Here is a 72,089-nt window from a genome sequence, read left to right as displayed (position 1 = left end):
GTGTGCCTCTATACGCTACATGTGTTGTTTATGGGAGAAAGACATTCTTTGTATTCTTATTTAGTACTGCTTGTTCATTTCAAGCACTGTGTTCAGATTGTTTGTTATCTTTATTGATATTTTGGAGCGAAGTGTGACCGACCGCTGTGATCGAGCGGTTCTAGGCGCTTCAGTCTGGAACCGCGCGACCGCTAAGGTCGCAGGTTCGAATCCTGCCTCGGGCATGGATGTGTGTGATGTCCTTATGTTAGTTAGGTGTCAGTAGTTCTAAGTTCTAGGGGGCTGATGACCTCAGATGTTAAGCCCCATAGCGCTCAGAACCATTTGAACCACTTAAACCATTTGGCTAAGTGTGTCGCCTTGGGAGGAACGGGCGATACCTAGGATAGGTCTGTCCCAGTAAGAATTTTACGGTGCTTAAATTATTTGAATATTATGTGCAGATCACATATTTGTCAGAGAACATTGTCTCCTCGATTGCTTGTTTATGAAGCATCGAGTGTTAAATGAGTTACTGATTTTTAATTCCATGAACATTTTTTTTCTTTGCTCAGTCCTGTTGCAAAACTTATATATAACTAACATCGCCTGTGGTCGAAATTCGACCATTGCTGGATTGTAACTACACATACTATTGGAATAATATTTGATTTCTCATTAATTGTTGGATCATTTGAAGTGAGTCCTTCATACAATGATTCGAAAAATTGTGTTAAAGACGACAAATTAATTTTTCCTTATAACCAGACGATATGAATGCCGTTGTTATCACATAAAGTAAGCTCAGATGCGAAATGGTTTGCATTATAAAATCTGCATTGTAAATTCAACGAACCGCAAGCTCTCAGAAATATCTGGAATTACGTTCTGTGCACATTTAATGTATTCTTCAGAACAATAATAGAATTGTCAGTGTCCACACTAGTCCTGTTATATTGTGTGCTTAAACTGTGTCTCTCTAGCTCTTTGTCTTTCAGTCCCCCCCCCCCCTTCCGTCACCATTAAGTGTTCCGCTTCGAGACATAGTCTAGAATAAATATAGTTTCCGTGTAATAAGGGAAATCGTAACTATTCAAAATGAAAACATTGAAAATTTGGAAGTTGTAAGCGAGAAAATGGCACCAGTAGGCAACCAATACGTTTACATCCGACACATCTTGCGAAAGACGAAAACCGAATCTCGGAAACCGTTTTTCGCTGTCGTGTTTACATGTTAAGGTTTTTGGGTGATTTGCTAGCCCAGTTAAATATGGCGCCTGGAAAACACCTGTTATACGTTATGATTTAGTCAGCACAATCACTATTTATCTTCAGTCAGACGAGATGTAATCAGTTTCAGTCTAATATTTCTACTTCCCCTTCACTTTACAAAAAGCTGCTCCGTCCCGATTAGCCGAAAACTTTTAAAAACGAGACGAAACGTGACAGCCCAAGTACGTTTTAAAACCGGTTGTGTTTACATGGGAGCGAAAATCGATTGCGGAACTGGGAACCGATAACCAGAAACACACTTCTAGAATCGGTTTTGATGTGTTTACATGACCATCCGGAAGAGGTACTGGGAAATCGGTTTACAAAATCCGGTTTTGGAAGCCCCATGTAATGGGGCTGAACGTTATGTGCTGTCTATGTTGTCCCGAAGGCTTCGTTACTGCGACGTTTTGTTTTACACTGCTGACAACTGCAAAAACTTAGCGATTGTGGCGTTGTAGTAGCCGAGCTTGCGCGTGTTGCTCCAAATGAAACATCGCCAACTTTTAAACATGAACGTCCCCAGAATGGTATTTCACGAAACGTTGTTATTTTCGTGTGACATTTCTACCACAGCACATTAGCGGTACGCGGGGTAGAAGCTCGTAGCGGTGCGGTAGTGAAATGAAATGAAATGATCGTACGGCATTGCTGGCCGGGAGGCCTCATCCGGGGAAGTTCGGCCGCCGAGTGAAAGTCCTCGAGTGGAGAAAATCTCCAACCCGGCCGGAATCGAACCCGGACCCGTTGCCTGGAAGGCAAGCACGTTACCAGCCGACTAAGCAGGCGGACGTGGCAGTGTGGGATACAGAGGAAACCTTTGCTCGTGCGCTTATGTCTGTTTCCTTTTACCTCTGTTAACAGCTACCTACACGTATGATTTTGTGTGTGTATGTGTGTGTGCACACATCTATGGCAAAGCACCTTCCGAGTTATATATGTTTCATTGGCCTCCTCGTACAATTAATTTTAAAAATCGGTACCTCAGTTTCGATGCTCACGTGTTAACATTATGATCTTTATACCCTAATGTTTAGTGTTTAATTTGGGTTTAAATGTGGGAACTTGTCAACAGGGAGGAGGAGCAGCTCAGAAGTGGAGAACAGTTTGAGGGATATTTTATTTTCATCCGGCAACGGCCTTGCCGCAGTGGATACAAAGGTTCCCGTGAGATCACCGAAGTTAAGCGCTGTCTGGCGTGGTCGGTACTTGGATGAGTGACCATCCAGGGCGCCGTGCACTGTTGTCATTTTTCGGGGCGCACTCAGCCTCGTGATGCCAACTGAGGAGCTACTCGACCGAGTAGTAGCGGCTCCTGTCAAAGAAAACCATCATAACGACCGGGTGAGCGGTGTGCTGACCCCACGCCCCTCCCATCCACATCCTCGTCTGAGGATGACGCGGCGGTCGGATGGTCCCGGTATGCCACTCGTGGCCTGAAGACAGAGTGCTTTATTTTCATCCAGGGAAATCCAGCAGTACGCTCTGCTTCCTTTTAATCTATCCTGCAATATCTGTTCCATTTCTGGCCGAAAGCGGTGACCACACACATTACTTTTGACAGATAATTCATCTAGGTGATGAGATGAAGTGCTTAATCGTTTTCTTAAAAATGATTGAATCCTTCACTTCTGTGTGGATTTTTCTCACGTTTTCTTTCCGTAAAAGTACATTATTGTAGTTTATGAATGTCCAGGCTTCATATTATGCGAAAGACGTTCTTCTCCGGCAGCTGGTGTTGTCACAGAAAGCTATCGATACTTTCATGCATTTCTGAAAAGAATTTTCCACTGGAGAAAGGGCAGTTTACTGCAGAACCTTCGTCGTAAACCGTGCTAAGAACAACAAATTTACAGTCGACATCATGAATACGCAGTAAATTTTAGACTTTGAGATGTGTACGAATTTCATCAAGACAGATGGTCTCCTCATGAGAAGCGAGACGGCAATCAGTCCTGCTGGCTACTCGGAATTCATTCACAGCTCAACGAATGCACGTGCTGTTATCACCTTTGGTTTCGCTGGTGGACTCGTATAGCACACTTGCGGCGTATGTTTGCGAATGGAATAACATGTGATGGTTCAAATGCCTCTGAGCACTATGGGACTTAACATCTGAGGTCATCAGTCCCCTAGAATTTAGCACTACTTAAACCTAACTAACCTAAGGACATCACACACAACCAAATAACATGTGATTCTTCCTCGGTATTTAGTGTATAACGTGAACGTTTCAAGCAAACTCAAGAAAAGGTAAGAGACGGTGAAGGCTACGGAATATATAACATACAGTGTTTGCAATACTATAAAGATACTAGCTACTAGCTGAGAACCCAGTTCTGTTAGTCCGTTTGCTTTCGCCTCTCTCTGTCCACCTGCTCCTCCATCTCCTCTTCATCTGCCCCTTCCACCTCTGTCCATCTTCTCTTCTTCCTCAGTCTCTCTGCCCATCCGTTTCTCCCCCCTCTGTCCTGCCCATCTGTTGTGCCCCGCTCTCTCCGTCCACCTGCTTCTCCCAGCTCCGTCCATCTGCTCCTTCGCTCTCTGTCCACCTCTTTCACTTTCTCCCTCCATTTCCTCCTCCTCTCTATCTGTGATCATGTCCTCCCCCATTCTGTCTCCACGTTATCACACCCACGCCACCAGCAGTAGGCTGGTGGTTCCTAACCCCACAGTAATACAGTGATGATTACGGTGCGTGCACCTAGGTTTCTACACCCCAATTGGTCGTGCAAGACGCTCCATCCCGAGAACAGTAAGAGTCTGAAGGTACGAGAGAACCGCCACACAGCGCTTACTTGACAGAAATCGGAAAATTATACTCTTCTTCACGTTAAACGTAAAAACTAATTTTGTTGCAATTTATATTCTGTGATTTTACCTACTGGTGAAAAAGGTTAGCTAATATGGCCACAAAAATCCGATTTTAAAACACTTCGTTAAGTTTTTCCTCAAACTAGCTTGTGTACACAAGGCACGGTAAGCCCCGCTGGCATGTCCTTTAAACGCCTGGACGACGGTCGTAGACCGCTCGCCATAAGTTCCTTCGTCAGTAACTTCTGACACTGCCTCTTCACAGGGGGAGGGGGGGGGGAGTGGCGGGAAGGGGGAGATAGTGTGTGGAACTGCCAAGAATTTAATGGAGGCCTAATTCAGTCCCAACTGTGGGAGGCAATCAACATCGTTCCTACTTGCAGGACACTGGACCAATCGTGCAACTATAACCAAAACAGATTGAAGTTTAAAAATGAGACATGTTCTCCTAGAATTTATAAACGTACACTCGAGAGAGGGCTTCCACTGGCTACTTGAAAACAGATACACAGAGACAGTAATCAATAGATGTAGGAATCGATATGCATAATCATATACTAACGCAAAATACTAACACGAATTCTTTACAGACGAATGCAAAAACTGGTGGAAGCCGACCTCGGGGAAGATCAGTTTGGATTCCGTAGAAATGGTGGAACACGCGAGGCAATACTGACCCTACGTCTTACCTTAGAAGGTTAAGGAAAGACAAACCTACGTTTCTGTCGTTTGTAGACTTCGAGAAAGCTTTTGACAATGGAATACTCTCAACTTCTGAAGGGGACAGGGGTAAAATACAGGGAGCGAAAGGCTATTTACAATTTGTACAGAAACCAGACGGCAGTTGCAATAGTCGAGGGACATGAAAGGGAAGCAGTGATTGAGAAGGGAACGAGACAGGGATGTAGCCTATCCACGATGTTATTCAATCTGTATATGGAGAAAGCAGTAAAGGAAACAAAAGAAAAATCTGGAAGAGGAATTAAAATCTATGGAGAAGAGGTCTGCCGATGGTTCGCCGATGACATTGTAATTCTGTCAGAGACAGCAAAGGACCTGGAAGAGCAGTTGAACGGAATGGATAGTGCTTTGAAAGGAGGATATAGGATGAACATCAACAAGAGCAAAACGAGGATAATGGAATGAATTAAATCGGGTGATGCTGAGGGAATTAGGTTAGGAAAGGAGTCACTTAAAGTAGTAGATGAGTTTTGCTGTTTGGGGAGCAAAATAACTGATGATGGTCGAAGTAGAGTGGATATAAAATGTAGACTGGCAATGGCAAGGAAAACATTTCTGAAGAAGAGAAATTTGTTAACATCGAGTATAGATTTAAGTGTCAGGAAGTCTTTTCGGAAAGTATTTGTATAGTGTGTTGTCATGTACGGAAGCGAGAAATGTGGTGCTACAGAAGAACGCTGAAGATAAGATGGATAGATTACGTAACTAACGAGGAGGTACTGAATAGAATTGGTGAGGAGAGGAATTTGTGGCGCAACTTGACTAGAAGAAGGGATCGGTTGGTAGCACACGTTCTGCGGCATCAAGGGATCTCCAATTTAGTGTTGGAGGGATGCGTGGAGGTTAAAAATTGTAGAGGGAGACCGAAAGATGAACACAGAAGCAGATTCAGAAGGATGCAGGTTGCAGTAGGTACTGGGAGATGAAGGAGCTTGCACAGGATAGAGTAGCGTGGAGAAGTGCATCAAACCAGTCTCTGGACTGAAGACCACAATAACAACAAAAGTACGAAAAAGCCTTAGGCGATCCCTGCATCTTAAAGTGCTGGACGGAGCTGATTTCATGTGAGGGATAATATTAAGATACTACTGTAGTGTGCTGAACCCACGAGGTGGCTGTTGTGACGACAACTTTCCGCATGGTGAAGAACATAGTGTCGGGTCAATAATGCAACTTAGTCGAGCGCGCCTGTTGGAAACGGTTGCAGCAGTATACGATCAACAACCCTACCTTCTGCTCAAGATAAATAGAAGGTAAACTTTCTTGTGGTCCGAAAGTACCGAGATTATGTCGTTTTGGCGAACTGGCTAGGGGTGACTGTGTTCGTAAGTCTTATGACCTTGTTGTAACCAACCTCCGGTGAGCTTCTGACCTCAAAAAATCACAGCTGGTACCAAATGCGGGGGGGGGGGGGGGGGGGGCACTGATGAATAACTTCCAGCTGGAAGTGACGAGTAGAAGTTTCCAGCAAAGGGATCGACTTTTGGAAACCAAATATACGATGATACATGTTAAGATCCCAGGTGCCACACCCTCCAGGCGTTCACCCTGGTGGGCCCTTGTTTGCGAGCAACTGACGAAAAAAATTTCGGAGTTTGGCGTGACGGTCAGTGGAGTTGAAAAAGGTCTGCTACACAGGCTGGTTGTGTGATGTAAGAGATAGGCTAAGGGCTTCACTGTGGAGGAGGCTGTGGGTTCGAATCTCATCAGATGCATTGAATATTTTTAGTTCTTTACTGAAATGACTTTGATCTTTATTCAATTAATTCGTGTAAATGTGTCTGTTTATTTCCATTTCTTTTGCTAAAATCATAGGAAGAAAATGTGAGCAAATGAACAACTTGGTATTACTATTAAAATAATGTGAAAAAGGATTGAAAATAAAAAATACATTTAAACCAGTTAATTCAATGAAAATGATGATGAAAGTCATTAAAAATTTTTTTTTAAAAAGTGTAGTACCGGACAAATTTCGATCGTACAACTCCATTTGAAGCCCGTAGCCTATCCGTTACACAACGCAACCAGTCTATGTAACGCGCCTTTTTAACGCTATTGAGCGCCGTACAAAATCCCGAAATTTTTTTTGTCAATTACTCGGAAATGAGCGCCCATCAGGGTGAATGGCTGCTGTGTGTTTTGTCTGGAATCTTAACCTACATAACCGCATAGTTGTTTCAAAAAGTCGACGCAACCACTGGAGACCTCTCCTTGTTAGAGAGCAGACAACTTCTTCTGTCCACGGGTCCTTACCCATCCTGCCTTGACTCCAAACTTCGTAACACAATCGTTTCGTAGCACTGCACCTCCCCTAGGAAAAAGAAGCAGAAGCCTTTGAACTTTTGTCTGAATTTAACGACTGCCATCATCTTATGCAAATAACCAAATCCTTTCAAAACGATTGCGTATGAATTTAGGCTCCAGCCCGCTGTTCCACAACATATTAGGAATCTATGTCTTACGGCCTCGTTTCTCTCTGAATTTTGGAAAAAAAATGGCTCTGGACACTATGAGACTTAACTTCTGAGGTCATCAGTCCCATAGAACTTAGCACTACTTAAACCTAACTAAGCTAAGGACATCACACACATCCATTCCCGAGGCAGGATTCGAACCTGTGACCGTACCGGACGCGCGGTTCCAGACTGTAGCGCCTAGAACCGCTCAGCCACCTCGGCCGGCTTCTAGCGATACATCAAGAACATCAACACATTTAATCACACTAGGTGAGCGTGGAAGTAGTTGCCAGGAAGTAACTGATGGAAAATAAAATTACTTTTAACAAATGTGAATTTTATTCCTAAAAGCTTTTTCAAAAACAGATGAAAAAGTGTAAGTAGAAAAGCACCCTCGAAATATGAAGTTACAATTTTATTTAGAGGCAGAAAGAACAATATTAACAGTAGGAGCCTTTGGGCTGAGAAGCTTGCCTGCTCCCTTTCAACACGGCCGTAGTCATGACCGCTCACAACAACCTCTGAAAGAGTACACTGGTGCAAATCTGCAACACACCAGATTACTTTAAACTAAAAAAATTTTAACAACTCACACAAACACGTAAACTATGCACCCCGTAAGAGGGATGGAAATGGTACAACACTCAAATTATTTGCCACCGAAAGTGCAATTTTTTTAAGGACTCTTATGGTGGAAGGGTGGCAACCTTATAACCTAAAATGACTATTTAAATAAAACCCATAAAATGCAGACTTACATAAAATGTACAACATTCTCTACATTACACATGTACCACCTCACAAGATGATAGGCAAGATAAAAACATATTTCAGGAATTCAGCCTTTACGCAATAAATTCGTTAACACCGCATCCGACAAACATGACAGAGGCAACTATTAACGTATGGCAGATTGAGAGGGGGGGGGGGCTACTAAACAACTCGAACCACAGATTTGTCTAAACCTCCCCAACTCCACAAGGGAAAAACGGACCACCCAATTCACAAATAACCACCTTCCCGCGGGTGGGCAAACGGAGGAGAATGGTGGGACGACCCCAAAACAAAGTGGCTGGTGACCTCACCAAGAAAACAAGTAGAATTTAACAAGTAAATAAAACAACATATCTCCATTTACTTAACTTCTAATAAACTGCCATTTCTGGCGAAGACCTGGCGCAGCACCCCGAACGCTCTCCCGAACCGTCCGCTGCCAGCCGCTTCAACGGACGCAGGAAGGCGCGCCGATCTCCCGTCGCACGGCGTCGCAGCTCGCTCCGGTCACCCCGATGTCGTGGTTTCGCTCCTGTTGCTCTCGTGTGAACCGCGAATCCACTCCCTCTTTCTATTCGGCGCCGCCCACTGGACTCACGTGGGGACCTCACATGCGCCGACGCTCAAGGCGGACAAGTCATCTCGTGTCTCAGTGCGCGACCAACCAACCGACCAATCCAACCGCCAATGACCTTTCCCCGAGCAACTCGAGCAGACTGGCGGCCTAACGCGCAGACTCGGATGCAGGAACTTAACCACCACCGGGCGGCCATTAGCGGAGTTCTGTTACTGGCGGAGTGGCAAGACTCTCATTTTCCGGCTTTAAACTTTGATCCAAACGACAGACTTACTAGCACTCCGACGACAGACAGACACTAACTGCCGCACAAACGCAAACGAAAGACAGACCAGCAACTGGTGACGCGAGACTGACCTAGCCTCACTCCGACTGACCCCCTGCCGAGTTTTTTCCTTTATTGAGTTTCGATTCCCCCTAAAGGGGGCGGGCTGGCAGCAGCTTATTACTCCGCTCTTCAGCCTACAGAATTTGTTTTAAAAAGATGAAGATAATAAAAAATAACAACAGTTGGCGATAAAATCGGTGACTTAAAGGTAAAAATGGCAGAAAATTCTGGAGCTTAAAACATAAAACACAGAGTTGATGATGCTAATAAAATAAACAGGGAGCAGAAAAATAATAGACAATTAAAAAACACGGCGACAGGCTGGGTTCTGTTCGCTAGAGATATAAAATGCACACCCAGTGACAGCATGATTTCTGTTCGCAACACTGTGGAAAGACGCACAACACTGAACACTCACTTAAACACTGCACTAAAAAGTTGGCACAAATATGACATACCACACCCGAGAGCAGGTGGGGGGAAACTGGTCAGATGACGGGAAAAAAGGGGGGGGGGGAAGGACAGGAAAAGTGAAGGGGGAGGGGGGAAAGGAGCCAATGGAAGATGAGGATCCATAAGAGGGGTGAGGGTGCTGAGCAGACGTGCCAGGGAGTGGGGAAGGCAGAGGAGGGGAGTACAAAAGGACTCGGGGGGGGGAGAGAAAGGAGATAGGGAGAGGGTAGGCGGGGAGAAAACACAAGATGGGAGGGGGGAGGAAGAGGGAGCCCAGGGAAAGGACGGAGGAAAGGAGGGGGGTGAGGATCAGAGTTGATAGGAGGGATAAATGGAGGGAGAGAGGGCACCATCCGGGAGTTGATGGAAGCCACCTTGGGAAAGGAGATGTAGGGTGTAGAGATAGAGGGTAGGGGGGATACAACAGTGAAGACATGGCAGGGGGCAGGGATGGGAGAGGAGAGGAGCAACCAGGGGGTGAGGGGGTTCAAGGCAGCAGGAGGTGTAGAGGATGCGGATATGTTCAAGGAAGAGGAGCAGATGGGGGAAAGGAATGAGATCATAGAGGATCCGCGTGGGGGACGGGGGAGCATACGGAAGGCGAGGCGGAATGCATGATGCTCAAGGATCTGGAGGGACTTATAGAATTTGGGGGGGGCAGATATCCAGGCAGGACTGACATAACAGAGGATGGGATGGATTAAGGATTTGTAGGTGTGGAGGATGGTAGAGGGGTGCAACCCCCATGTCCGGCCAGAGAGGAGTTTGAGGAGTCGGAGGCAGTTGTGGGCTTTGGATTGGATGGAGCGGAGATGAGGAATCCAGGTGAGGTGACGGTCAATGGTGAGGCCAAGGTAGGTGAGGGTGGGGGTGGGGCGGACAGGACGGGCACAGACAGTAAGGGAGAAATCCAGGAGCCGGAAGGAGCGAGTGGTACGACCTACGATGATTGCCTGGGTCTTGGAAGGATTGATTTTCAGGAGCCACTGGTTACACCATGCAGCAAAAAGGTCAAGGTGATTCTGGAGAAGGCGTTGGGACCGTTGGAGGCTAGGAACAAGGGCGAGGAATGCGGTGTCATCAGCATATTGCAAGAGGTGTACTGGAGGGGGGGGGGGGGGGTTGGGGCATATCTGCCATGTACAGGAGGTAGAGGAGAGGGGAGAGGACAGAGCCCTGGGGCACACCCGCAGAGGGGTAGAAAGTGTGGGAATTGGCATTATGGATGGTAAAATAGGAGGGGCGGTGGGAAAGGAAGGAGGCCATCACACAGATGTAGTTGATAGGAAGGGCGTAGGTTTGGAGTTTAAACAGGAGACCGGGATGCCAGACACGGTCATAGGCCTTTTGGAGGTCAAGGGAGACAAAAATGGCAGAGCGATGGGAGTTAAGCTGGAGGGAGAGGAGATGAGTGACGCGGAGGAGTTGGTCATCAGAGAAGGAAGGTCGAAGCCACATTGGGTGTTGGGGAGGAGGTGGTTTTGGTGGAGCTGGTGATGGATGCACGGGAAAGGATGGATTCCAAGAGCTTGCTGAGCACTGATGTGAGACAGATAGGACGATAGGAAGAGGCATTAGATGGAGGCTTGTTGGGTTTGGAGAACATCAGGATACGGGAGGTTTTCCACAGGTCGGGATAGAAGTCAGTGGCAAGGATGACATTGTAGAGGGTGACAAGGATTGAAAGGAAGGAAGGAGGGCAGTGTTTGAGGTGGCAGTAGGTAATGCAGTCATGGCTGGGAGCAGTGTTGCGTTTAGTGTGGAGTGTGAGGCTGATGTCCTGTGTAGTGATGGGAGTGTTAAGTTCAGATGGTGGTGTGTGGCCCAAGTACTGGAAGCTAGGAGCAAGGGGAGGAACGGAGGTATTCGTACAGTCCATGACGTCAGGGAAGAGGGAATAATCAAAGTGGGGATCATCTGGAATGGAAAAAACATCGGAGAGGTGAGAGTCAAAGTGGTTGGCCTTACTGAGGTTGTCAGGAAAGGGACGGTCATTAAGGAGGAGAGGGTACTGCAGGGTGGGCCGGTTCCCAGTAAAGCGGTGGAACGCAGACCAATACTTGGAAGAGTTTATGGGGAGCGTTTCTTCGCAGTAAGCAGGTTGCGGATGTGTCGTTGTAATTGCTGGTGGCGGGTAAGTGTATCCCGGTCACGAGTGCGGAGAAAAGAGCGGTAGAGGCGGCGGGACTCTCGAAGGAGAAGGATGGCCTGTGGAGGCAGGGTGGGGCAGTGAGGGTGGATAGCTTTGGTGGGGATATGGGTGGCGACGGCGTCAGACAAGGTATGGTGCAGGAAGGCAGCAGTGCGAGAGATGTCATCAGGAGATTGGAGGATAAGGTCGTGGCCGGCAACCTGGGTGTGAATGGAGTCCCGGTAGGCATCCCAGTTGGCATGGGAGTAATCGTGGACAAGTTTAGGAGGGACATCAGGGTGAGGAGCATTGCGGGGATGGCGACCATTAGAGATAGTGAGGAGAACAGGAGGAGGTTGGGAGAGGCAAGGACCACATCGGGAGTGGTGTTGAATTCGGGTCGGGTGTGCTGAGGCAGGGGAACCAGGTCTCCCTGGAGAGTGGTGAGAAACTGATGCCACTGCTGGAGGTCGGCAGGATCACGGCTGTGGATATTGAGGTCGGCGGCAATCACGTAGGTGGAGAAGGTGTGGTCAATGTGGGCCAGGAAATTGTATGGTATGGGGGTGCGAGGGCGGACATAAATGGTGGCACAGGTGATGGTAAGGGTGGGGAAGAAGAGGCTGAGGGTGAGATGCTCGGCAGGATTGTTAAGGAGAGGTTGGGGCCAGACAGGGAGGTGCTGGAGGTGACCTATAGCAACTCCGCCACGCGCCAGAGGGTACGGGTTATCGGTGCGGTGAGGGATTTAAGGAGCCGTGGAGATGGAGATACAGGGTTGATGGAAAGTTTCATTTAGGACGAAGGCATCCACGCAGTGCTGATGGAGGGTGTGGAGGAAGAGGAGTTTGTGGGTGGGCAGGGAGCGAATGTCCTGGTACAGGATACGGTAGGGTTGTTGTACCATGGGAGGGGAGAGTTAAACGAGCGTGGTGAGGGGGGTGAAGGTGAAGTGGGCCTGGTTGTGGGAGTATGTGGCATAGGTGGTAAGATGGAAGATTGAACGGGCAGCGAGGGCGATTTGGGAAAGGATGTGGGAGCGCTGGAAGGGGTGGATGTTTTGGAGTACAATGGTGATGAAACGGATAATGTCCTCTGCAGTAGGTGGAGGGCAGAGCGAGTTGTTGGGGTGGATGGGGTCATCAACAGGACGGACAGGGATGGTGAGCTCAGGGGTGACTGGAGGAGGTTTCACTTTACACTTCGAGGAGTAGGTAGTATGTGGTTCGTTGCAAGTGTTGCAGGAGGGGGGAGAGGTGAGGTTGGGGCAATTCTTGAGGAAGTGTGAAGCTTTGTAGTGGGGACAAGTAGGGGGGTTCTTGCAGGCAGAGGTAACGTGGTCGTTGTACATGAGACAGTGTTGGCAGTGGTAGGATTGGACTGGGGAACGGGAGGAGTCCACCTTATGACGGCGATTGTAGATGAGGGCTCCCTCGGTGAGGAGGCGGTCAATGGAGGAGGAGGATTCGGTGAATATCCGGACGAGAAAAGTCAGCCCGGCATCATTGAAGATGCGACGGGCCAAGCGGATTTCAATGTCGGGCCGGGAGTTGAGTTCTGCCAACACCTCAGCCTCCGTGATCATGGGGCTAAGCTTCGTGATCACTGCGGTGAAGGTTGGCGGATGTCGGGGAGGTCAAGGCTGACGGGGAGAAGACGGAGTGTGGTAGGGGGTGAGGGTTGCACGTCGGCCAAATTGGATATGGGGGATGCGGGAGAGGAGATCGGTGTGGAAGGAAGCATTGGGGGATTTAATGAGGACCGAGTCCTTGCGAGGAATCAGAAGGGAGATGGGGGCATTGAGATAGTATTTCCGGATGGCAAGGATGAGGGAGCGGGCATCAAGGAATTGAGGGTCAGGCGTGGACAGGGACAGGAGGAAGGACGGGAAGGGGGGTGGAGGATGAGCTCCATGTGATGGTGGTTGGAGCAGCGGAGGGAGAGGTGAAAATGATAGTGGTGGTGGGTTGGGACATGGTGGCGGCGGCACAGGCAGGCGGCGACCAGGCGGCGACGGCGGCGGCGAGGAGGACCAGACGGCGAGCAGTAGTGACGGCGAGCAGACGACACGGCAAGGAACTGGTGGGGCTCTTCTACGTCAAAGATACACCCTGGGAGTAGCCCAGGCAGTGAGAGTCTTCAATGAAGAAGTGAGGGAATCCAACCCTCGAATGGCCCTGCCGAACTGTTAGCGCCCCTTAAATGCACGTGAACAGGCAACCTTTCCCCTTTCCCACCAGAGGGAGACACCAAAGCTGCGACTGCCACAGCGGCGCCACCGCCAGAAACGGAGGGCGACTGCTTCACACAACGCGCTGCGGCCCGCTCTTGAAAAGAGCAATTTTTTTTACCACGGCTCGAACTGCAACATGTATAACAGTAGACGAAAACATTATTCGTTTTTTCCTACTTAGCAGATTTGCATATACTTTCCAACAATTGGTTCCTGTGCTCACTATGGGGTGTGACCACCTCTGGCAGCAGTACAGGGCTGACAACGACAGAATATGCTGTGAATGACGTCATCAGTGTCACTTTGAGGCAATAACGCCTTTTCTCCTGCGGAGCTGCTCACACGTCTTGGACAGCGGTTGGACGATGCTGGCGTGATCCAGCACATCTCCTTAGCGCATCACAGACATGCTCTATGGGAGAGCGAGCAGGCGTGCAGTATCTTCCGTTTCCAATAAGACTTCAACAGGCAGTGCTCCATGAGGTCGAGCATTATCGTCCAGCAGTACGACGTCTGGGCGACCAGCACCTCGCAACAACCGTACATGAGGTCCCAAGACCTCGTCGCGATACCTGGCAGCAGTTAAACCTTTCCGATCCACCCGTACAGTTTCATGAAGAGATGTTCGTGCAATCAACATAATCCCTGCCCACATCTTTAGCGATCCTACTCGATATCGGTCTCTTTCCACAATGTTCAGGTCTAGAAATCGTGTTCCACATTCTCTTCAGATGCGGATCCGTCGAAAACCACTCTCCAGACCAATTCGGGTGTCATCTGTGAAAAACAACATTGGCCCACTGTTCGACAGTCCATGTAGAATGTTGACGACTCCACTATAGACGTTCTCTTCTGTGAAGACGCGTCAGAGGTAGACATACAGCACGTCTCCCGCAATAAAGGCCGCTCTGTCCATGGCTTCACTAAGCTGTTTGCCTCATCTACATCTACATCTACATACATACTCCGCAATCCACCATACGGTGCGTGGCGGAGGGTATCTCGTACCACAACTAGCATCTTCTCTCCCTGTTCCACTCCTAAACAGAACGAGGGAAAAATGACTGCCTATATGCATCTGTACGAGCCCTAATCTATCTTATCTTATCTTTGTGGTCCTTCCGCGAAATATAAGTTAGCGGCAGTAAAATTGTACTGCAGTCAGCCTCAGATACTGGTTCTCTAAATTTCCTCAGTACCGATTCACGTAAACAACGCCTCCTTTCCTCCAGAGACTCCCACCCGAGTTCCTGAAGCACTTTCGTAACACTTGCGTGATGATCAAACCTACCAGTAACAAATCTAGCAGCCCGCCTCTGAATTGTTTCTATGTCCTCCCTCAATCCCACCTGATCCCAAACGCTCGAGCAGTACTCAAGAATAGGTCGTATTAGTGTTTTATAAGCGGTCTCCTTTACAGATGAACCACATCTTCCCAAAGTTCTACCAATGAACCGAAGGCGACTATCCGCCTTCCCCACAACCGCCATCAGATGCTTGTCCCACTTCATATCGCTCTGCAATATTACGCCCAAATATTTAATCGACGTGACTTTGTCAAGCGCTACACTACTAATGGAGTATTCAAACATTACGGGGTTCTTTTTCCTATTCATATGCATTAATTTACATTTGTCTACATTTAGAGTTAGCTGCCATTCTTTACACCAATCACAAATCCTGTCCAAGTCATCTTGTATCCTCCTACAGTCATTCAACGACGACACCTTCCCGTACACCACAGCATCATCAGCAAAGAGCCGCACATTGCTATCCATCCTATCCAAAAGATCATTTATGTACATATAAAACAACAGCGGACCTACCACACTTCCCTGGGGCACTCCAGATGATACCCTCACCTCCGATGAACACTCGCCATCGAGGACAACGTACTGGGTTCTATTACTTAAGAAGTACCTTAGTTAGGAGTCTGCAGTGGGGCACCGAGTCAAACGCTTTCCGGAAGTCAAGGTTCAAAATGGCTCTGAGCACTATGGGACTTAACAGCTATGGTCATCAGTCCCCTAGAACTTAGAACTACTTAAACCTAACTAACCGAAGGACAGCACACAACACCCAGTCATCACGAGGCAGAGAAAATCCCTGACCCCGCCGGGAATCGAACCCGGGAACCCGGGCGGAAGTCAAGGAATATGGCATCCGTCTGATACCCTTCATCCATGGTTCGCAAGATATTATGTGAAAAAAGGGCGAGTTGCGTTTCGCAGGAGCGATGCTTTGTAAAGCCGTGCTGATGCATGGACAGCAACTTCTCTGTCTCAAGGAAATTCATTATATTCGAACTGAGAATATGTTCGAGAATCCTGCAACAAACCGATGTTAACGATATTGGTCTGTAATTTTGAGGATCCGTCCTTCTACCCTTCTTATATACAGGCGTCACCTGCGCTTTTGTCCAGTCGCTCGGGACTTCGCTTTGGGCAAGAGATTCGCGATAAATGCAAGCTAAGTAAGGAGCCAATGCAATAGAGTACTCTCTGTAAAACCGAATTGGAATCCCATCAGGACCTGGCGATTTATTTATTTTCAACCCATTCAGCTGCTTCACAACCCCACGGACGCCTATCACTACGTCCTCCATACGGGAATCTGTACGAGACTCAAACGGCGGTATGTTTGTACGATCCTCCTGCGTGAAAGATTTCTCAAATGCTAAATTTAATATTTCAGCTTTCGTGTTGCTGTCTTCCGTTGCCAGGCCAGACTCATCAGTGAATGACTGGATGGAAGCCTTCGACCCGCTTACCGATTTTACGTACGACCGGAATTTCCTTGGGTTTTCAGCAAGATATTTTGCTAAGGTATGACGGTGGTAGTGGTTGTATGCTTCGCGCATCGCTCTTTTTACAGCAGCACGAATCTCTACTAACTTTAACCTGTCCTCGTTCTCCCGATCTTTCTTGTACCGCGAGTACAACTGAATTTGCTTCCTGAGCATTCTCCGAAATGCGCTGTTAAACCACGGTGGGTCTTTTCCGTCCGTAACCCACTTCTTCGGCGCATACTTCTCCAATGCGTGATTTACAATGTGTTTAAAATTTGCCCATAATTCTTCCATACAACACGATACAACACGTCCAGTGTACGCTACAAAGTCAGATGCCAGTTGCCGTGCAGTAGTCGTGCCCTTACAACCAAATAACAGTTTTCTCTTTCTGATGTCACACGTGGTTGGCCCTGTCCTGGTCTTCATGATACAGCTACGGCCCCTACAAACTGTAGCCACATCCGAGAAACTACAGAACGATTCACGTTAAGCCATGGGGCCCACATGAGTTTGCGACTGTCCTACTTCCATTCTTCCTATGGCCACTGTAGAGTCTGGCAGGCGTCTTCTCTGTGCCATACTGCACGACTGGCTGTGTACACAGCGACTGTGGATGTGGGACTACCCGGCAAACACCACTGCGTTTCATAGGTGCCCTGACGTCATCGTTGGTGTGGTTGTCCGTGCAGAAAGGGATCGTGCGGACATCCGATGACAGTTTGTATGATTACATCGTGAATTAGACACAGAACGGGGAAATAGCGGTTGTTGTCGTTGTGGTCTTCAGTCCTGAGACTGGTTTCATGCAGCTCTCCATGCTACTCTGTCCTGTGCAAGCTTCTTCATCTCCCAGTACCTATTTCAGCCTACATCCTTCTGAATCTGCTTAGTGTATTCATCTCTTGGTCTCCCCCTACGATTTTTATCTTCCACGCTGCCCTCCAATACTGAATTGGTGATCCCTTGATGCCTAGGAACATGTCCTACCAACCGATCCATCCTCTAGTCAAGTAGTGCCACAAACTCCTCTTCTCCCCAATTCTATTCAATACCGCCTCGTTAGTTATGTGATCTACCCATGTAATCTTCAGCATTCTTTTGTAGCACCACATTTTGAAAACTTCTATTCTCTTCCTGTCCAAACAATTTATCGTCCATGTTACACTTCCATACATGGCAACACTCCATACAAATACTTTCAGAAACGACTTCCTGACATTTAAATCTATACTCGATGTTAAAAAATTTTTCCTCTTCAGAAACGCTTTCCTTGCCATTGCCAGTCTACATTTTATATCCTCTCTACTTCGACCATCATCAGTTATTTTGCTCCCCAAATAGCAAAACTCCTTTACTACTTTAAGTGTCTCATTTCCTAATGTAATTCCCTCAGCATCACCCGACTTAATTCGACTACATTCCATGATTCTCGTTTTGCTTTTGTTGATGTACATCTTATACCCTACTTTCAAGACACTGTCCATTCCGTTCAGCTGCTCTTCCAAGTCCTTTGCTGTCTCTGACAGAATTACAATGTCATCGGCAAACCTCAAAGTTTTTTATTTCTTCTCCACGGATTTTAATACCTACTCGTAACTTTTCTTTTGTTTCCTTTATTGCTTGCTCAATAAACAGATTGAATAACATCGGGGATAGGCTACAGCCCTGTCTCACTCCCTTCCCAACCACTGCTTCCCTTTCATACCCCTCGACTCTTATAACTGCCATCTGCTTTCTGTACAAATTGTAAATAGCCTTTCGCTGCCTGTATTTTACCCCTGCCACCTTTAGAATTTGAAAGAGAGTATTCCAGTCAATATTGTCAAAAGCTTTGTCTGAGTCTACAAATGCTAGAAACGTAGGTTTGTCTTTCCTTAATCTTTCTTCTAAGGTAAGTCGTAGGGTCAGTATTGCCTCACGTGTTCCAACATTTCTACGGAATCCAAACTGGTCTTCCCCGAGGTCGGCTTCTATCAGTTTTTCCATTCGTCTGTAAAGAATTCGTATTAGTATTTTGCAGCCGTGACTTATTATTCGGTAATTTTCACATCTGTCAACACCTGCTTTCTTTGGAATTGGAATTATTGTATTCTTCTTGAAGTCTGAGGGTATTTCGCCTGTCTCATACATCTTGCTCACCAGATGGTAGAGTTCTGTCGGGACTGGCTCTCCCAAGGCCGTCAGTAGTTCTAATGGAATGTTGTCTACTCCCGGGGCCTTGTTTCGGCTCTGGTCTCTCAGCGCTTTGTCAAACTCTTCACGCAGTATCATATCTCCCATTTCATCTTCATCTACATCCGGAAACCAATTCGATACCCTTCTCTCTCTGTCTCTCTCTATCTCTCTCTCTTTTTTTTTTTTTTTTTTTTTTTATTTTTTTTTTTTTTTTTTATTTGAGTCGGCACTCTCCTTGCTGGTTTGTTGCTGCCCACAACGAAATCTTCTCCTGTGCCAACATCTCCATCTGATGGTAGCATCAGCAACCCATACGCTGACTCATTTTCTCGATATATTCCAGTCTCTGTCCTCCTCCACACATTTTATCCTCTACAGCTCCCTCTAGAACCTTGGAAGTTATTCTCTGATGTCTTAAGAGGTCTCGTGTCATGCTGTCCCTTCTCTTTGTCAGTGTTTTCCTCATGTTACTTTGCTCCCCGATTCTGCGCATGGTCTCGATTTCCTCATTCCTTACCTTATCAGTCCACCTAATTTCCAACATTCGTCTGTAGCATCACATCTCAAACGTTTCTATTCTCTTCTGTTCCGGTTTTCCCACAGTCCATATTTCATTGCCATACAATTCTGCGCTCCAACCGTACATTCTCAGAAATTTCTTCCTCAAATCAAGGCCTATGTTTGATACTAGTAGACTTCTCTTGTCCAGGAATGCCCCTTCTTGCCAGTTCTAGTTTGGTTTTTACATCCGCCTTCCTCCGCCTGTCATGGGTTATTTTGCTGTTTAGGTGGCAGAATTCCTTAACTTAATCTACTTCGTGATCACCAATCCTGATCTTAAGTTTCTCATTGTTCTCATTTCTGGTGCTTCTCATTACTTTCGTCTTTCTTCTGTTTAACCTCATTACATATTCTGTAATCATTATACTGTTCATTCTATTCAGCAGATTGTGTAATTCTTGTCCACCTTCACTGAGGATAGAAATGTCTTCAGCGAATCTTATCGCTGATATCCTTTCACCTAGAATTTCAATCCCACTCCTGAATGTTTCCTTTACCTCCATCACTTCTTCTTCGATGTATATGTCTTACACCCTTCTTAATCGGAGCACTTTGTTCTTGGTCTTATACTCCTGTTATTTCCTCTTGGCACTTGTATGTGTTGTATATTACCCGTGTCTCCCTTCAGCTTACCCCTATTTTGCTCCCAATGTCGAACAACATGCAGATTTTACTTAGACGAACGCTTCGTCCTGATCTACAAAACGTATGGACGTGTCTTGATGTTTCTTTAGTCTTTCATCCATTATCTACCGCAACGTCAGAATTGCCACTCTGGTGTCTTTACCTCTCCTAAGGCCAAACTGATCCTCATCTGACACATCCTCAGTTTTCTTTTCCATTCTTCTGTATATTATTCTTGTCAACAGCTTGGATGGACTAGCTGTTAAGCCTATTGTGCGACGATTCTTGCACTTGTCGGCTCTTGCAATCTTCGGAACTGTGTGGATGATATTTCTCCAAAAGTCAGATGGTATGTCGCCAAACTCATACATTCTACACACCAACGAGAATACTCTGTTTGTTGCCATATCTTCCAATTATTTTAGAAATTCAAATGGAATTTTGTTTATTCCTTCCGTCTTAAATGGTTCAAATGGCTCTGAGCAGTATGGGACTTAACTTCTGAGGTCATCAGTCCCCTAGAACTTAGAACTGCTTAAACCTAACTAACCTAAGGACATCACACATCCACGCCCGAGGCAGGATTCGAACCTGCGACCGTAGCGGTCGCGCAGTTCCAGACTGTAGCGCCTAGAACCGCTCGGTCACTCTGTTCGGCCCTTCCGTCTTATTCCATCTTTCAGTACTCCAAAGCTTTCTTAAGCTCTGATTCTTATACTGGATCCCCTATCTCTTCTAAATCTACTCGTGCCTCTTGTTCTATCACATCAGAAAAAATCTTCCCCCGCAGAGAGACTTTCAATGTACTCCTTCCAGCTACGTGCTCTCTCCTCTGCATTTAATTGTGGAGTTCCCTTTGCACTGTTAATGTTACCACCCTTGCTTTTAATTTCTTCGAAGGTGGTTTTGACTTTTCTATATCCTGAGTCAGTCCTTAGGACAGTTTTTTTTTTAATACATTGTGGGAGTGAACAGTGATCAATGTGTTACAAATATTTACTATCAAAAACAGTCTTGAACACAATTTATTTATTACCGTGACCGGTTTCGACCACTACTGTGGTCATCTTCAGACCAATGAGTAAGAACCTACTTCTGGTGGCAGTGATTTACCACCAGAAGGAGGTTCTTACTCATTGGTCTGAAGATGACCACAGTAGTGGTCGAAACCGGTCACCGTAATAAATAAATTGTGTTCAAGACTGTTTTTGATAGTAAAAAAAAAAAGCATTATTTCTTCGATTTCTTCATATTTATGTACAGGAGATTTTCTGCCTCCCTCTCTCGTGCTCGCGCGAACTCAATGTTGTCTTATTCGGAGAACAGAGGAGGAACAAAGGAAAGTTCCAGACTCCAGAGACCAGCGTAGTGCCGAGAGGCCTGTCAAAATTGCAGCACCGCCGGCGCGTTATCGATCTGACACTTTATGGAGAGCATCGCGGGGCGCAACCGATGGCGACGGGCTGCCATAGCCGGGATGCTGTTGCCATGGCAGCATCGATCGACTGTTACCAGAGGCCGCTGTGGAGGGGCGCCGCTGACCATTCGCGGCCGCCCATTTCGCGAGCGGAATAAAAGAGGTTATGCGATCGCTGGCTGAATGGCCGGGCGCTGAACTGGGGCGCGCTCTGCGCAACAGCGCGGGGACACGGGTCCAGGCCTGCCACGTCACGTCTGCCCACCAATGTTTTCGCCACTCCAACCATTTACGAATACGCCGTGTAGCGGCCAGAGTCTTCACAACCTGTTCATCGTCGCTGCCAACGTCTTACCCATACAAGAAGATGTGAGCAGGAGTGTTTTTGTTACTGTTTTATATGCGTCTACCAAGGAGAAGGACAGGTAATACCGAAAAGTGGATTCTGTCCGACAGGAGCTATTCCTGAGCTACACTGACTGGAACATGAACGAAAGTTGGTAGGAGTGTTTCTGCGTCTGAACGGTGATGTCTCGTCAAATTTCGCACCAGTCGCACAAGAGTGCTATAAACACACACTGTGACGGTCTTGAGAGTTAGGTACCTTTGAGATTTGACACGGTGAGTTGACGTTAGTCGAGAATGCCTATAAGGCGACAACGACGCCACTGTCAACACCCCAAAGACTTCGAATGAGGTCTTGCGACGGGGCTGCGAGAAGCTGGATATTCCTTCTGTACTGAACATGATTGCTGCCAACTGTGGTCACCAAAATGTACAGTCGCAAGAAGACCACCCGCTTGGTGCTATCGTCAGGAAACAACACCGTGCTCGGCATGTGGCTCCGGCGCATCATACTGCCTCTGCAGCAGTAACTTTTCTTACCAGTCAGCACCACAGTGGCACACAGGTAACTTTTACAAATCGGTTACTTCGAGGATAGCTTCGAGCAAGATACTGTCCCGTGCATTCCACTGATCCTAAACACCGCCAATTGTGACTTGAGTGACGTCACGCGAGGCATGTGTATAGTATCCGCAACAGCACTTTTTTATGGGGTGGGGCTGTTAGCCTCACGCCCGACCCCCGACTTGGAGGACCTGGATTTTTTTAGGGTTTACTCCCTGTGGTGTGCGTACTGTAAGACCTTCGGTACACACACCATCAGTTTATTCGACTTGTCGCTCTAACGAAGTAGGCAAGTGTCAGCAATATGCCTCGTGGTCTTATCGTGGCGTGTTTCTCTTCTGCCGTTAGGTCAGACGATAGAAATGCCACTTGCATGCTTAGAGTAGCAGATTGACGGTGACCAACTTTAAACAGAACTTGATTAATTTTCACACACATTTATTAAAATAATAACTATAAAAATTACTTAACTTGCTTCTGGATGCTATTTACAATTGACAATGTGAAGTTCCTTTGGTTTTGGTACGTTAATCTTATTCTCACATATCTCTGATACTTGACAAAAGTGTCTATACATTTATCTTCATGGCTATGTACAGGAATATGATAATCTTATTAGGCGCAGACTGAAACTTGACTATAGGCTGGTACAGACTAATGCAGACTGGCACAGACTGGTGCAAAAAAATGCAGACTGACTAATCGGAGGTCTGTACACTCGTTATATTACCTCGTGCGTTCAGGTATCACTGCGCGAGTGTGATCCGCGAGGAGAAAACATTCTACGTTAGCAGCAATCTCATTGGCTGCGTTACATATTAATACGCGGATCGGCGGAAGCAGAATTTGATCCGTCTCTAAGGCAGCGCCATCTCGTAGTGCGGAGACGGACGAGCGCTGCGCCTGCGCTGTTGTGCTTAGCGGGGCGCGCTCTAGTGGGAAACTTGTGTACACGCTGACTACGCGGAACTATGTACACAACATTCCCCTAGGAGGGTTGCCTTCCCTACGCCTATAGAGCCCCCCCCCCCCTGCCCTACGTTACGACCATATTAAGACCTATAGTAATATATGGATCAGAAGGCTCGGTACTGACGTTAAAAGAGGAGAACTGGTTACTGAGATGGGAAAGAAAGATACTGAGAAGGATTTTTGGAAAGGAAGATGGCTGGGCAGTAAGGACAAATGTAGAACCACAAACACTTCTTTGGACAGATGGATATTGTAGTTAAAATGAAGCAGGGAAGAATAAGATGGGCAAGACATGTACAGAGAATGCCAGAAACTCGGAGTGTCAAAGTTTAAATGGGAAAACCTGACAGGAGAAGGAGAAGAGGTAGACCCAGGAAAAGGTGGCTGAACGATATGGAAGGAGATCTAAAGGCGATGGGAATAAGAAAGTGAAGAAAGAAGGTGATGGACAGAGAAGAATGGAGACAGGTTATACAGGAGGCCAAGGTTCTTCAAGGACTGTAGAGCCATCCAAGAAGAAGAAGAAGAAGAAGAAATTGTGTCAAGCGAGAGTTCATTGAAGATCTGGTGTGTTACCTGATGAAAGTTGGAGCTGCCCTGGTGCCAATGATGGCAGTGTTTTGGTTAGTGGGGCGTTAAGTTGTAGCCCTTCGACCAACCTCTCTGCAGGCTAGACGCACTGGAGGTCCACGAGGAACCATAGTCTGCGGTTGGATTTCGTATGACTGCAGCAGTGCACTCACGGTTATCCCACGCACCCTAACTGCAAATTTGTACATCACTCTGGTTATTCGACCTGTTGTGCTGCCACTCATGAACAGGGGATGTTCTCCAACAGGATAACGCTCTCCCACATACCTTTATTGTAACACAAAGTAACAGAGTGTCGACGAATCGCCTAGGTCTGCACGATCACCAAATCTCTCTGTAATCGAACACATGTGGGACATTATCGGTTGACAACCCCAGCGTCATCCACAAGTAGCATGACCTGTCCCCGTGCTCACCGACCAAGTACAACAGTCATGAAACTCCAACCCCCAAACTGACATTCGGCACCTGTACAACGCAAAGCATGTACGTTTGCATGCTTTCAGTCGACACTCTGACGATTATACCAGTTATTAATGTAGCAGCATTTCACATTCGCAATGGCTTATCTCGCGCTTACACTAACCTGTCAGCCTGAAATGCTAATCATGTAAATGTACCCTACTGTCCATTAAAATTGCTACACCAAGAAGAAATGCAGATGATAAACGGGTATTCATTGCACAAATATATTATACTAGAACTGACATGTGATTACATGTTCCCGCAACTTGGGTGCATAGATCCTGAGAAATCAGTACCCACAACAACCACCTCTGGCCGTAATAACGGCCTTGATACGGCTGGGCATTGAGTCAAACAGACCTTGGATAGCGTGTACAGGTACAGCCTGCCCATGCAGCTTCGACACGATACCACAGTTCATCAACAGTGGTGACTGGCGTATTGTGACGAGCCAGTTGCTCGGCCACCATTGATCAGGCGTTTTCAATTGGCGAGAGATCTGGAGAATGTGCTGGCCAGGGCAGCAGTCGAACATTTTCTGTTCCCAGAAAGGCCCGTACAGGACCTGCAACATGAGGTCGTGCATTATCCTGCTGAAATGTAGGGTTTCGCAGGGATCCAATGTAGGATAGAGCCACGGGTCGTAACACTTCTGAAATGTAACGTCCACTGTTCGAAGTGCCGTCAATGCGAACAAGAGGCGACCGAGGCGTGTAACCAATGGCACCCCATACCATCACGCCGGGTGATACGTCAGTATCACGATGGCCGGCCGAAGTGGCCGTGCGGTTAAAGGCGCTGCAGTCTGAAACCGCAAGACCGCTACGGTCGCAGGTTCGAATCCTGCCTCGGGCATGGATGTTTGTGATGTCCTTAGGTTAGTTAGGTTTAACTAGTTCTAAGTTCTAGGGGACTAATGACCTCAGCAGTTGAGTCCCATAGTGCTCAGAGCCATTTGAACCATTTTTTTTAGTATCACGATGACGAATACACGCTTCCAATGTGCGTTCACCGCAATGTCGTCAAACACAGATGCGACTATCATGATACTGTACACAGAACCTGGATTCATCCGAAAAAATGACGTTTTGCCATTCGTGCACCCAGGTCCGTCGAGGAGTAGACCATCGCAGGCGCTCTTGTCTGTGATGCAGCGTCAAGGGTAACCGCAGCCATGGTCTCCGAGCTAATAGTCCATGCTGCTGCAAACGTCGTCGAACTGTTCGTGCAGATGATTGTTGTCTTGCAGACGTCCCCATCTGTTGACTAATGGACCAAGACGTGGCTGCACGATCCGTTACAGGCATGCGGATAAGATGCCTTTCATCTCGACTGCTAGTGATACGAGGCCGTTGGGATCCAGCACGGCGTTCCATATTACCCTCCTGAACCCACCGATTCCATATTCTGCTAACAGTCATTGGATCTCGACCAACGCGAGCAGCAATGTCGCGATACGATTAACCGCAATCTCGATAGGCTACAATCCGAGCTTTATCAAAGTCGGATACGTGATGGTACGCATTTCTCCTCCTTACACGAGGCATCACAACAACGTTTCACCATGCAGCGCCGGTCAACTGCTGTTTGTGTATGAGAAATCTGTTGGAAACTTTCCTCATGGGAGCACGTTGTAGGTGTCACCACCGGCGCCTACCTTGTGTGAATGCTCTGAAAAGCTAATCATTTGCATATCGCAGCATCTTCTTCCTGTCGGTTAAATTTCGCGTCTGATGTGTGTGTGTTTAAGTGTTCGTTCCTGTGTATGCGTTTTGTTTACGTCGGAGACATGGTTATGCTAAGACATTATGATTTCCTTGGCAGATATTAAATCCAGATCCAAATTTCAGCAACCTCCTCCCTGACCACTCACATTCACACGTGCCTTCAAAATGTCTGAACAGAAACATGAGAGAGAGAGAAAACAGAAACGAGCAATCGTTAGGTTAGGATAATTTACCACGTTAGGTCGGCAACACCGACCTAACAAATAAGAAAAGAGGCACCAACTGATCGAATAGTTTTGTCATAAGTCACTTGATATGTTTCCTGTCTCCTCCAACTAAGCATCGTGAACGCAGTTATGTGCAATCTCAGTTGCAGTCGCATCGTGAACCTCAGGAAATTAATAGTTTGTATTGTCTTTAAGATCTCGTCTTCCACGCATAATCGTCCTAGCTAGCCACACAAGCCGCTGCAGTACTTGGCCCGTGTGGAGACGCGCTACAACCTAGACTTAGCATTCTTTGAATAGCCAATCAAAAGATCAAAAGACGAGTGAGAGAGGGAGACAGAGACCGTGTGTGCGTGTGTGTGTGTGTGTGTGTGTCCGCAGAGGCGCTCGCGAACTTGTTCAAGCGACTCACACAAGGCGGATGGTCTTAAGGAGTGAGCGACGAGGTGACGGTCGAAAAACCTCTAAAAACTTTTTATTGCCGAATTCGCATGTATATACATTGAAGAATTATTCCCCAAAATGTTTTGCGCTAACTATAAAATGTGACATTCTGTGAGCGTCTGAAGCCAAGTTGCGCATAACACAAAACGCCATTTCCACGAGTCTTCACCCCTATTTATACCGATTTGAGAAAACCTGATTAGCTGGAGCACTGTTTGGGGCGGTTTCAGTCAAAATATGAACGAGAGTTTGAGTAATCTCATTTGGAGATGCGTTTCAAAAATAACATCCAGCTGAAGCGAAATTGTCAACACGGCTTCATATTTGCCCAGTAGGCCGTACTGCATTAATGCCTGTGGCAGATGCCCTTCGAATCTAAATCGGCGACGAAATACGACGACTCTATAAAGACAGGGACGCCAGGGGCGTTGTGCTCAGCGACGGCTTTCAAGACGAAAATGGGGGCTTATCAGGTCAAAGTAGCAGAAAGCGGCCACCCAACTAGCCGGGGCGACAGTTATTATGGAACAGGCATCGATGCTATCCCGTAAGTTTCAACCTTTGTCCCTTTCTTTATATGATAAATACTTTCCAAACTTTAACACATTGACTGCCACGTGAGTTAAATATAACTCACTGGAAGTGTTCTCTTCGGGCCACGTATAGTAAATACAACTCACAGACATTTTTCCGTTTAAAGCTCCGTGGTGCAGTTGTAACTCACAGGAGCTTGCTGTGACTCTGTGTTATAGTAGGTTATGGCTCCAGTAACGAATCACGTACGCGACCTACGGTTGTCAAGAGCTCAAGAGTAGTTATTGACATTTGAATTCGTGAGTTATATATAACTCTCATGGCTCAGTCGTATTGGACTTTTCTTCTTTTTGCGATTTATTTATTATTTAGTTTGACATATTACTTACACAGTAGATTGCAAATCACATACAGTTTTATTTACATTCTTCAACTCTAATTGCAACAACAATGAAACTGAAAACTTTGATGTCATTCCACTTTGTTTCTCTAACACCTGTATGCACTGTGCTTTATGAAAAAACACTCTACGCGAAAATATGAGTCACAGGTCTTACATTTCGATGCAGTTTGTTTGCATTTCTTGACAGCTTGGTCTCGTCCAAATTCATTCATTTTTTCGTAGCACACTGTACACATACGTCTGGCTGTGCTCCCATGTACAAATTAGTTTGTTGAGTCAGATATTCTAAAATTTCGTCAGTTACAAAATATTTGAAGAAATCGTATGGTCTCTTGCCTTTGAGAGTTAGTGCAACAGAAGCATTTACACCAGAACTGGAATGAATAAATGTAAAGTTTTTCATATTTTTATACGTAACTGGCGCCCAGACAATCTCATTAGAATTTGATCTAAGCGTGTCATCTTCATCCTCAGAACTTTCTGATATTACGCTTGCTTCAGTTGAACCTGAATCAACTGCAGTAGTTACGGCACTAACACGGTTAGAGGTGCATTGTTGCCTGGTTTTTTTACAGCTGTGAAGTCTGGTTCTTTGACTGAATGTGGACATGAACCTCTTCTTCCTACCTTCACTGATGTGATTTTATCATCAGAACTTCCGGTTTCGCTTCTGGTCTCCTCTGGTAAAAATTCGCCTGAGCTATCACCAAATAAAGACACAGAATATCCATCACTTATGTCCATAACTTCATCTAAAAGCTGCTGTACATGCCTTTGTTCATCTTCATAACTTCTTCCTGACATTTTCTTCTGCCTCAATATCACTTTGTTACGGAGCAAAGAACACTGAATACAGACTGTACCAACAATGCAGGAAAGCAATAATGGAACTGTACACAAATAATGCTGTGGAATGAAAAACTGACAGGAGTACAAACCTAAAATTATTAGTGACATAGCAAATGACACACCTGGTACCTTTACTGGAAGCAGGTTTGGATGGGGTTGGGATTGTTTGGGGAAGGAGACCAGACAGCGAGGTCATCGGTCTCAACGGATTAGGGAAGGATGGGGAAGGAAGTCGGCCGTGCCCTTTCAAAGGAACCATCCCAACATTTGCCTGGAGTGATTCAGGGAAATCACGGAACCGTCTTCCTCCCGAATGGGTACCTTTACTCTGCGGCCGTGTGAATCACATGTAATTCACCCAAAATAATTTCAATAAAGGTACTGAAATGCCATATTTTCACTTTATTTGCACTTAACAAGTTTACTTGGAGCAAACTAAAGCAGGACTATACCATGGCAGTCAATGTGTTAAACTCGTTTGTCTCAAACCCTCTTTTTCGGCATGGCTGCCGTTGCCCACGCTACAATTTTCATCTGATTTTAATGATTTCTGGTCTCCCTTAAAGCAAACAGAATTCTCTTCAGTTCATCCTAGCCGATTTTTTTAATGTTGATATTTAGTATTTTTTCGGCCAAAAAAGAGGGTTACAAAAAATGGCAATTTTTTGACATATTTATAAATTAGGAAATGAGACACTTAAAGTAGTAAAGGAGTTTTGCTATTTGGGGAGCAAAATAACTGATGATGGTCGAAGTAGAGAGGATATAAAATGTAGGCTGGCAATGGCAAGGAAAGCGTTTCTGGAGAAGAGAAATTTGTTAACATCGAGTATAGATTTAAATGTCAGGAAGTCGTTTCTGAAAGTATTTGTATGGAGTGTAGCCATGTATGGAAGTGAAACATGGACGATAAACAGTTTGGACAAGAAGAGGATAGAAGCTTTCGAAATGTGGTGCTACAGAAGATTGCTGAAGATTAAATGGGTAGATCACATAAGTAATGAGGAAGTATTGAATAGGATTGGGGAGAAGAGAAGTTTGTGGCACAACTTGACAAGAAGGAGGGACCGGTTGGTAGGACATGTTCTGAGGCATCAAGGGATCACCAGTTTAGTATTGGAGGCCAGCGTGGAGGGTAAAAATCGTAGAGGGAGACCAAGAGATGAATTCACTAAGCAGATTCAGAAGGATGTAGGTTGCAGTAAGTACTGGGAGACGAAGAAGCTTGCATAGGATAGAGTAGCATGGAGAGGTGCATCAAACCCGTCTCAGGACTGAAGACAACAACAACAACAATAGTTTCACTTTTTTTTCTTTTGCAAATCCCTACGATGAGTTAAAATTACATCTGTAAGGACCAGAGTGATGTGTTAATTTCATGTTCCAAATAAACACAACCGGAGTTACGGCGACAACCGTCGATCTACCTCCTTTCAGAGCTGCCTCGGGAAAATCCCTATTACACAGTGAAAATATTAATATTTTTCAATAAAAAAATACCAATTAAAACTTCAATGTATGCTTTTATCATTGCAGCGAACCTCATTTGTCTGTTGCAGTCCGGTAAGGAGGGTAAAAACCCTGAATGTGAGCAGTAATTTCGTCCGTCACCTTGTCGTTCCCCCTCAACGCCCGTCTCTCTCTCTCTCTCTCCCTTGTCGATCGTTCCAGCTCCAGGGAGACGGCTCTGTGCCGCCTGTCTCTGACTGCCCCGTGTCTGAGCTCCACTCCAGGGCGGAGGGCTTAAGTCATCCGCTGCTCCTGTCCCCTCCAGCTGCGCCCCGCCACGGACAGTCTTAAGCCGTCCGCACACATACGTTGCTTTCGAACGTCAACGTTGAGCGTCGAATGTGGTGCTGGCCGCTGAGGAACCATGCGACTTCGACATGGTGGCGCAGCTAAAAATAGCGCGCCTCCCTTCCGAATGCGAATGCAATATTCCGACTTCTGAGTGAATGGACTACAACAATAGACAGTTTTACGCAGTAATCGATTGTTAGCATTCATCTGTCGGCATTTCAGTTTATTTCATCAGTGAAGTTAGACGTTCCTCTTGCTCGCCTACAAAATGACTTTCTCGACAGAAGAAACAACGGAAACTGTGGATACATATGTGAAAACAGGTTCGATTAAGGAAACTCGCAAAATTTTCGGGCCCAAGTATTCGGACAGAGAACTACCAACAAAGAGGGCAATACGGAGTATGTATCAAATTTGGTGCACCTAAGAATCAGTGCAAAATGTAAAACGGCAAAGAATTCCTTCAGTTGGCACACCAGAAGTTATTGTAGACATTCCCCGAAGAAGTAATCAAAGCTCAGAGAAGTCTACTCGTAAATTGGCCCAACAGGCGCATGTGAGCAGGAGGAGTTGCTAGCAGAAATAGGGAGTCTTAATTTGAAGTCATATCGAGTGACGATTGTGCAGCACTTACAGGAGGTGGCAGTCAGAAACGTGTAGATTACGGTACCTGTCTTTTGAATAACACCAACGATGGTTTTTTACACCCTTTCGACTACGTCATGAGTAATGAAGCATGGTTTCATCTTTCCGACCATATGAATTCACAGAATACGAGGTACCGGGCGACGGAGAACCCAAACATTGTGTGTCAGCAACTACTCCATGATGAAAAAATCGGCGTTTGGCACCTAAGTTACCACTGGAACGAGTACACGATGTCTTCGCTGAGGAACGAACTGTCAGCAAGCATTTATGGCCACCAAGTTCGCCGGACCTAACAACATGAGATTTTTTCCTGTGCGGACACTTGAAGAGCAAGCTGTATGAAACAAATCCACACACAGTACAGAAGCTGAAAGACAACATCAGCCCTCAAGTTGCCGCCGTCTATATCAGAACTTTACGCCGGGTGTATGTGAATAATATGCCTAGACGCGCACAGCTGTGTATCGATGTTGCAGCGGGTCACTTTCAGAATCATGTATAAATGTATTTTTTGCTGTATCTTTCACTGTAAATAAATGGTAAGGTCATTTCAGCTATTCATTTCTGTAATTTCACTGCATTGCTGTTGTACTTACATGGACTTCTCTTATCTGCACCCATAGTATTACAACATTAATGTAATTTACTAACCCTTGTTACAAAATGTAGACACAGAATTTGAAACTGACTACCCCTGTAATCTGCATTTGTGAAGCTATGTTAATTCTGTGTCAAAGTTCATATAGTAGGTGATCCATTATGTGTGTGGATACGTGTGTGTGTGTTTGTGTGTGTGTGTGTGTGTGTGTGTGTGTGTGTGTGTGTGTGTTCTACATCTCCTGTTAACCCCTAGATCAATTTCAGCCCAACTTGGTACACATAACACTTATTGCCTGGAAAGAAGTATTGGGGGGGGGGCGGTGGGGAGGGAGGTTATAAGTACCACATATCTCCAATTGGATTGCAGGTGACATATAAGGTGGAGACAGAGATTAGAGGAAGAAGGACTCAGACAAGACAGATTCACAGAGAAAGGTAGGAGAAGGAGATGAACAGACAGAGGAGGACGACATGGAGAGAGAGGTGCGGGAGGATCAGATGGATGTAGAGAGATGTGACGAGGAGATGAACAGAGAAAGGTGGGGGAGGAGAGGGACAAAGTGAGGATGGAGTAGGAAGTAGAGGGGGAAGGGCAGATGGACAGAGAGATAGGGCGAGAAGGAGCTGCAGAAAGTGAGGGCGGAAGAGGACAGACAGAGAGAGGGGCAGAGGAGATAGGCAGATACAGGACAAACAGAGAGATGGGAGAAGAAGATGGAGAGAGAGGGGAGGAGGAAATAGAGAGAGAGGGAAGGAAGAGATGGACGGAGGCGCGTGGGGGGAGCGGCGGAAGATGAACAGAGCGGCGATGGAGGGGGGAAGAGGGGATGTAGCAGGTGGAGACGTAGAAGGCAGGTGGAAGCTGAAGAAGGCTAGTTGGCAGGTGGAAAAGGATGTCAGGGTGTAGAGGGAGAGGTGTGCAAGATGAAAGAGAGAGGATGTGAGGAAGCGGGGATGAGAGAAGAGAGGCATGCGGAAGAAGGACAGAGTGTGATGAAGCAAATGGAGGAGGAGAGAGAAGCAGAAGAGGAAACCAGGATATCATCATCATCATCATCATCATTTAAGATTGATTATGCCTTTCAGCGTTCAGTCTGGAGCATAGTCCCCCTTATAAAATTCCTCCATGATCCCCTGTTCAGAGCTAACATTGGTGCCTCTTCTGATGTTAAGCCCATTACTTCAAAATCATTCTTAACCGAATCCAGGTACCTTCTCCTTGGTCTACCCCGACTCCTACCCTCTACTGCTGAACCCATGAGTCTCTTGGGTAACCTTGCTTCTCCCATGCGTGTAACATGACCCCACCATCTAAGCCTGTTCGCCCTGACTGCTACATCTATAGAGTTCATTCCCAGTTTCTCTTTGATTTCCTCATTGTGCACACCCTCCTGCCATTGTTCCCATCTAGCTACTTTCACATCCGTAACCTCAACCTTATTGATAAGGTATCCTGGATCCACCCAGCTTTCGCTCCCATACAACAAAGTTGGTCGAAAGATTGAACGGTGCACAGATAACTTAGTCTTGGTACTGACTTCCTTCTTGCAGAAGAGAGTAGATCGTAGCTGAGCGCTCACTGCATTAGCTTTGCCACACCTCGCTTCCAGTTCTTTCACTATGTTGCCATCCTGTGAGAATATGTATCCTAAGTACTTGAAACCGCCCACCTGTTCTAGCTTTGTTCCTGCTGTTTGGCACTCAATCCGTTTATATCTCTTTCCCACTGACATTACTTTCGTTTTGGAGATGCTAATCTTCGTACCATAGTCCTTACATTTCTGATCTAGCTCTGAAATATTACTTTGCAAACTTTCAATAGAATCTGCCATCACAACTAAGTCATCCGGATAGGGAAGACATTAATTTTTCTGCAGATTATTTTGATGAAACCATAGCCAACACGTACCATAATGGAGTTAGATGACACGGCACATTTTAAAAGAATGTGTTGTGTCTAAACAAGGCAGCCTAGACACAATGAGAGGAAGCCGAACGGCACGCGCTAAGCCAAAGCAGGGTGCGTGAGATCTGAAACAGGATACGTAATGAATGCTATAAAGAAAAGTACGTAGCTTCTGGAATACTTAACTTTAATCCATCCTTTTGGTACATCTGGAGATTGTGGCGATACAAGTGAGACTCTTTAGATACATGCAATGTTACTAATGGCGCCTTGCTAGGTCGTAGCCATTGACTTAGCTGAAGGCTATTCTAACTATTGGCTCGGCTAATGAGCAATGCTTCGTCCATGTAGTAGCTAGCAAAGTCGTCCGTACAACTGGGGCGAGCCTAGTCCGTATCTCGAGACCTGCCGTGTGGTGGCGCTCGGTCTGCGATCACACAGTGGCGACACGCGGGTCCGACATGTACTAATGGACCGCGGCCGATTTAAAGCTACCACCTAGCAAGTGTGGTGTCTGGCGGTGACACCACAGAATGAAGTGCAGTTTACCTTTTACTTGCGTTGTTCAGTGTGTCAACCAGGTCGGGAGAATGTGCACTACAGCTAGCAAATATTTTTTGTCGGCGTTTTTCGGAAGCAAAAACCATGCTGCACGGCTGAATACCGTTGATAAATTCAGTAGACTCTCTGGAGTCGTCTGGTATAAAACGACAGAGACTCAGCCGTATACGCGTGTAATGTAAGTGGCCGACGTGCACGCATCCGAAGCGACGGGTAAAAAGCTAAAAATTCGACTGAAATCCGCGGCGCGCTTGATTCTGGAAGCACGCCGGCTTCGGGACGCAGATTGACGACCACTGCCCTTCGCAGTAACGTTTAACGCGACTGGGTTACGTGAAGTGGCCGCGCTGTGCGACTGGGTTCCTCGCAAATGCATCAAATGCTCTGTGCAATGCGAGACGTCTTGTGCCGTCTGTAGGGGCACTGCTCCCTAACACCGTGCCAGCTGCTCACGAGACTCAATGAGGTGTAGGTGTGCCCACCGAGCTCCGCCGCAGAGTTTCGTTGCCTTTCGAGACTTCTCTTGGGAACGGGTGGACGGGTCAAGTTAAAGTTTACGTCACATAATAACAGCTACGGTCCCTTGGCGGTATAATGGTTCAATGGTTCAAATGGCTCTGAGCACCTTGGGACTTAACATCTATGGTCATCAGTCCCCTAGAACTCAGAACTACTTAAACCTAACTAACCTAAGGACATCACACAACACCCAGTCATCACGAGGCAGAGAAAATCCCTGACCCCGCCGGGAATCGAACCCGGGAACCCGGGCGTGGGAAGCGAGAACGCTACCGCACGACCACGAGCTGCGGACACGGTATAATGAAAATTAGCTTCTCTAAGTCATTGGAATCAAAAGATACGGCCATTTATGTCAAAGATTTTGATACAAACTCACTCATCGAAATCTATAGGGTACTTCTCCTCGACGCATAATCAAGAAATTTGGCAATAAACAGCGTTTCGCAGTACAAGCAAAGGGGGAAAAAATGAGAAAATTGTTAATTATTAATTACATCACACGAGAAAATATTTTTTTGTGTTATTTCTTGTCCGACTTTACACTTGAAGACGGGCCACTGTGGCCGAGCGGTTCTAGGCGCTTCAGTCAGGAACCGCGCTGCTGCTAGGCCGCAGGTTCGAATCCTGCCTCGGGCGTGGGTGTGTGTGATGTCTTTAGGTTACTTAGGTTTAAGTACTTCTAAGTCTAGGGGACTGATGACCTCAGATGTTAAGTCCCATGGTGCTCAGAGCCATTTGAGGCTTTTTTAAATTTTTTTAAAACTTGAAATTAAATATTTTCGCAGGTCTTGGAATCCCTGAAAAGCGGCATTTGAAGCTGACTGTGGAACGAGTCTACTGCCGCCAACATACATTGCGCGGAAGGATCACGAAGATAAGATACCGGACAATAAGGCGCATACGGAGGCATATAGACTGTCGTTTTTCCCTCGGTCAATGTGCGAGTGGAACAGGAAAGGAAATATATGTGAAGACAGTAACTTGTTCTCGAAAGAACGGTTACTGTTGGTGACCGTGCAGCTTTTCCCTGGAATGAATGATGACTAACTAACAACCTCAGCTGCCAATAGGTGCTGTTGATATACCTCGATGTGAACAGCTGAAAATGTGAGCCCCGACCGGGACTCGAACCCGGGATATCCTGCTTACATGGCAGACGCTCTATCCATCTGAGCCACCGAGGACACAGATGAATAGCGCGACAATACATATGCAGAATTGTGGACGGTTGGGAATCTGAGTCTCACGGGAAGCGTGCAAGGGATAAGTCCCTGCAGTCGCGCTATTCATCTGTGCCCTCGGTGGCTCAGATAGATACAGCGTCTGCCATGTAAGCAGGAGATCCCGGGTTCGAGTCCCGGTCGGGGCACACATTTTCAGCTGTCCACATCGAGGTATATCAACAACACCTGTCGGCAGCTGCGGTTGTTAGTTAGTCATAATTTATTCCAGGAAAGGAAATGACTAGTATTGACACAAGGTACCCTCCGCCACGCGCCTTGCAATGGCTTGCGGAGTATCTATGTAGATGTAGATGTAGGTGTAGATCGACATATTGCCAGTATCATTGTCGATAGGAGGTTAAAAAGGGATCACTGTCTACACACCCAACTAAGTTTGTACCGAAACCTCAGTTTGCGAGTCTTACTCGGATCTGGATAATTTTTTACTTATATAAACACGTGTAATCTGTGATGTCGATAAGTAGACTACTAGCCATTAAAATTGCTACACCAAGAAGAAATGCAGATGATAAACGGGTATTCATTGGACAAATATGTTATACTAGAGCTGAAATGTGATTACATTTTCACGCAGTTTGGGTGCATAGATCCTGAGAAATCTGTACCCAGAACAACCACCCCTGGCCGTTATAACGGCCTTGATACGGCTGGGTATTCAGTCAAACAGAGGTTGGATGGCGTATACAGGTACAGCTGCCCATGCAGTTTCAACACGATACCACCACTGGCATATTGTGACGACCCAGTTGCTCGGTCACCATTGACCAGACGTTTTCAATTGGTGAGAGATCTGGAGAATGTGCTGGCCAGGGCAGCAGTCGAACATTTTCTGTATCCAGAAACGCCCGTACAGGACCTGCAACATGCAGTCGTGTATTATCCCGCTGAAATGTAGGGTTTCGCAGGGATCGAATGAAGGATAGAGCCACGGGTCGTAACACTTATGAAATGTAACGTCCACTGTTCAAAGTGCCGTCAATGCGAACAGGAGTTGACCGAGACGTGTAACCAATGGCACCCCATACCATCACGCCGGGCCATACGCCAGTATGGCGGTGACGAATACATGTTTTCAATCTGCGTTCACCGCGATGCCGCCAAGCACGGATGCGACCATCATGACGCTGTAAACAGAACCTGGATTCATCCGGAAAAACGACGTTTTGCCATTCGTGCACCCAGGTTCGTCGTCGAGTACACCATCGCAGCTGCTCCTGTCTGTGATGCAGGTCAAGGGTAACCACAGCTATGGTGGAGGAGGAGGAGGAGGAGGAGGAGGAGATTAGTGTTTAACGTCCCGTCGACAACGAGGTCATTAGAGACGGACCGAGCGTAAGCTCGGGTGAGGGAAGGATGGGGAATGAAATCGGCCGTGCCCTTTCAAAGGAACCATCCCGGCATTTGCCTGAAGCGATTTAGGGAAATCACGGAAAACCTAAATCAGGATGGCCGGAGACGGGATTGAACCGTCGTCCTCCCGAATGCGAGTCCAGTGTGCTAACCACTGCGCCACCTCGCTCGGTTTACAGCTATGGTCTCCGAGCTGATAGTCCGTGCTGCTGCAAACGTCGTCGAACAGTTCGTGCAGATGGTTGTCGTCTTGCAGACGTCCCCATCTGTTGACTCAGGGATCGAGAAGTGGCTGCACGATCCGCTACAGCCATGCGTATAACATGCCCGTCATCTCGACTGCTAGTGATACGAGGCCGTTGGGATCCAGCACGGCATTCCGTATTACCCTCCTGAACCCACCGATTCCATATTCTGCTAACAGTCATTGGATCTCGACCAACGCGAGCAGCAATGTCGCGATACGATAAACCGCAATCGCGATAGGCTATAATCCGACCTTTATCAAAGTCGGAAACGTGATGGTACGCATTTCTTCTCGTTACACGAAGCATCACAACAACGTTTCACCAGGTAACATCGGTCAACTGCTGTTTGTGTGTGAGAAATCGGTTGGAAACTTTCCTCATGTCAGCACGTTGTAGGTGTCGCCACCGGCGCCAACGTTGTGTGAAAGCTCGGAAAAGCTTATCATTTGCATATCATAGCATCTTCTTCCTGTCGGTTAAATTTCTAGTCTGTACCACGTCATCTTCGTGGTGTAGCAATTTTAATGGCCATTAACGTATAACGTAAATGGTAGATATATTTTCATTTTCAACACAGTACCGAAAGGGAATTACATGCGATAAAAATAATAAGAAATTAGCACTTGAGAAATGAGTCATCAGACACGCATACCACAACAGGCAAAAAAATAACGAGAAAATTGGCAAAAAAATTAAACCAACATTGACGGAAATTAAAATTGAATTTGCCAAAGAATAACACCTTAATTCGCCAAAAATAACACCGAAACTGACCATAAAATAAAAAGATTTTTCGTGTCACCTTGACAATAACGCATGAATATCGCTTGGCCAATGGCGACGTCACATTATGCTAGGAGTCAACATTTCATTGGTAGTGTAGTAGCAGAGTCCTGTCAGCAAAATTTTGATTCTTGTACGAAATGGTTCAAATGGCTCTGAGCACTATGGGACCTAACTTCTAAGGTCATCATTCCCCTAGAACGTAGAACTACTTAAACCTTACTAACCTAAAGGCAGGATTCGAACCTGCGACTGTAGCGGTGGGGCGGTTCCGGACTGTAGCGCCTAGAACCGCTCGGCCAGATTCTTGTACGTTTCTAGGCAACCGACACGTAAGCAGTAGTTGGAATCTACTTTTAATGGTTAGGCAGGGGAAACCGGTATAGCCAATAAACAGTTTTGTGACCACTGACGGAAACTTCGTAGTGACCAAGGTCTGGCGCTCCGATTCTGCACGGGCACAGTTCCTGCTGGACTACCTGCGGTCTCGTCTCGAGTGGAGTTCGCCGGGCCGCTTCGAGAGCCGCCCATTAGCGCCCCCGAAAAGATAATTGCCCCAGATGGAGAGGGCCCACCGCAATTGGGCAACGCGGTGGCGGCCCCTTCCTGGACTGACGTAACGCGCGCTGGAGGAAAGCTAACGAGCGTGGTTCCGGTGCGCTCGGCCGTGCCATCCGCGCCGTGGACTCTCCAGACAGAGGCTCCAGTGTGTGGGAGGGAGAGAGCTGCGGGCGGCCGCCGGGTGCTTGGCACCAGCCGGGCTATAAAGGGGCTCTCCAGCGCTGGAGGAACACACTCCAGCACGGGCCACACTCCGCACGCTCCGCAGACCAGCTCGGCCGCTCGACCAACCCAACACCCAACTATGAACGGTCTCTTCGCACTGGTGAGTACTTGCGTATTGCGTCCTCCTGTAGTTCGAAGCACCAAATCATCTGTTGGTTGCGAGGCGGGCAGACACCAATACACCCCTCCGTGGGTCTTCTCTGGTGACGATATTATCCAGCAATACTGGCCCGTGTTTTGATCAGAACCGAAGTGGAATCTTCCTGTACGTCCGTCAGGGACCTGAAGATGACGTAGTAAATCGCCGAAACTGGTAGTTTGGAAACTAGACGGCTGAAAGGTGTTTTAATTTGACGTCCTGTATCGAACGGCCGAGTCCCGCAACCATCTCTGAAGAGACGGACATACAGGGTCTCATACATTGGGTTCTACAAGGTGGTTCAGCCGCCCTCGTATCTGGGTGTTATGCAACCTGCAACGCCTTCAAACAATATGCGCAAGATTTTCATATTCCCTTGCTCGCAACGCCCAAACTATTTTACTCCCACAGAATAAAATGAACAGGACCTTTTTTTGTAGCGAATTTTGTACTGGGAAACGTTTTCACTGGAAGCCACGGTTTTCAAGGCATTCGAGAAAAACGCTTTTGAAGGTCACTTTATACGATTTCCTTCAACAATTCGAAAACTGTGGCCTCTAATTAAAACGCATGCTGGTATAAAATTTAACTATATAAAATGTCCCACAAAAAGGACCCAGTTATTTTTTCTGTAGGAATTTGAAGATGTTACAGGGTGCATTAAAACCCAGTGGAGGAGGCAAGAGAATCATCCACTATAAGTCTGCATCTAAACCCATGCACCGTAAGTCACTGCGAAGTGCATGGCAGGGAGTACTTTTCATTGCACCGCATAACGCAATTTATCCTCATTCCATTCGCGTGCTGATCACAGGAAGTCCTGCGGGCGTCATTTCAGAAGTTCTGCACACTGTAAGATTGAAGAAAATAATTATTTTCAGAATACCTGTACAGGCATTAAATGTAATCTCCATTGTTGCTTATGACAGCTTCCCAAAGTTATGACAACTTCCGTATTTCCGAATAGGGCAGCGTTATTGTTGAACTGTCTGATTACTCGCGTCACCTCACTAGAAAAAAAAATGGCTCAAATGGCTCTGAGCACTATGGGACTTAACATCTACGGTCATCAGTCCCCTAGAACTTAGAACTACTTAAACCTAACTAACCTAAAGACATCACACAACACCCAGTCTCACGAGGCAGAGAAAATCCCTGACCCCGCCGGGTATCGAACCCGGGAACGCGGGCGCGGGAAGCGAGAACGCTACCGCACACCTCACTAGAAGTTTCATCAATTGTGTCAAAACGTTTTCCACTTAGTTGTTCTTTCAATTCCGGAAACAAATCATAGTGGACTTATATCAAGAATGTATGGTGAGTGGGGAAGTATTTGCTATCCATATTTGTCGAGCGTATCTCTCACTGGTAGGGGAATAAGTGGTCTTGCATTAAGGTGCAAAATGAGGATATCAGGTGCAAGCATGTGAGGCCTTCTTTGGCGAATTTTCGGGCTCAAAACATTTTGGAGAAAAAGCTTGTAGCACGCACTTGCTAAAGACGTCCCCTAGGGCACTGTATCAGCTAATCGCGTTCTCGCTTCCCGAGCACGGGGTCTCGGTTTCGATTCCCGGCGGAGTCAGCGATTTTCACCTGCCTCGAGATGATTGGGTGTTTGCGTTGTCCTCATCATTTCATCATCATTCCTGATAGTGGCGAGTTTGGACTGAGCAAAGGTTGGGAGTTTGTACGGGCGCTGATAACTGCGCAGTTGAGCCCCCCACAAACCAAACATCATCATCATCATTATCATCATCTACATCTACATCTACATCCACACTCCGCAAGCCACCTGACGGTGTGTGGCGGAGGGTACCCTGAGTACCTCTATCGGTTGTCCCTTCTATTCCAGTCTCGTGTTGTTTGTGGAAAGAAAGATTGTCGGTATGCTTCTGTGTGGGCTCTAATCTCTCTGATTTTGTCCTCATGGTCTCTTCGCGAGATATACGTAGGAGGGAGCAATATACTGCTTGACTCTTCGGTGAAGGTATGTTCTCGAAACTTCAACAAAAGCCCGTACCGAGCTACTGAGCATCTCTCCTGCAGAGTCTCCCACTGGAGTTTATCTATCATCTCCGTAACGCTTTCGCGATTACTAAATGATCCTGTAACGAAGCGCGTTGCTCTCCGTTGGATCTTCTCTATCTCTTCTATCAACCCTATCTGGTACGGATCCCACACTGCTGAGCAGTATTCAAGCAGCGGGCGAACAAGCGTACTGTAACCTACTTCCTTTGTTTTCGTGTTGCATTTCCTTAGGATTCTTCCAATGAATCTCAGTGTGGCATCTGCTTTACCGACGATCAACTTTATATGATCATTCCATTTTAAATCACTCCTAATGCGTACTCCCAGATAATTTATGGAATGAACTGCTTCCAGTTCCTGACCTGCTATATTGTAGCTAAATGATAAGGGATCTTTCTTTCTTCGTATTCGCAGCACATTACACTTGTCTACATTGAGATTCACTTGCCATTCCCCGCACCACGCGTCAATTCCCTGCAGATTCTCCTGCATTTCAGTATAATTTTCCATTGTTACAACCTCTCGATACACCATAGCATCATCTGCAAAAAGCCTCAGTGAACTTCCGATGTCATCCACAAGGTCATTTATGTATATTGTGAATAGCAACGGTCCTACGACACTCCCCTGCGGCACACCCGAAATCACTCTTACTTTGGAAGACTTCTCTCCGTTGAGAATGACATGCTGCGTTCTCTTATCTAGGAACTCTTCAATCCAATTGGACTGTTAGTCCATATGCTCTTAGTTTATTCATTAAACGACTGTGGGCAACTGTATCGAACGCCTTGCGGATGTCAAGAAACACGGCATCTACCTGTGAACCCGTGTCAATGGCCCTCTGAGTGTCGTGGACGAATAGCGCGAGCTGGGTTTCACACGATCGCCTTTTTCGAAACCCATGCTCATTCCTACAGAGTAGATTTCTAGTCTCCAGAAAAGTCTATCAGCTAAGACTCCACTCATACACACATAAAGGTCATCATCACTTTCACCTTCGATTGTTCGCATGGAGAGTTGATACTTTTTCATTGTGCTGACCGAGTCTTCAGTTCTGGCCCAAAAAGTTAGTACCCAGGTTCCAAGCGCAGCAAACCTTTCCAGAAACTGTCCTCCTTCTGTTCGATAACGTTGAAGTAGTTCTTGTGCGATTCTCCTGCGACCTGCTTCCTGCTCTTCACTGGGACTGTGTGGAACCCATTTGGCAGCAATTTTTCTCATTTTTAACGTTTCAGTTATGATTCTCTAACCTGAAGTGACACGCATCCTGCCCTTTTATGGAATTTCGTTACGCGTGTTTCGTCGATCCTGTTCCGAACTGTCATTAACAATAACCTGAGAGGCGTAGTCTGTTGCAGTTGATGGCCTTCCAGTTCTTGGGTCGACCTCAGTGCTTACCCGACCTTCACGGATACAAGCAGACCAGCGTGATACTGTGCTACGATCCGCTACACTGTTCGCACGCAACTCTCTCTAAGCATTCTAAATTCCCCTTGGGTTCTTTCGACGCAGCGATTCGATTTTGATGTAGGAAGTCTGGTCAGTACGTGGAATACGGTTTCAGCTTTATGCTGGTTGATTTACTTGCCGCTTCCTCTGGGTTTTAATGCATCCTGAAACACCTTCAAAAACCACACGAAAAATTTTCACATTTTCTCGCTCTCTACGTGCTACGTATTAGCCGTACAGAAAAAAATAAATGGGACCATTTTGTAAGAAATTTTATGCAGTTAAATTTTATACCGGGATGCGTTTTGATTAGAGGCCGTAGTTGTGAAATTGAGCCGGCCGGGGTGGCTGAGCGGTTCTGGGCGCTACAGTCTGGAACCGCGCGACCGCTACGTTCGCAGGTTCGAATCCTACCTCGGGCATGGATGTGTGTGCTGTCCTTATGTTAGTTAGGTTTAAGTAGTTCTAAGTTCTAGAGGACTGACGACCTTAGAAGTTAAGTCCCATAGTGCTCAGAGCCATTTGATTTTTGTGAAATTGAATTACTCACGACATAGTCAGGAGAACCAGCAAACACATGTACGACCATCACGCCTGAAGTCTCACTGACAATCAACACGAATTTCAACCTGACCAGGCCACCACAACGATCGTGCATGCACAGTATGCAGTACTTTTGAAATGGTCCTCGTGAAAATGCCTTTTCTCCCGCTGCAGTTAGTCTAATCTTGTTTCTGCAGACCCTGTTGAATACATTCGCCACTGAAAACATTAGTCACCCTCTTAAAATAAGGCTTTTTAGCGCTGTTAGCAAGTGGACCTGTGACTCCCCGTTGCTGAGGTAATACATCGCAGTGGAACGGTGTGTGTAAGTCCCGATCGGCTGTACGAAATGAATGCAGTAAGATTGGTTGATGAGGAGACGCGACACAGTGTTTAAGGACGTCTCCATGATCACATCTTGATGGAAACAGCCTGATCTGTTGATGTGTCAACGTGGACCATCCAATGCGTATACAAGCAATTGTGGGCCACCACGCAATGTGTGTACAAGGTGTGTCTCCTAAGAGCCGCCAGGCGCATTTTCCCTGCTGTTTCGCCGGCTTTTTTTTTTTAACTGTGTGTCCCTGGAGTCAGCCGAAACAACGTATCCCATGCGACGCCTGCAGAAAGGTTAGGTTTTACTGATCGGCGACTCCATGGAGTGTTCTGTGCACCACGACCAAATATTGGATAAAATTGGAAGGAGAATCAGCATTGGTCGTATTTTTTTTTTTTTTTTTTTTTTTTTTTGTTTTATCCTCCGCAAAATCGATTTTCGGTCACTTAGTGACCATCCTCAGTGCTAGAAGTTAAAAATTTCACATAACGATCAGAGAGTATAAAACAGAAAATCACAACTACACCTGTGTATGAACATAACAGTTGGTAGGAACATACCTGTAACATGCAATTAAAATTGGTAGGCACTGGTATCAACAAGCTTAGAGCGATCACATAAACTGAGGCCGCTGTTTACATGCACCTGTTCGAAATGGTTCAAATGGCTCTGAGCACTATGCGACTTAACTTCGAGGTCATCAGTCGCCTAGAACTTAGAACTAATTAAACCTAACTAACCTAAGGACATCACACACATCCATGCCCGAGGCAGGATTCGAACCTGGGACCGTAGCGGTCACGCGGTTCCAGACTGACGCGCCTAGAACCGCACGGCCACACAGGCCGGCCATGCACCTGTTCAGCAGACCTCGGTGTGACAGGGCTTGGAACGCCCTCTATGTGACATGTGTCACGTGAAGACTTAATATTACCGCTTTTGCGAGATATTAACACAAAATAACTCTTGTGCATTTGTGAATCATGAAGTAATTCAAATTTAAAATGTACGTAAAACACATAACAGACGAAGGGGGAAGGAAACATCTAAAATAGGCTGGCGTATTGTTTTTAAAAAACCAAATTACAAAACATAAAACAGATCGATAATAAGTTGTCAGAGTGCAGGACAAGTAAAAGAGAAAAAGAGAGGGAAAAAGAATAATATATGAATAATATGAAATGAGGTATAACACAGTTTTTTAAAAAGCATGATACCCACCATCTGGCATGGGAAGTTAGAAGTACAACGTACGTAATTTACGTAAAATTTTACGTCAAGACTAAGGAGTCGAATATATAAAAAAATAGTAATAGTACGAAAATGCCATTACGTAATAATTAAAATGCCGTGAAACACAGTATTCATTACAAAAAAGTCTGTAGGTGTGGATAAACACGTCTCGGTCACCTCTTGTTCACATTGACGGCACTTTGAACAGTCGACGTTACATTTCAGATGTGTTACGACCCGTGGCTCCACCTTTCATTCGATCCCTGCGAAACCCTACATTTCAGCAGGATAATGCACGACCTCATGCTGCAGGTCCTGTACGGGCCTTTCTGCATACAGAAAATGTTCGACCTGCTGCCCTGGCCAGCACATTCTCCAGACTTCTCACGAAATGAAAACGTCTGGTCAATGGTGGCCGAGCAACTGGCTCGTCACAATACGCCAGTCACTACTCTTGATGAACCGTGGTATTGTGTTGAAGCTGAATGGGCAGCTGTACCTGTGCACGCCATCCAAGCTCTGTTTGACTCAATGCCCATGCGTATCGAGGCCGTTATTACGGCCAGAGGTGCTTGTTCTGGGTACTGGTTTCTCAGGAACTATGCACCCAAATTGCGTGAAAATGTAAACTCATGTCAGTTCTAATATACTTGTCCAATGAATAGCCGTTTATCATCTGCGTTTCTTCTTGGTGTAGCAATTTCAATGGCCAGTAGTGTATTTGTGGATGTCATCGAACTGTGTTTCTGGGTAGTTACGTATCACTAGAAAGTTACTTCCGTCTTTACGTTTTGCACGCACGTGTACTTAAGGGTTCGCGGACATTGCGAGCGGACGTCGCCACTTTATGTTTCGCTGACCACGCCGGCAGAGCGGAAAACGAAAGCGGAACGGAGCGGTCGGCCGCAAGAGCGCCCCCCCCCCCCCCCTTGACACTGTCTCGCACACGCACGTCACACAAGCACGGCAGGGCACGCCACGGCTCGCGGCGGTAATTAAGTAGGCGCGACGTACCGGGCACCCGCCAACTGCCGCCCCGCCTCGCAGCAAAGCACGCGCTTCTGGAGAAAGCCGCCCAACAATGCCGCCGAATGTGCCAATTCCCTCCTCCCACACTTTCTCTGTGCGCGGCTTCCCAGGCCGTCTGACATTTGCCTGACAGCTTCCGCGCTCCGAGCACCTTCGCCACTCTTGGTCTAGTGCCGCACAAGGCAACCAGAGACAGGAAGCCTTAAAAAAACAATACCTCACCAGCTGGTATTTTTGTGTGCTCTTTCCAAGACGTCTGATCATGTAGGTCACGTTACTCTCTTAGAAAAACTAACATTTTATGGAACTGATACCTTTACGCACAGCGTGTCTGAACCATACTTAACAAAATGGTTCAAATGGCTCTGAGAACTATGGGATTTAACAGATGTGGTCATCAGTCACCTAGAACTTAGAACTACTTAAACCTAACTAACCTAAGGACATCACACACATCCATGCCCGAGGCAGGATTCGAACCTGCGACCGTAGCAGTCGCGCGGTTCCTAACTGAGCGCCTAGAACCGCTCGGCCACAGCGGTCGGCCATACTTAACAAACAGAACGCAAAAGGGTTGTGCTAAATAATTCAGACAGACAGTGTCAGTAAGGTAGAAAATTTTAGTGACAGAGGAGAATAAGGGAGTCCCACACGGTTTAGTTTTGGGGCCACACCTGTTTGCTATGATATGACTTCTCAGTTAACAGTTTGGATTCCTTAGAAATATTGGAACAAGTGAGGCAATACTGACCCTACGACTTATCTTAGAAGAGAGATTAAGAAAAGGCAAACGTACATTTATAGCATTTATAGACTTAGAGAAAGCTTTTGACAGTGTTGGCTGGAATACTCTCTTTCAAATTATGAAGGTGGCAGGGGCAAAATACAGGGAGCGAAAAGCTATTTACAATTTGTACAGAAACCAGATGGCAGTTATGAGTCGGGCGGCATGAAAGGGAAGCAGTGGTTGGGAAGGGAGTGAGACAGGGTTGTAGCCTCTCCCTGATGTTATTCAATCTGTATACTGAGCAAGCAGTAAAGGAAACAAAAGAAAAATTTGGTGTAGCTATTAAAATCCATGGAGAAGAAATAAAAACTTTGAGGTTCGCCGATGACATTGTAATTCTGTCAGAGACAGCATAAGACTTAGAAGAGTAGTTGAATGGAATGGAGAGTGTATTGAAAGGATGATATAAGATGAACATCAATAAAAGCAAAACGAGGATAATGGAATGTAGTCGAAATAAGTTGGGTGATGCTGAGGGAATTAGATTAGGAAATTAGACACATAAAGTAGTAAATGAGTTTTGCTATTTGGGGAGCAAAATAATTGATGATGGTCGAAGTAGAGAGGATACAAAATGTAGACTGGCAATGGCAAGGAAAGCGTTTCTGAAGAAGAGTAATTTGTTAACATCGAGCATAGATTTAAGTGTCAGGAGGTCGTTTCTGAAAGTATTTGTGTGGAGTGTAGCCATGTATGGAAGTGAAACATGGACGATAAATAGTTTGGACAAGAAGAGAATAGAAGCTTTCGAAATGTGATGCTACAGAAGAATGCTGAAGATTAGATGGTAGATCACATAACTAAGAAGGAGGTATTGAATAGGATTGTGGAGAAGAGGAGTTTGTGGCACAACTTGACAAGAAGAAGCGATCGGTTGGTAGGACATGTACTGAGGCATCAAGGTATCACCAATTTAGTATTGGAGGGCAGCGTGGAGGGTAAAAATCGTAGAGGGAGACCAAGAGATGAATACACTAAGCAGATTCAGAAGGATGTAGGTTGCAGTAGGTACTGGGAGATGAAGAAGCTTGCACAGGATAGAGTAGCATGGAGAGCTGCACCAAACCAGTATCGGGACTGAAGACCAAAAGAACAACAACTGTTAACATTCAACAAGCAAAATTCGAACTTTTTACAAACGATAATAGTGTTACAATAAACCCCATTGAAGAGAAACTAACACAACAATTAGTAAGGGGTTTCAATTTTTTTTGTAAAGTATTATTAAGTTCAGTACCACGAAAAACTAGTCAAAAGTTGCAAATTTTACTGTTTTTATTCACTCGATTACTAGTTTCGGCCAGATATCTTCATGCGCCGTAATGGTTCGTTGCACGTTTTTGACATGGTTTTCACATCTTCGGAAACGCCATTTTTGACTATGCTACGGTGATCTGAAAATGTATATCGACCCGAAACTAGTCATCGAATGAAAAAAAGAGTAAAATTTGCAACTTAGGACTGGTTTTTGGTTGTGCTGATTATCAGAAGTTGCTGACTCACAGCTACCCCAGTTGTTCTCTGAAAACGGATTCTCTCAACAATTGATGTAGCACATGGGCAGGAGCTAATACGTAAGGTAGAATGCTCCAAAATTTTTGGGTGAACATATTGATGAAAGTTTGAACTGGAAAAAGCGTATTACTGAGCTTCAAAAACAATTAAATTCAGATGCTTTTCCTTTTCGTATAATTGCGAATCTTGGAAACAAATGTATCAACTGCCTGACATATTTTACATATTTCCACTCAATAATGTCTTATGGAATAATTTTCTGGGGTAAATCACCACTTAGAAAGAAAGTACTGATTGCACAAATACGAGCAGTAAGAATAATATTGGTGTTTACATACAGACATCATGGATCTACCTGTTAAAGGAGTTAGGCATTTTAACTATGCTTTCACGATACATATATTCGCTTGTGAAATTCCTCATAAGTAATCCACCACTATTTGAGAAGAACAGTGATGTCAATGCCTACAACACTAAAGGGACAAATTACCTTTATTACCACTTGTTAAACATTCTGTAGAATGTCTGATAGGTAGCGAAGAAAGTATTATATCTAATTTAAAGTCAGTTCTCCAGGAAAACTCCTACTATTCCTCTGGCATATTTCTGCTTAAACACTGGTATGTGGTAAAAAAAGTAGAATTGCATGAGTATGACAAAAATAGTAATGTATTCATTAATGTCAACACTAATAATGTATGCATATCCTGTAAAATGCATTGTTTGAGATCATTTCGATAAAAAAAGGATCTTTCAAATGATAAATGGAACATGTGAGTAGCTAACTAACTAACATCTACACCTACTTCTACTGAATAGTAATGTAATTATTATTTATTAGATTCTCCATGTTCAGTTAACATTTATTCTGCAACTGTTGTTCAGTTAATGAAAACCCTTACCAGCTGCTTGATTAGAACTGTATGAAGTCCATACACAACTGGTTTCATTCTTTATATTCAGCCATTATCAAAATGTAAATACATCATATGATAAATACATAGATGTCTATAATAGGAGATGAGAGACAATGCTTATATGAGGGACATTCAATAAGTAAAGCAATACTTTTTTTCTAAAAGTATGTGGTTTTATTCAGGATTCTATTACACCACATTATTCCCCAGTCCTTCGCTACAAAACCCTACTTTTCAACATAATCTCCTTGCAATGCGACATCCTTACGCCACATTACTGGGAGGGTCTGTACGCCCCCATGGCACCACTCTAGTGGTCTACGCCGGAGCCAAAGTCTTGATGCATCAAATACCTGTCCATTATCCACATATTGGTTCTAATGGAGTGCATCCTTCATCAAACCAAACAGAAGGAAGTCGGAAGGTGCGAGATCTGTGCTTTAGGGTGAATAAGGAAGAATAGTCCAATGAAGTTTTGTGACACCCTTCTAGCTGTGAAAAACTGTGTGAGGCTTTGCCTCTAATGAGGGTGTCCACACGTTCCTACAGTGCGGGAGTCACAACTGTGTGCGGACGGTTGGCACGCCGGAGATCGGACAAGTTTGCGCCACCTTCTTGCGATAATGACAGGTTCCTCGCCTAATGACTCACTGTGCTTTTGTTCACTACCATATCTGCATACACATAGCGCAAGCGCCTTTGAGTGTCTGCAATGCTCTGGTTTCCCATCAAAATGAACTCAGTGACAGCTCTCTGGTTGAAATGCACCTTTGTTACGCCATTTTCAAGGGTACATATAGCACCACCAGTTACTGGAACTTCATGAAACTATATGGGCTGAAGCAGGAATATTCCAAGACGTCCCACAACAAATTCTGCAGCTTTCCAACTCAGATTGGCAAGGAAAAAAATTGTTGCATTGCTTATTGAATGCCCCTTGTACACTGGTGAACGCTTTTTCCACATCGACAAATCCTGTGATGGGTTCTTGATTTCTCCTAATTCTCCCTCCTATTATCAATGGCAACGTCTAACTGCCTATCCAATGCGTTTATGTTACTTCAGATGAAACTGATAGTTTGTGTTCAAGTGCTCGAATGTATGTGAATTCCTGAGGGACCAAACTGCTGAGGTCATAGGTCCCTAGAATTACACACTACTTAAAGTAACTTATGCTAAGAACAACACATACACCTATGCCAAAGGAAGGACTCTAACCTCCGGCGGAAGGGGCCGCGCAATCTGTGACATGAGGCCTCTAACCGCACGACCACTCCCACCCCAAAAACTGATAGTCATCCAACACATCCTCAGTTTTCTTTTCCATTGTTTTAGTTATTATTCTCGTCATGAACTTGTATGTGTGAGCCATTAAGCTGCGTTTGCAACAGTTCTCGCTCTTACCCTCCAATAATAATACACTCCTGGAAATTGAAATAAGAACACCGTGAAATCCTTGTCCCAGGAAGGTGAAACTTTATTGACACATTCCTGGGGTCAGATACATCACATGATCACACTGACAGAACCACAGGCACATAGACACAGGCAACAGAGCACGCACAATGTCGGCACTAGTACAGTGTATATCCACCTTTCGCAGCAATGCAGGCTGCTATTCTCCCATGGAGACGATCGTAGAGATGCTGGATGTAGTCCTGTGGAACGGCTTGCCATGCCATTTCCACCTGGCGCCTCAGTTGGACCAGCGTTCGTGCTGGACGTGCAGACCGCGTGAGACGACGCTTCATCCAGTCCCAAACATGCTCAATGGGGGACAGATCCGGAGATCTTGCTGGCCAGGGTAGTTGACTTACACCTTCTAGAGCACGTTGGGTGGCACGGGATACATGCGGACGTGCATTGTCCTGTTGGAACAGCAAGTTCCCTTGCCGGTCTAGGAATGGTAGAACGATGGGTTCGATGACGGTTTGGATGTACCGTGCACTATTCAGTGTCCCCTCGACGATCACCAGTGGTGTACGGCCAGTGTAGGAGATCGCTCCCCACACCATGATGCCGGGTGTTGGCCCTGTGTGCCTCGGTCGTATGCAGTCCTGATTGTGGCGCTCACCTGCACGGCGCCAAACACGCATACGACCATCATTGGCACCAAGGCAGAAGCGACTCTCATCGCTGAAGACGACACGTCTCCATTCGTCCCTCCATTCACGCCTGTCGCGACACCACTGGAGGCGGGCTGCACGATGTTGGGGCGTGAGCGGAAGACGGCCTAAGGGTGTGCGGGACCGTAGCCCAGCTTCATGGAGACGGTTGCGAATGGTCCTCGCCGATACCCCAGGAGCAACAGTGTCCCTAATTTGCTGGGAAGTGGCGGTGTGGTCCCCTACGGCACTGTGTAGGATCCTACGGTCTTGGCGTGCATCCGTGCGTCGCTGCGGTCCGGTCCCAGGTCGACGGGCACGTGCACCTTCCGCCGACCACTGGCGACAACATCGATGTACTGTGGAGACCTCACGCCCCACGTGTTGAGCAATTCGGCGGTACGTCCACCCGGCCTCCCGCATGTCCACTATACGCCCTCGCTCAAAGTCCGTCAACTGCACATACGGTTCATGTCCACGCTGTCGCGGCATGCTACCAGTGTTAAAGACTGCGATGGAGCTCCGTATGCCACGGCAAACTGGCTGACACTGACGGCGGCGGTGCACAAATGCTGCGCAGCTAGCGCCATTCGACTGCCAACACCGCGGTTCCTGGTGTGTCCGCTGTGCCGTGCGTGTGATCATTGCTTGTACAGCCCTCTCGCAGTGTCCGGAGCAAGTATGATGGGTCTGACACACCGGTGTCAATGTGTTCTTTTTTCCATTTCCAGGAGTGTAGATAATTGAAGATTTTCCAGACGGGCAGTAACGCTGACGGTGTTTTCGCTTTGTAGACCCTGGTCGCGACGCTGGTGGCGGCGTGCAGCGGCGGCCTGCTGAACCACGGCGGGCATTATGGCGGCGCCACGTCGTACCAGAACGTGCACATCGAGAGCCACGGCTCCGTGCCTGTGCCAGTGGCGTCTGGACACCACGGAGGTTTCGGCGGCGGACACGGCATCGCTCTCGCTGACGGAGGTAACCTCGACACGCAGCTGCCATCGAGAATTAATTATACTGCAGGGGATAGGCAATATAATGTGACCAGTGGTAGTAATGGGATGGTTGCTTGACGGTCTACAACGCAGGTAAGGCACCTGTTGCCCTGGACTGTGCGTGTTCAGTATGGACTAGGCACCAGTGCACGATCTTTACGAGTAGTGCACATTTCCAATTTGCGTTCAGAGGCCGAGGTCGAAGTGCAATGAAAGACTTAACAGAGTTCCAAAGAGGTCGGATTGTGGAGGTCCGATTAGCTGGAGCGCCAGTAAACAAGACAGCCAACTTACTGAATGCTTCGAGACCAACTGTTTCAACAGTCATGATAGCCTACACAAAATATGGGAAGACATCATTTTGTAAACGTCACAGTGGGCGCAAATCACAACTAAATGACAGAGATCGTCATATGCTGCAGAGCTCAATAACCATCTTATCGACACTGTCCGTCAAAAACTCCATACAGCGAATATTCGTGGACGAGCTGCTATACCAGAACCATTAGTGACGACAACCAACGCAAAGGCGCGAAAAAAATGGTGTCAGGAGCATAAATCCTGGAGGGCTGATCAGTGGAAGTACGTCATACGGTCCGACGAGTCAACGCTTTCGTTATTTCCAACAACGGGCCAGGTTTACGTCTGGAGGACGCCAAAACAGGCCTACAATCCAGATTGCTTGATTCCAGCTGTTAAGCATGGCCGGCCGGTGTGGCCGTGCGGTTAAAGGCGCTTCAGTCTGGAACCGCGTGACCACTACGGTCGCAGGTTCGAATCCTGCCTCGGGCGTGGTTGTGTGTGATGTCCTTAGGTTAGTTAGGTTTAATTAGTTCTAAGTTCTAGGGGACTGATGACCGCAGATGTTAAGTCCCATAGTGCTCAGAGCCATTTTGTTAAGCATGGAGGTGGAAATGTGACGGTGTGGGCAGCCATATCACGATATTCTGCTGGCCACATCGTTGCTCTCAAAGGCCGTGTTACAGCCGACGATTATGTGAACATTTTAGGTGATCAGGTGCACCCCATGATTCAAATGTTGTTCCCCAACAGCGATGCCATATTTCAGGACGATAATGCACCCATTCAAACAGCCAGGGCAGTACAATCGTGGTATGAGGAGCATACGACAGAATTGCGACTTCTTCCCCACGAAGCACAGTCCCCGGACTTGAGCATTATGGAACACTTGTTGGGCGGTATTGGAGGGCAGACTCCAGAGCAGATTTCCGCCTCCCTCGCCACTACAGGAGTTAGAAGAGGTTCTGTTCGAAGGGTGGCGTAACATTCCACTGGAAACTATAGAGTCATTATATGCCACTATTCCAAGAAAAATCGCAGCTGTATTACAGGCAAATAGGGGTCCAACTCCTTATTAATAAACCATTCCAAAGTGAATACACGTGTTCACATTATGTTGCCTATCCCTGTATGTGAATAACGGCTTTTGCAGTGAATGCTATTGGTGAGATCTTCTCGGTTTATGAGCCGAGTCGTGGTGTCGTGTTGTCAAAGCATTTCGACGAGTTTCCCACACTTCATCTTTAGGCGAAGTGTCAGGTACATGACCAGTTCGCTTCTTTTACACACAATGTTTAAAATCAAGAGTATACTTGTTTCAGCTAAACGTCGACGTGGCTACAGGCTGCTGGTGTATACAACAGCAGATGCGACTGTGCTATGCAGTATATGAACCAGACACAGCGATGAATCTCTCAGTGCTGTTTGGAACGTGGCTGGAGCTTTCGCCACATACAAATTATCAGGTCTACAATGGCAGAGAATGGCATCAACAAAGTATACATGTCTTTGAACAGATAAGGTCCTGAGCCAGGCCTTTGGGTTCTGGGAGTCAGTCATCAAACTATACTATATACTCCGTTTGAACAAGCCTCAGAAGGCCAAATTATACTGGTCAACCACCATGTCATCCTCAACCAAAGAGACGTCACTGTATGTGGATATGGAATGGCATGGAATGTGGTGAGCACACTGCTCTCCAGACTGTTGTCAGTTTTCGTGACCAGACCCACTACTTCTCAGTCTGGCAGCTCCTCAATTAGCCTCACAAGGGCTGAGTGCACCCCTCTTACCAACAGGCCTCGACAGACCCAGACGATTAGCCATACAAGTGCTAGCCAGGCGTGACAGTGCTGAACTTGAGTGATCTGATTGGAGCCAGTCTTACCACAGCATCGAGGCCATTGGCCTAGACCATTTAGACACTATGGAAATACATAATGATCTTGTCAACTGGGCAGCTGTTTCCAACTGACCTCCACATGGAATGTGGCTTTAGCAAAAATTGGTCAGGAACGCTCTGATGTGACAGTGGGGGAGGCAGTAGTTGGAATAGTCAGGCAGCATCAGGATTCTGTGTGAGGATCCCGCTCCTCCCCAGCCAGCCAAAGTGGCCGTGTGGTACTAGGCGCCGCAGTCTGGAAGCGGAGACCACTACAGTCACAGGTTCGAATCCTGCCTCAGGCATGGATGTGTGTGATGTCCTTAGGTTAGTTAGGTTTAACTATTTCTAGGGGACTAGTGGCCTCAGAAGTTGAGTCCCATAGTGCTCAGAGCCATTTGAACCAACCCACTCCACCCCACCAGGAGAACCCACACCCCACCCCCTACCCCTGTCACGATATCTCCTCCAGAGGTAGGCGATTGTCCTATCAATTTGGCATTCTACGTTCAAGCAGCTGTAAGGGAAGATAGAGAACATGAACCCAACACTTTGTCTGGTTTTATACATTCTACCTCCAGGACAGAAAAATGTCTAAGACTCCTCAAGAGTCTCTCGTCCAAGTGAAATACACTACCGTTCATGAAAATCCCAACACCAAGACAGATCATTAGAATGTTAGTATTCCACAGATTAGGACATGAAATTATGCTGATGACCATATTTACAGAATTGCACATGTGCTTTGACCATGAGAATTCACTATGGCGTGAAGCTGCAGTCGGAGCCTGTAGACGTCGTCGCATGAAATTAAACAGGGACTGGATATGCTGCCGGGGAAACACACTGCTTCCCAGTTCGTAGGCTCGTCCACAGGTCACTGACAGTGGTTGTAGGAGGACCAGGGTGAACAAGCTGCTGACTGAGCATACCCCAGACATTTTTGATGGCAGACATGTCAGACGAACGTGCAGCTCAGGGAAGCAGTGGTAAACGTTGACCTTCGAAGATGGCTTGTACACATGTCATTGTAGCCAGGCATTGTCCTGCTGAAATATGGCATGCAGAGGGACAGTGCATCAAGCTCTAAAACATCCCTGATGCACCAGTCGATGTCCAGATACGTAGGAGACGAGTTCACGTACTGTTGCCAATGGAACCACAAACCATCGCACTCGGTGTCTGTCAATTATGCCGCTCAGCAATTCAGTATGCCCGATCATGTTCGCCATGCTACCTTCACACAAGCACGCGACCATATCTGTAAGACAAACTGAAGCGAGTTTCGTCCGAAAACAGTACCTTTCGCTACTCAGCACGCCAGTGATTCTGTTCGCGTGCCTATTGCAGTCTGAGGCGCTGGTGGTTCTGGTCAGTGGAAGCCGACGCAATGCCATGCGTGCTGATGGTCCAGCCCGCAGCGGACAATGTTGAGCTCTCGACGCAGACATGTGCACACTCGTTGCAGTGCTGCATCATCGAGTCAACACTGATACTAAAATGTAGACTTTCACGGCCGGAAATGTCATGTCCATTACAATTATCCGGGCTGTTATGCCGTGGTGGGTTGGTAAATTCTTTGTCAAATCCCAACGTTTCGTCCCCGTCTACGGGAGACATCTTCAAGGGGGTCTGTAGCTCGATGCAAGGTCCAACACACCCACTGGCTGGCTACTGTAGCATGTCATGGTACGACAAACCCATTTCCCAGAGACCACTTGTTCTGCCCCATTGGAGCTCACTCGCAGGACGGTATTACACCCTTTGATGTCGACCAAGAAAACCGGACACTTCTCGCACGTTTCCACTCCGTTCGATGGCTCTCCACTGACCAAGCCTGGCGTAACACTGACATGTCCCGTCACACAAAAGAGGGCATTTCTGATCTACATGCACACCATCTCTCTGTGATCTTAACCAGCCTTTATGGGTGAAGTGGCCTACACGTCCTCCGATTTTGGAGTGATTCATACCATATCTTCTAGGTGCTCCAATTTTCCCAAACATTTGTAATGTAGCTATCCAAAATGTCCATTAGCTTAGTTTTATGTTGCAGCCACCAATAATAGCATTCACACATTTCGTTAAGCACACGACTCCATTCTTGTTTAAGTTCGGCGATTTCTGCTGTGTCACGGAAAAACCGCATAATTAGTAATGATTTGCTGTCCCTGAAAAAAGATACCTACATCTTCCCTGACTGGATCTTCACCTTGCGAATCAGTTATCAGTTATGACAATGGGCACATCTGCATTACACATTTCCTGTTTTACCAGTCGCTTGCACCAATCTGTCATTGCTGTCAGCTGTTGGTGAAGTCAGTATTTACTTAGCACAGATCAGCGCACTTTATGACCTGCCCAAAGGTCCCAGAAATGAGTTACTGCATAGCAGCAACTCCCTGCATGGTGAAGAGTATTTAAACCGACAAACTCTGGGAGGTTGTAGGGGACATAAAAACAAATATTTTTCCCTAATGTCATTTTTTTGTATGTGGAGTAGTTAAACCGGTAGAGGAAGATTTCTCTGGCTGCAAATTAACTAAACCAACAAACGCTTTTCATGGTGTGGGTTCCTGTAGTCATGTCCTAGTTCATGAACCACAGGCAACGTATGAGTGGCCAAGTAAGTGGTCCCGACAGTCGGGATACCAGTTACTCTGGAATAAAGCTGGGCATCTCTGACATATTCTGAGGCGTGGTCACCTTTGCGCTCATACGGCAAAGACTACCAAATCCACCGGTTAGTCCCTCAACCGTTAGGGGTAAAACCCAATGGGACTCGGGGCAAGTAAGGCTAGCAACCTGCTTCCCTGGTACTTTAAATATGATGCTGGCAACAATCAGAGCAAAATGCCTCGGACCTTTGGAGGTGACGGAGTCCCACCTCTAACTGACAAACCAGGGACTCCTAAAATACGACTTGGCAAACAAATGGTAATGAGATGGGGAGCTATTAATATCAATGGGGGCTACTCTGGGAAGAAGGTAGAGCTGGCAGAGGCTGCAAGTAAGATGGGGCTGGACGTTTTAGCTGTTAGTGACATTCGGGTAAGGGGTGAGAAAGAAGAGGAAGTGGGAGAATACAAGGTCTACCTGTCAGGAGTCAAAGCAGGAATAGCACAATGGGGTGTAGGGCTTTACATCAGGAAAGAAATGCAACTCAGTGTAGTTGCAATAAGGTATGTAAACGAACGACTGATGTGGATAGATTTGACAGTGTCTAGCAAGAAAATTAGGATTGTGTCAGTATATTCGCATTGTGAAGGGACAGATCAAGATAAGATGGATAGTTTTTATGAGGCACTCAGTGATGTAGCTGTTAGAGTAAAGGACAAGAACAGTGTTTGCTCATGGGTGATTTTAATGCCAGGATTGGAAATCGAACAGAAGGGTATGAAAAGGTTATGGGTAAATTTGGAGAGGATATGGAGGCCAACAGGAACGGGAAACAACTCTTGGATTTCTGTGCCAGTATGGGCTTAGTAATCACAAACTCCTTTTTTAAACATAAGAACATTCACCGATATACTTGAGAAGGCAGGGGAACCAGATCTGTCATTGACTATATAATAACAGATCAGGAATTCAGGAAGGCTGTGAGGGACACACATGTATTCAGGGGATTCTTTGATGACACTGATCATTATTTAATCTGCAGTGAAATTGGGATTGTGAGGCCGAAGGTGCAGGAGGTCAGGTCCATATGTAGGAGGATAAGAGTGGAGAAACTTCAGGATAAGGAAATCAGGCACAAGTACATAACAGCGATCTCAGAAAGGTACCAGTTAGTTGAATGTAGTCAATTACAGTCATTGGAAAAGGAATGGACTAGGTACAGGGACACAGTACTAGAAGTGACTAAAGAATTTCTTAGAACAGTAGTGTGTAAAAGTAGGATGAAGCAAACAGCTTGGTGGAATGACACAGTCAAGGCAGCCTGTAAAAGGAAAAAGAAGGCGTATCAAAAATGGCTACATTCTAGAATTCAGGTAGACAGAGAAAGTTATGTTGAAGAAAGAAACAAAGCCAAACAGATAATTGCAGCATCCAAGAAGAAATCTTGGGAAGACTTTGAAAACAGGTTGGAGAGACTATGGGTCAAGCTGTTGGAAAACCATTCTGGAGTGTAATTAGCAGTCTTCGAAAGGGAGGTAAGAAGGAAATGACAAGCAGGTGTATTTTGGACAGGTTAGGAAAACTGCTGGTGAATCCTGTGGATGCCTCTGGCAGATGGAGGGAATATTTTGAAGAGTTGCTCAATGTAGGTGAAAATACGATCAGTAATGTTTCAGATTTAGAGGTAGAATGGGATAGGAATGATGATGGAAATAGGATCACATTTGAGGAAGTGGAGAAAATGGTCAATAGATTGCAGTGCAATAAAGCAGCTGGGGTGGATGAAATTAAGTCGGAACTCATCAAATACAGTGGAATGTCAGGTCTTAAATGGCTACACAGGATAATTGAAATGGCGTGGGAGTCGGGACAGGTTCCATCAGACTGGACTAAAGCAGTAATCACACCAATCTTTAAACATGGAAACAGAAAAGACTGTAACAACTACAGAGGTATCTCTTTAATCAGTGTTGTGGGTAAAATCTTCTCAGGTATTGTTGAAAGGAAAGTGCGAGTATTAGTTGAGGATAAATTGGATAAAAATCAGTGTGGGTTTAGGCCTCTTAGAGGTTGTCAGGACCAGATCTTTAGCTTACGGCAAATAATGGAGAAGTGTTATGAGTGGAACAGGGAATTCTATCTATGCTTTATAGATCTAGAAAAGGCATATGACCAGGTTCCTAGGAGGAAGTTATTGTCTGTTCTACGAGATTATGGAATAGGAGGCAAACTTTTGCAAGCAATTAAAGGTCTTTACATGGATAGTCAGGCAGCAGTTAGTGTTGACGGTAAATTGAGTTCATGGTTCAGAGTAGTTTCAGGGGTAAGACAAGGCTGCAACCTGTCTCCACTGTTGTTCATATTATTTATGGATCATATGTTGAAAACAATAGACTGGCTGGGTGAGATTAAGATATGTGAACACAAAATAAGCAGTCTTGCATATGCGGATGACTTAGTTGTGATGGCAGATTCGATTGAAAGTTTGCAAAGTAATATTTCAGAGCTAGATCAGAAATGTAAGGACTATGGTATGAAGATTAGCATCTCCAAAACGAAAGTAATGTCAGTGGGAAGGAAATATAAACGGATTGAGTGCCAAATAGGAGGAACAAAGTTAGAACAGGTGGACGGTTTCAAGTACTTAGGATGCATATTCTCACAGGATGGCAACATCGTGAAAGAACTGGAAGCGAGGTGTGGCAAAGCTAATGCAGTGAGCGCTCAGCTACGATCTGCTCTCTTCTGCAAGATGGAAGTCAGTACCAAGACTAAGTTATCTGTGCACCGTTCAATCTTTCGACCAACTTCGTTGTATGGGAGCGAAAGCTGGGTGGATTCAGGTTACATTATCAACAAGGTTGAGGTTACGGATATGAAAGTAGCTAGGATGATTGCAAGTACTAGTAGATGGGAACAATGGCAGGAGGGTGTCCACAATGAGGAAATCAAAGAAAAACTGGGAATGAACTCTATAGATGTAGCAGTCAGGGCGAATAGGCTTAGATGGTGGGGTCATGTTACACGCATGGGAGAAGCAAGGTTACCCAAGAGACTCATGGGTTCAGCAGTCGAGGGTGGGAGGAGTCGGGGCAGACCATGGATAAGGTACCTGGATTCGGTTAAGAATGATTTTGAAGTAATAGGCTTAACATCAGAAGTGGCACCAATGTTAGCACTGAATGGGGGATCATGGAGGAATTTTATAAGGGGGACTATGCTCCAGACTGAACGCTGTAAGGCATAATCAGTCGTAAATGATGATGATGATGATGATGAACACTTTTCCATTTTTTATGACCAAGAGACAACACATTAACACAACCCAATTTCAATTACAGTAGATTTTCAAATATGCCTCCATTGACACGTAAACAAAGGTTACACCGTCGGATCATGTTCTGACACGGGCAAAAACCCCAGGAGTATCCTGAATTGTTCCTGCTGCCGCTACTATCCGGGCAACCAGATCCTCTTCTGATGCAACAGGAGTTGCGCATCTCTCCCCACACAAAAAAGTCGAGAGGGGACATATCTGGGGATCGAGCAGGGCATGGTACAGACCACCTCTACCAATCCACATTTCTGGGAACCGTCGGCCCAGGAATCGACGCACACGACGACTGAAAAGTGCCGGCGCCCCGTCATGTTGAAACCACATGCGTTGTCTTGTAGGGAGCGGGTAGTTGATTAACCCACTATGCAGCTCGTCCGTTGTGGTGCGCTACGTAGTACGCTCCAACCATATCAATGTTTTCACTCCAGGTGTATCGCTCCATTAGTAAACAGAGACAATGCACTACTACACTGGTGGACAGCAGTTGCCTACAACTGAAGAGCGTAATACACCCTCTAACAACTGAAGATCGTAATACGGCCTCTAACAACTGAAGAGCGTAATACAGCCTCCACCGGTTTAAATAATACTCATAGGAAAAAATTACATTAGGGAAAAATATTTGTTTAGATGTCCCCTACAACCTCCCAGAGTTTGTCGGTTTAAATACTTTTCATCGTGTGCCATCACATTCCTTGTGCAAACCTTTCAGTGATCTTGCAGATAAAGATTACTCTGCAATTCTCACTTATGTTCCTGCCAGAAAGTTCATCAAGCCATCTTCAGACTATTTATCTTCCATTCTACTCTCTAACAGCGCACGGGAGAAACGAATACTTAAACCTTTCCGTGCAAGCACTGATTTCTTTTATTTTATTACAGTGGTCATTCCTCCATGTATAGGTGGGTGTCAACAAAATGTTTTCGCACCCGGAGGAGAATGTTGAGGACTGAAATTTGGTGTAAAAATCTAGCCACAACAAAAAACTCCAAATCGCATATCATATCGTGACAGTCTCTCCCCCCTGTTTCGCGATAGTAAAAACGAGCTACCCTTCTTTGAACTTAATCGACGCACTCCGTCAACCATATCTGGTAAGGTTCCCATATCGCAGAGCAATTCGCTGTCAGTCTCTTTAGTGGACCGGTTGCCTCTTTTAAGTGTTCTGCCAATAAAATGAAGACTTTGGGTTGCCTTCCTAGCAACATTATCTATGCGATCGTTTCAATGTATGTCGTTCGTAATTGTAATTCCTAGGTATTTAGCTGAACTGACAACCTTTAGCTCTATTTGATTTCTCGTGTAACCGAAATTTAACGGATTTCTTTTAGTACTCACGTGGATGGCCTCGCATTTTTCCTTATTTCAGGTCAATTGATAGTTTTCGCGTCATACAGATATCTCGTCTAAATAATTTCGCAATTGGTTTTGATCTTCTGATGGCTTTACTAAGCGGTAAACGACAGCACCATCTGCAAACTGCATAAGACGGCTGCTCAGCTTGTCTCTTAAATCTTTTATATAGATTAGGAACAGCAGAGACCTGTAACACTTTCTTGGGGAACGCCAGATATCACTCCTGTTTTACTCGAATACTTTCCGTCAAGTGCTACGAACTGTAACCTTTCTGATAAGAAATAACGAATGCTCTCGTGCATCTGAGACGATACTCCACAGGCACTCCCTTTCAGTAGAAGTATGTTGTAAGAAACGGTGTCAAAAGTCTTCTGGAAAGTCAGAAATATGGAATGAATTTGCGATAGCCTGTCGGCAGCACTCATTACTTCGTGAGAATAAATGGCTCTGAGCACTATGGGACTTAACATCTGTGGTCATCATCCCCTAGAACTTAGAACTACTTAAACCTAACTAACCTAAGGACAGCACACACATCCATGCCCGAGGCAGGATTCGAACCTGCGACCGTAGCAGTCGCGCGGTTCCGGACTGAGCGCCTAGAACCGCTAGACCACCGCGGCCGGCTGAGAATAAATCTCCAGCTGTATTTCACAAGAACGATATTTTCTGAGTCTGTGCTGACCGTGTGTAAACAGATCGTTCTCCTTGAGGTAATTGACAATATTGGACACAGTATATGTTCCGAAACTGTGCTGCAAAACGTCTTTAGTGATGTGAAACTGTTGTTCATCGGACTATTCTTACATCCTTTGAGTAGTGATGAAACCTGTGCGACTTCTGGATACGTGCGTTTGCATACGATTGTCAAATACGGAGCTACTATACATCAGCATACACTGAAAGGAATCTAACTAGTACACAATCCGGAACGGAATAATTACCCTTATTAGATGAATTACGTTGCTTTGCTACAGGAAGGGTATCCACTTATAAGTTTCTCCTGCTGGCAGAAATTCTTGATTCGAATTCTGGAATATTTGCTTCGCGTTTGGCGTAGCAATTACTGAAAACCCTATTTACTAACTTCGCTTTAGTGGCACTGCCTTCGGTAACATTTCCATTGCTATCCTGCAGTGAAGGTATTGACTGTCTCGCTGCTGAAAGAATTTTGAGACAGAGTTTTGTTGTGGAAAATATTGAAAGCATTCGATTGAAGTTCCCGCTAAATTTAGAGCTTCTGTAAAACTTCGCATTCGTGCAATATTTTAAATTTGGCATGAAGTTTTCTGACTAGTTTTGTGTGCCATTAGGTCAGTTCCGTCTTTTATTAATTTATTTGGTGTAAATCTCTCCATTTTTTTTTTTCTTTATTGTAATTTGGACACCCCATACAAGGTGGGCTGCCAGCGGAACAGTGTACTCCGCTCTTCAGCCATAAGCAGTACAATAAAAAAGAAAGGGAGACAGACAAGTAACAGAATGGCGGTTCTCTCCATTGTTATCGATACTATTTCTTTGAATTTAAGCCGCATCTGGTCTACACTTTCATACGTGGATCGGAAGGAATGGGAACTGTCTCTTGGGAAGGCGTCAAGTGAGTTTTTACAGGGTGTTTCAAAAATGACCGGTATATTTGAAACGGCAATAAAAACTAAACGAGCAGCGATAGAAATACACCGTTTGTTGCAATATGCTTGGGACAACAGTACATTTTCAGGCAGACAAACTTTCGAAATTACAGTAGTTACAATTTTCAACAACAGATGGCGCTGCGGTCTGGGAAACTCTATAGTACGACATTTTCCACATATCCACCATGCGTAGCAATAATATGCGGTAGTCTCTGAATGAAATTACCCGAAACCTTTGACAACGTGTCTGGCGGAATGGCTTCACATGCAGATGAGATGTACTGCTTCAGCTGTTCAATTGTTTCTGGATTCTGGCGGTACACCTGGTCTTTCAAGTGTCCCCACAGAAAGAAGTCACAGGGGTTCATGTCTGGCGAATAGGGAGGCTAATCCACGCGCGCCTCCTGTATGTTTCGGATAGCCCAAAGCAATCACACGACCATCGAAATATTCATTCACGAAATTAAAGACGTCGGCCGTGCGATGTGGCCGGGCACCATCTTGCATAAACCACGAGGTGTTCACAGTGTCGTCTAAGGCAGTTTGTACCGCCACAAATTAACGAAGAATGTCCAGATAGCGTGATGCAGTAATCGTTTCGGATCTGAAAAATGGGCCAATGATTCCTTTGGAAGAAATGGCGGCCCAGACCAGTACTTTTTGAGGATGCAGGGACGATGGGACTGCAACATGGGGCTTTTTGGTTCCCCATATGCGCCAGTTCTGTTTATTGACGAAGCCGTCCAGGTAAAAATAAGCTTCGTCAGTAAACCAAATGCTGCCCACATGCATATCGCCGTCATCAATCCTGTGCACTATATCGTTAGCGAATGTCTCTCGTGCAGCAATGGTAGCGGCGCTGAGGGGTTGCCGCGTTTGAATTTTATATGGATAGAGGTGTAAACTCTGGCGCATGAGACGATACGTGGACGTTGGCGTCATTTGGACCGCAGCTGCAACACGGCGAACGGAAACCCGAGGCCGCTGTTGGATCACCTGCTGCACTAGCTGCGCGTTGCCCTCTGTGGTTGCCATACGCGGTCGCCCTACCTTTCCAGCACGTTCATCCGTCACGTTCCCAGTCCATTGAAATTTTTCAAACAGATCCTTTATTGTATCGCTTTTCGATCCTTTGGTTACATTAAACCTCCGTTGAAAACTTCGTCTTGTTGCAACAACACTGTGTTCTAGGCGGTGGAATTCCAACACCAGAAAAATCATCTGTTCTAAGGAATAAACCATGCTGTCTACAGCACACTTGCACGTTGTGAACAGCACACGCTTACAGCAGAAAGACGACGTACAGAATGGCGCACCCACAGACTGCGTTGTCTTCTATATCTTTCACATCACTTGCAGCGCCAACTGTTGTTGAAAATTGTAACTACTGTAATTTCGAAAGTTTGTCCGCCTGAAAATGTACTGTTGTCCCAAGCATATTGCAACAAACGGTGTATTTCTATCGCTGCTCGTTTATTTTTTATTGCCGTTTCAAATATACCGGTCATTTTTGAAACACCCTGTATCTGCTTTTTTAAACAGACATATTTTACGTTTGTTTTCGGTGGGTTTGGATGTTACGGTATTCACTTTCGTTACAACGACCTTCTGGTCACTAATCCCTCTATCCGTCATGATGCACTCAATTTTTCTCGGGATTATTTGTTCAAAATAATTTTCGGAGAAAGCATTCAGTACGGTGTCGTAAGATGTGTTACGCCGTCACCGACTGTAAACCGCATAGTTTATGAGTGAAGTACCTACTGGAAATGAAACAAGTCTTCTTCGAACTGTTCAGCAACTGTATCACCTGGGTCGGGAGATCGATAAAAGGAACCCATTATTAACGTATTCCCGTATAACCTCTGCACATACTAACTGGTTCAATGGTTCAAATGGCTCTGAGCACTATGGGACTTTAAGTTCTGAGGTCATCAGTCCCCTAGAACTTAGAACTACTTAAACCTAGCTTACCTAAGGACATCACACACATCCATGCCCGAGACAGGATTCGAACGTGCGACCGTAGCAGTCGCGCGGTTCCACACTGTAGCGCCTAGAACCGCTCGGTCACCCCGGCCGGCTGCACATACTAACTCACACGAACTATCTGCTTCCGTTTCGCTACAAGACAGACTGTAACAACACACACTAAAGAACTTGTTTGAATTAATGTTTGTATCCACGCACTAGTGTTACCAACTGGCGTCTTATTTGGTAATGCGATAACATCAAGTTTTCTGCAAATGAGATGGCCTTAATCTCTGGCGTAAGGACCACTACTTCTGAAGAAGGTATTTTTACAAATATCGAAACTTAGGTCAAGGGCTAGTCAACCTTTGTTTGCAACTGTTTGGTTGATTTCTCAACCAGCAACTCAGAGACTTCAGGGATTTTTTTCCATCAGATTAGAAAACCTTTTTCAGACACCTCCCACGGTTTGGAATAGCTCTTATTGAGTTTTAGTGTCTTGGCAGAAGATTCGGTACTCTGGCAACTGTGACTGCATTACTGCACCACAAAGTTCGGCCCCTTCTTCTAGCACATTTGAAGGCAGTTCCCTTTCATTGCAGAGGTGTTCGCTGTAATCCTCTTATCTATCTGCGCTTTTCATACAATCAACACAGATTACCCATCCACACGCCATGCTCATACTGTTTTCTGTTCTGCATTTGCAATTAATCTTCATTTTGCCCAGATTTTCTTTATGATTATCTCTTCTCGACTATCTTTATTTTGATATTACAGTAGCCCGTCACAGCTGGAACTTGTCGTCCACAGGTCACCACGGACTGGAGCTAGGAGCTGGTCTTCTCCAGCACGATGGAGGCCTGGGCTTGGCAGCCATCGGGGGCGGACACGACTTTGGAGGACACCTGGAAGGCGGCTTCGACGGCGGCTACGGAGGCGGTCTCCACCACTAACCCTTTCACACTCCAGCCCTCCATCACTAGACATCAACTACCCTCACCAACACATATTCCCAGCCCTCGACTGCTAGTTGCGCACTTCTGTGATCAACGTCGTCACCACATCATTCACCTTCCATCCACATCCAAACTTCTATGCACCCTCGTGATTCAACAACATGAGCGACACGGCCTTCTCTCATCACATGCCAGCACTAAACATTCCTTTCGCCTTCCATTGTTCATTACATCCGACGTGTCTCGGCTGCACAGTGCCAAGAACGTACACCTCTCCCATCTCGTGCAGTCAGAAAACTCATGCTTAAGCCACTCGAACATCAACGTATTCACCAACTGGCTTCAATCCCATAACTGATGTGAGGATGCCCAAAAGCAGTATTACCATTTTGTAATGAAGATTTGTAGAAAAAATAGTAATAAAAATCTTTTATGTCCAGAGTTGAATTGTTTATCTGTAACTCCTGTCACCTGAATTTCCATTGCGTCCCATAGCCCTATCACTTCTTATCCCACACACTACTTAAGGCACTGTCATGGATCGACAGGAGACTCACAAATTAAAACCAGTAAATAAACAAGGTTCAAAATGGTTCAAATGGCTCTGAGCACTATGCGACTTAACTTCTGAGGTCATCAGTCGCCTAGAACTTACAACTAATTAAACCGAACTAACCTAAGTACATCACACACACACATGCCCGAGGCAGGATTCGAACCTGCGACCGTAGCGGTCACGCGGTTCCAGACTGAAGCGCCTAGAACCGCACGGCCACAGCGGCCGGCAAATAAATAAGGACTTAAGTTGTTTAGTACTACTATAATTGCTCTTCATTGTGTAGAAAGGTAAATAACTAACTCTAATTTCCACAGTTCCGCAGGATACACATTGAAAGGTAACTTGTTTGGCGTATTTAATTGACTGAGAATGTTGGCAAAATTTCGTGTACTAACAACATTTATTTTACTAAACAAGTTATAGACTGGATTCCCTAAACAACTTACGGAACAAGTTATAGATTGAATTCCCTAAACAACTTACAGAAGGGTAGAAGGCAAAACTGTACAGGTTGCACAGAACAAATATTTGGGGAGCATGGTAACTAATAACCGGACGAGTGAAAAAGAAATAACAGCTGCAATGGAAACGGTAGGTTTAAAAAAATGAGTTAGCGGAAAGAGTGAAGGAACGAAGGTTAGCCTGGTTAAGAAAAAAAAAAGCAGACTGGGTGGGACATACACCGCGAGGAAATGGAATTTCGACAGAAAGTAGCGATGATACAGTGGAAGGACAGAAGAAAATACGAAGGTGAAGAATAAAACTTGTAGATGAAGTGAAAAGATGAAAATGTGAGACTGCATCTACATTTGTACATCTACATGATTATTCTGCAGTTCACAGTTAAGTGCCTGGCAGAGGTTTCAGACTACTTCTCCACTGTCCCACACTCGATCGGCGCGCGGGAAAAGTGAACACTTAAAGCTGTCAGTGCGAATTTTGATTTCTCTTATTTTATGCTGATGATGGTAGTAACTCTTGCAGCTGCCCATTACATCATTAAACATACACTTCGAAGAAAAGAGTATGGAGAAAACTGGTGGAGCAGTACATCCCTAAGATAGAAAATGCGTGCCGCCTACAGTGTCAAACGACTTTGAACCCAAAGTTCATGTCCGTCAGTGTATTAAGCTATAACATATGTAGAGAGACTTTAAACAGCTGATTCGAGCTTCACGTTATTGCTATGTCAAGTCAACAAATGACCAGGTTTCATTTCCGAACTTTACTTCTTTATTTCACGGAACGAATTTTGCAATCCACTACCAACTGTGTGGCTTAGCGACCTACAGGTCTGTACGACAATGTATAAATATGCAGCAGTAATACCTGACGATGAATAGTACATAAACGAAACGCAGTTGTACTACAATGTTAGAGCATTTGCCTGAGGGAAGTTTGGAGATTAAGTGCAATACTAAGCGAGTCTTCAGTTAAGCTATAATAATACCTGATTACAATATATACCACTGGCCATTAAAATTGCTATACCACGAAGATGACGTGTTACAGACTCGAAATCTAACCGACAGGAACAAGATGATGTGATATTCAAATGATTAGCTTTTCAGAGCATTCAGACAAGGTTGGTGCCGGTGGCGACACCAACGTGGTGACATGAGGAAAGTTTCTAACCGATTTCTCATACACATACAGCAGTTGACCGGCGTTGCCTGGTGAAACGTTGTTGTGATGCCTCGTGTAAGGAGGAGAAATGCGTACCATCACGTTTCCGCCTATCGCGATTGCGGTTTATCGTACGGCGACATTGCTGCTCGCGTAGGTCGAGATCCAATGACTGTTAGAATAATATGGAATCGGTGGATCCCAACGGCCTCGTATCACTAGCAGTCGAGAAGATAGGCATCTTATCCGCATGGCTGTAACGGATCGTGCAGCCACGTCTCGATCCATGAGTCAACAGATGGGGACGTTTGCAAGACAACAACCATCTGCACGAACAGTTGGACGACGTTTGCAGCAGCAGGGACTATCAGCTCGGAGACCACGGCTGCGGTTACCCTTGACGCTGCATCACAGACAGGAGCGTCTGCGATGGTGTACTCAACGACGAACCTGGGTGCACGAATGGTAAAACGTCATTTTTCCGGATGAGTCCAGGTTCTGTTTACAGCGTCATGATGGTCGCATCGGTGTTTGGCGACATCGCGGTGAACGCACATTGGAAGCGTGTATTCGTCATCGCCATACTGGCGTACACCCGGCGTGATGGTATGGAGTGCCATTGGTTACACGTCCCGGTCACCTCTTGTTCGCATTCACGGCACTTTGAACAGTGGACGTTAGATTTCAGATGAGTTACGACCTGTGGCTCTACCCTTCATTCGATCCCTGCGAACCCTACATTTCAGCAGGATAATGCACGACCGCATGTTGCAGGTTCTGTACGGGCCTTTCTGGTTACAGAAAATGTTGGAGTGCTGCCCTGGCCAGCACATTCTCCAGATCTCTCAGCAATTGAAAACGTCTGGTCAATGGTGGCCGAGCAACTGGCTCGTCACAATACGCCAGTCACTACTCTTGATGAACTGTGGTATCGTGTTGAATCTGCATGGGCAGCTGTACCTGTACACGCCATCCAAGCTGTGATTGACTCAATGCCCAGGCGTATCAAGGAGGTGGTTGTTGTCGGTACTGATTTGTCAGGATCTATGCACCCAAATTGCGTGAAAATGTAATCACATGTCAGTTCTAGTATAATACATTTGTCCAATGAATACCCGTTGATCATTTTAATGGCCAGTAGTGTATTTTTCTATATTGCACGTATCTATGCAAATTTAAAAAATCGGAAAGACTATTGATCGTAAATTACGATTGAAATATCAGTGAATGGATAATTCTTATTCTCTTAATCGGAGTTGTATTACATACTGCAGCATTTTTAAGCCATATTCGCTGAAGAGCCAAAGAAACAAGCACACCTACCTAATATCGTATAAAGCCCCTGCGGGCACGCAGAAGTGCAGCAACACGACGTGGCAAGAGCTCGACTAATGTCTGGAGTAGTGCTGGAGGGAACTGACACCGTGAATCCTGCAGGGCTGTCCATAAATCCGTAAGAGCACGAGGGGGTGGAGACCTCTTCTGATCAGCATGTTGTAAGGCATCCCTGATACGCTCAATGTCTGGGGAGTGTGTAAACTCGGAACAGAGCCACTATATAGCAATTATGGACGTGTGGGGCGTCGCATTGTTTTTGCTGAAATTGCCCAAGTCCGTCGGAATGCACAATGGACATGAATGGGTGCAGGTGATCAGACAGAATGGTCACGTACGTGTCACCTGTCAGAGTCGTATCTAGGCATATCAGGGGTCCCATATCACTCCAACTGCACACGCCCTACACCATTACAGAGCCTCCACCACCTTGAACAGTCCCGTGCTGACATGCAGAGTCCGTGGATTCATGAGGTTGTCTCCATAGCCGTACACGTCCATCCGCAGGAAACAATTTGAAACGAGACTCGTCGGACATGTTTCCAGGAATCAACAGTCCAATGTCGGTGTTGACTGGCCCAGGTGAGGTGTAAAGCTTTGTGTCGTGAAGTCATCAAGGGTACACGAGTGGGCTACGAAAGCCCATATCGATGACGTTTCGTTGAATGGTTCCCGCAATGACACTTTTTGATGGCCCAACGTTGAAATCTGCAGCAATTTGCAGTAGGTTTGCACTTCTGTCACGTCGAAAGATTCTCTTCAGTCGTGGTCTGCCCGTTCCTGCAGGATCTTCTTCCGGCTACAGCGATGACGGAGGTTTGATGTTTTACCGGATTCCTGATAATCGCGCTATACTCGTGAAATGGTCGTACGGGAAAATCCCCACTTCACTGCTACCTCGGAGATACTGTGTGCCATCGCTCGTGTGCCGACTATAACACCACGTATAAACTCGCTTAAATCTGGATAACCTGCCATTGTAGCAGCAGTAACCGATCTAACAACTGCGCAAGACGCTTGTTTTCTTGCATAGGCGATGGCGACTATAGCCCGTATTCTGCCTGTTTACGTATATCTGTATTCGAATACTCATGCCTATATCAGTTTCTTTGGCACTTCAGTGTACCTGGCTCGCAAAAGCTCTTTGTACCGTGTGTTGCATTCGCCTTAACCTTTCTTTCGCCACATAATGAAGTTAACGCGACCCTGTTCGGCTGCTCCGACCCTCTAAATTCTGCTGATGTCTGCTGTCTGGTTCGCCAGAAACGCCGATGTTGTGTTTTGTCCTGACCCACTCTCGGTGGCGAAATGTTTTCATTGCGGCCGCCTTGTGTCGACATTGCCGTAATGTAGCGAGAGAGCTTCGCTCCGCTCCTTTCGTAATTTTACCCGTTTTGCTGCCCTTTACAAGGTTGGCATGCAGCAGCGTGCAGTAAGGGAAACCGAAGAAAAATTTGGAGTAGGATTTAAAATTCAAGGAGAAGAAATAAAAACTTTGAATTTTGCCGATGACATTGTAATTCTGTAGAGACAGGAAGGGAATTGAAAGAGTGGTTGAACGGAATGGAAAAGGTTTGAAAGAAGGGTATAAGACGAACAGCAACAAATCGTAATGGACACTAGGCTGCAAGGTTGTATTAGAAGGAGTTTCCAAACGGAAGACACCCGAATCACCCAATCTTTACTGCTGTGTATCAACGCGTTGCCGATACGGAATCCATAGCACCACAGACTACCGATCGAGTAGCTGGCCGAAGTGGCCGAGCGGTTCTAGGCGCTACAGTCTGGAACCGCGCGACCGCTACGGTCGCAGGTTCGAATCCTGCTGCGGGCATGGAAGTGTGTGATGTCCTTAGGTTAGTTAGGTTTGGGTCAAATGGCTCTGAGCACTATGGGACTCAACATCTGAGGTCCTAAGTCCCCTAGAACTTAAAACTATTTAAACCTAACTAACGTAAGGACATCACACACACCCATGCCCGAGGCAGGATCCGAACCTGCGACCGTAGCAGTCCCGCGGTTCTGGACTGCAGCGCCAGAACCGCTAGACCACCGCGGCCGGCTTAGTTCGGTTTAAGTAGTTCTAAGTTCTAGGGGACTGATGACCACAGCAGTTAAGTTCCATAGTGCTCAGAGCCATTTGAACCACTTTTTACTGATCGAGGAAGTCCACGTGTTGCTCGTACACCTGACCAGGAAAAACCTCGTCCTATGGGCTTCGAAGAAGAGACAGGTATGAGTGCAAAATAAGTAGCCCAGACATGTGGTACACGGCCAAATTCAGCATGGAGGATACCTCGCCAGTTACTTCTGTATTCACGTCATCTTCAATGTGGTCAGATGCCGGTCAAATGCCCCCCCCCCCCTCCTCACCCCAATGGGAGAAATTATGGGGCTGGTTTGTTACACAAACTGCCACTCCATTGTTTGTCTAATCAGTTTTGTGTACAGACGAGACACCGTTTGGAAGAGATGGCATAACAAAGGTCCACAACCAACAAATGTGAGCCGACTGCAGTCCTCATGCTACAGTACAGACTA

The 72,089-nt window shown here is 46.1% G+C and overlaps 1 protein-coding gene across 1 annotated transcript; it reads left to right on the top strand.

The window, feature by feature from the left end:
- The first annotated feature begins 13,442 nt into the window (after positions 1-13,442).
- On the top strand, positions 13,443-66,469 carry LOC124551208. The gene is made up of 4 exons (XM_047126199.1): positions 13,443-13,642; positions 38,536-38,995; positions 51,772-51,955; positions 65,883-66,469. The coding sequence occupies exons 1-4, from the start codon at positions 13,443-13,445 to the stop codon at positions 66,023-66,025; spliced, it is 987 nt and encodes a 328-aa protein (XP_046982155.1). The 3' UTR covers positions 66,026-66,469.
- Positions 66,470-72,089: the final 5,620 nt, after the last annotated feature.

The sequence above is a fragment of the Schistocerca americana genome, chromosome 9 (assembly GCF_021461395.2).
Source record: "Schistocerca americana isolate TAMUIC-IGC-003095 chromosome 9, iqSchAmer2.1, whole genome shotgun sequence".
NCBI lineage: Eukaryota > Metazoa > Arthropoda > Insecta > Orthoptera > Acrididae > Schistocerca > Schistocerca americana.
This window is presented reverse-complemented; position numbering and strand designations above follow the sequence as displayed.

Coding starts and splice junctions, on each gene's coding strand:
- LOC124551208 (XM_047126199.1), top strand. CDS start 13,443: ATGGTGGTTGGAGCAGCGGAGGGAGAGGTGAAAATGATAGTGGTGGTG. Junction 13,643..38,535: donor GTCAAAGATACACCCTGGGA/GTAGCCCAGGCA, acceptor GAAACTTCGTAG/TGACCAAGGTCTGGCGCTCC. Junction 51,956..65,882: donor CATCGCTCTCGCTGACGGAG/GTAACCTCGACA, acceptor TGTCGTCCACAG/GTCACCACGGACTGGAGCTA.